Consider the following 72,089-nt stretch of genomic DNA (forward strand, 5'->3'; position numbering starts at 1 on the left):
AGTCTTAGTGGGAATTTGTTCAGCTTTTCACCATTGTGCATGGTGTTAGCTGTGCTTTTGCCATATACGGTCTTTGATATGTTGATGTAGGTTCCCTCTGTGCCCACTTTCTGGAAGGTTCTTATGAGAAATGAGTATTGCATGTTATCAAAAGCTTTTTCTACATTTATGGAGAGGATCATATGGTTTTTATTCTTCAGTTTGTTAATGTGGTGTATCACAGTGATTCATTTGTGGATATTGAAAAAAATCTTTGCATCCCTGGGATAAATGCCACTTGATCATGGTGTCTAGCCCTTTTAATATATTGTTGGATGCAGTTTGCTTGCATTTTGTTGAGGAATTAATAGCTCTAATTCTTAATAGCACTTATACAAAAAAATGTGACCACTTTCTTTCTGTAAGTTCTTAAAGATCTTTTTTTTCTTGTTTTTTTCCCTACTTCCTAACACACAGAGTGCTAGTTTCTAAGGGGAAATTTTAATGAATAGAAAGAAAAAAATAAGAGAAAAGCTTGTATATATACTTTGCATGTAGCTGTCACATCTAATAGACTTATCTTGAACATTTAGTGTAGTATATTTGGCTAATATTTTATCTTTGTAATCTCCTATTTTTATTTGTGGTCTAATATGTTTCCATCATATGTCTCTATGTTGACTTTTTTTTTCTATTTTCAAAGGAGTGTGATGGGACTTTCAGTACATCCATTTAGGGAATTTTTATTTTATTATTATTATTTTTTTGTCTTTTTGTTATTTCTTTGGGCCACTCCCACGGCATATGGAGGTTCCCAGGATAGGGGTCGAATTGGAGCTGTAGCCACCGGCCTACGCCAGAGCCACAGCAACGCGGGATCCGAGCCGCGTCTGCAACCTACACCACAGCTCATGGCAACGCCGGATCGTTAATCCAGTGAGCAAGGGCAGGGACCGAACCCGCAACCTCATGGTTCCTAGTCGGATTCGTTAACCACTGGGCCACGACGGGAACTCCAAGATGATGCATATCTTGAGCTGATTTCCACAACTTCGCTCTCCAGAGCCACCTGTTTCCCCAGGTCCCAGCTGTCCTTTCTCTGGGGGACCGCAGGCTTTTGTACTGGTTTCATGTTTGTCCTTGGTGCTTCCCTCTGAGAAGTGACCATTGCCTCCTAGGGTGCCGCCTATTGCTCCCCTTCCTGGCTCCATAACCTTCTCAGTCACTGCTGTGATGAACTGTCTTCCCCTAATCCCCCAGGATCCTCACTTACTCTGAGTCAGGCTGTCAACATTGTCAGTCTGGGTTGTTCTTTTCTCCATTGACATAGAGCATGAGGTCAGAGTATCCTCAGCTTCTAGTGCTTCTGTAAGTTTGGGCTATGAGGATTTTCCTTTACCTTATTGTCCATTTGTACTGTCTCCTGAGGCTTTTTTATGAATTCCCATTTCTCAAGCTGTTGTTCTCCTATGGGAACTTAGGCCTATGTGAACATGGTAAGTGTGAAATCGTATTTTCATCCATTCCCTTGAGAATCATGATAATTAGTGTGGTATTTTCTACATCTTATATGAAGTTGTGCACTGCCTCACATTAATATCCTTAATCCATATTGAGTTTATTTTTTATATTGTCTGTGAAAATGTTCTATTTTCATTCCTTTACATGTATCTCTCCAGTTTGCCCCATTTGTCGAGACAAGTATTTCACCACTGTGTATATGACACCCTCACATCATTGTAATATATGACAGAAGTCAGTTAGCTGCTTTGGATGCTGGCTACATCTGTGAAGACTCAGGGAAGGAGAGGACCCTGCCTCAAGTTCAAGGAGCAATAGAAGTGGCTCCTCTACTTGGGCCATATGATCAGCACAGCACGTGGTGCTTGTTACAGCTGGATGAGATAGGGTTCTGTGCCAACACTCTGAAAAGCTGGGATATAAAGTCATGTCCTAGATTTCTAGGCTTGTAGTGGAAAGCCACGCCATGCTCAAAAAACAAACAAAAACTATACTTTGTTAAAAAAAATAATCTCCTAGAAGGACCACTGGCAGATTTGTCTGTAGGACAAGAAGCAGCTATGTGATTGAACTGTCCATTGTAATCTATTACTTTTAAACCCAGCAAGTTATCAGTATGCCTGGGTCTCAGGGGCAGTGAATCTTAGCAGAGCGGTGGCTCTTTGAGGACTGGGTCTAAACAAATCCAGCAGGCAGACTCCATCTGCATGGGAAGGACCTCAGTCCCCACAGCAGTCACATCCCTGGCCCTAACATCTCCTCATCAGCTTAGACATTGGCATCCGAGGGGTGCTCAAGCAGATGACTTGGGTGAGAAGACTTCAGGTTTGTCCTGGGCATACTAGCACCATATGTTGGTGCGAGTAAGAACGCAGCACTCCCATCCTACAGCCCAGCTCTTGCTGGGCTCTGAAATGAACTGCTGAGTCAGCAGATGCTGGAGCAGCGCACATGGTCACCACCTTGGTCTTAACAGGGACATGACTAGAGACCAGGATGTTCAGAGATTTCTGGAGAGCTGGTTCCTCAAGGGCCTGGAAAGACATTATTAGGAGGTGAAAGGTGAGGAATTCTGGGGAAAGGGCTATGGGAATACCTAAGAATTGTGTCCAAGGTGAGCATAAAATGCTACAAGGTAAAAATTACAACTCAATTTTATACTTTGAACTAGAGCCTCAGCCCAGAAATTATCTGAACTGAAAGGAAACCAACTGCAAAGGACCCAGGACCTCCTTCTGGGCTGCCTGGTGTCATCCTGGTGGTTGTCAGGAGGCCGATGTCCCTTAGTTGGACTGCTGTCCACATTCTATTCCCAGGCACCCAACGGCTGGCAGCAATGGACCAAGACAATGTTCCTCAAAGATAAGTGAGCTCTCAGGTGTGTCCCCCACATAGATTGAGATTTCCATTCCCATCCAGAGTGTTGAATGTGTGTCTTTTCATTAAAGAAAGTGATCACATGGCAGCTTCTCTGCCTTCTGGAGACTACACCTTCCACCAGCAGGAGGGCTGGTCTGGCTCAGGGATCAGGGGCTGTGGAATCTGCCAGATGTGAGAGGGGCCAGAAAACAAGGAGCCTGTGTTAGGAGCTGTGACTCTGTGCAGGATCCAGGGAGTGTCCTGCTCACAGGAGGACAAGCAACATCCCCTGGCTCCACACTGGGCATTGGAGGAACAAGCCATTTGCATTTTGGATAAAACTGTGCCCACTGTGAATTTGTGCAGAAACACGCCTGAAATCTTCTTCTCTGTGCTCTAAACTTCTTAGCAGAAATCATTTTTTAATTTTTCTTTTTGAACTTACTATTCCAAGTTTGACTGCACACTTGCTATGCAAAATGTACTTTGAATCCCTTAATCACAACCAGGATTATATCATCCTAGTGATCTGAAATTATTTACTTTTTTTTCTTTTTATGGCCACACCCATGATATATTCAAGTTCCCAGATTAGGAAACTCCACCACAGCCCCAGCAAAGCCGGATCCATGCCACACCTGTGAGCTACATAGCTTGTGGCAATGCCAGATCCTTATCCCACTTAGTGAGACCAGGGATCAAACCCTCATCCTCATGGATACTAGTTGGGTTCATAATTCACTGAGCCACAGCAGGAACTCCCTGAATTATTTTCCTGTGACCATATCATGCCATAACATTAAACCAGCATGCCCATTATTTCTTAAGATATATTTTTAAAACCTTTTAAAAACTGGGGTCAGGAGTTCCTGTTGTGGCTCAGCAGGTTACGAACCTGACTAGTATCCATGAGGATGTGGATTCGATCCCTGGCCTCACTCCGTGGGTTAGGGAGCTGGTGTTGTTGTGAGCTGTGGTGTAGGTCACAGACACAGCTCCAATGCCACAATGCCGTGGCTGTGAAAAAGGCCAGTGGCTGCAGCTCCGTTTGACCCCTAGCCTGGGAAAGCCAAATGCTTCAGACGAAACCCTAAGAAAAGCAAAACAAATAAATAAAAATAAAAAAATAAATAAAAATGGGATCTAGTCAATGTATCCATTTTCTTTTTTTTTCTTTTTTTCTTTTTTGTCTTTTTTCTATTTCTTGGGCTGCTCCCACGGCATATGGAGGTTCCCAGGCTAGGGGTCCAATCGGAGCTGTATCCACTGGCCTATGCCAGAGTCACAGCAACTCGGGATCCGAGCCACATCTGCAACCTACACCACAGCTCACAGCAATGCCGGATCGTCAATCCACTGAGCAAGGGCAGGGACCGAACCCGCAACCTCATGGTTCCTAGTCGGATTCATTAACCACTGCGCCACGACGGGAACTCCAATGTATCCACTTTCAACACTTAGATCTAGAAAATAGGATTCAGATTTATATTCATGATATGAGCATGTCATGTGAAACACTATGTTTATTTACTGTCTGATTATTTTGCTTTTAGGACAATTGATGACCAAATTTATAGTCCCCCCAAAAAAATTTAAGTTGAAAAAAAAACCCAAGAATATCCATTTCAAGGGATTGTGTTCGAGGGTTTGGAAAGCCAATGTTGCAAAAGACAAAAATAAAATAAAATAAAATAAAAGGGTAAATTGGAGACACTGTGTTTTCATTACATTAGAGTTTAATGGAAAATATAATAATAGAGACTAAAATTCTATAAAGATCCATTTTCATTGTACTATCTTTTTTAATCTGATGGTAAGCTATTGTTTTTTTTTTTTTTTTTTTTCCCACTGTACAGCAAGGGGGTCAGGTTATCCTTAGATGTATATATTACAATTACAGTTTTTCCCCCAACCCTTTCTTCTGTTGCAACATGAGTATCTAGACAAAGTTCTCAATGCTATTCAGCAGGATCTCCTTGTAAATCTATTCTAAGTTGTGTCTGTAAGTCCAAGCTCCCGATCCCTCCCACTCCCTCCCCCTCCCATCAGGCAGCCACAAGTCTTTTCTCCAAGTCCATGATTTTCTTTTTCTGAGGAGATGTTCATTTGTGCTGGATATTAGATTCCAGTTATAAGTGATATCATATGGTACTTGTCTTTGTCTTTCTGGCTCATTTCACTCAGTATGAGAGTCTCTAGTTCCATCCATGTTGCTGCAAATGGCATGATGTCATCCTTTTTTATGGCTGAGTAGTATTCCATTGTGTATATATACCACTTCTTCCGAATCCAATCCTCTGTCGATGGACATTTGGGTTGTTTCCATGTCCTGGCTATTGTGAATAGGGCTGAAATGAACATGCGGGTGCATGTGTCCCTTTTAAGTAGAGTTTTGTCAGGATAGATGCCCAAGAGTGGGATTGCAGGGTCATATGGAAGTTCTATGTATAGATTTCTAAGGTATCTCCAAACTGTTCTCCATAGTGGCTGTACCAGTTTACATTCCCACCAGCAGTGCAGGAGGGTTCCCTTTTCTCCACAGCCCCTCCAGCACTTGTTATTTGTGGATTTATTAATGATGGCCATTCTGACTGGTGTGAGGTGGTATCTCATGGTAGTTTTGATTTGCATTTCTCTTATAATCAGCGATGTTGAGCATTTTTTCATGTGTTTGCTGGCCGTCTGTATATCTTCTTTGGAGAAATGTCTATTCAGGTCTTTTGCCCATTTTTCCATTGATTGATTGGCTTTTTTGATGTTGAGTTGTATAAGTTGCTTATATATTCTAGAGATTAAGCCCTTGTCGGTTGCATCATTTGAAACTATTTTCTCCCATTCTGAAAGTTGTCTTTTTGTTTTCTTTTTGGTTTCCTTTGCTGTGCAAAAGCGTTTCAGTTTGATGAGGTCCCATGGGTTTATTTTTGCTCTAATTTCTATTGCTTTGGGAGACTGCCCTGAGAAAATATTCATGATGTTGATGTCAGAGAGTGTTTTGCCTATGTTTTCTTCTAGGAGTTTGATGGTGTCCTGTCGTATATTTAAGTCTTTCAGCCATTTGGAGTTTATTTTTGTGCATGGTGTGAGGGTGTGTTCTAGTTTCATTGCTTTGCATGCAGCTGTCCAGGTTTCCCAGCAATGCTTGCTGAATAGACTTTCCTTTTCCCATTTTATGTTCTTGCCTCCCTTGTCAAAGATTAATTGACCCTAGGTGTCAGGGGTTATTTCTGGGTTCTCTATTCTGTTCCATTGGTCTGTCTGTCTGTTTTGGTACCAGTACCACACTGTTTTGATGACTGTGGCTTTGTAGTATTTCTTGAAGTCTGGGAGAGTTATGCCTCCTGCTCGGTTTTTGTTTCTCAGGATTGCTTTGGCGATTCTGGGTCTTTTGTTGTTCCATATAAATGTTTGGATTGTTTGTTGTAGTTCTGTGAAAAATGTCCTGGGTAATTGGATAGGGATTGCATTGAATCTGGAGATGGCTTTGGGGAGTGTGGCCATTTTTACAATATTGATTTTCCCAATCCAGGAACATGGAATATCTTTCCATTTCTTTACATCTTCTTTGATTTCTTTGATTAAAGTTTTATAGTTCTCGGCATATAGGTCCTTTACCTCCTTGGTCAGGTGTCTTCCGAGGTATTTGATTTTGTGAGGTGCAATTTTAAAAGGTATCGTATTTTTGTATTCCTTTTCTAATGTTTCATTGCTGGTATACAGAAATGCAACTGACTTCTGAATGTTCATCTCATATCCTGCCACTTTGCTGAATTTATTAATCAGTTCAAGGAGTTTTGGGGTTGAGTCCTTAGGGTTTTCTAGGTATAGTATCATGTCATCTGCATACAGTGACAGTTTGATCTCTTCTCTTCCTATATGGATACCTTTTATTTCTTTTGTTTGTCGAATTGCTGTGGCTAAGCCTTCCAAAACTACGTTGAAGAGCAGTGGTGAGAGTGGGCATCCCTGTCTTGTTCCAGATTTGAGTGAGAAGGCTTTCCGTTTTTCCCCATTGAGGATTATATTTGCTGTGGGGTTATCATAAATGACTTTGATTATATTCAGGAATGTTCCCTCTATACCCACTTTGGCGAGGGTCTTGATCATGAATGGATGTTGAACTTTGTCAAATGCTTTTTCTGCGTCTATTGAGATGATCTTATGATTTTTGACTTTTCTTTTGTTAATGTGGTGTATGATGTTGATTGATTTGCGTCTGTTGAACCATCCTTGTGAACCTGGGATGAACCCAACCTGGTCATGGTGTATAATTTTTTTGATATGTTGTTGGATTCGGTTGGCTAAGATTTTGTTGAGAATTTTTGCATCTATATTCATCAATGACATTGGCTGATAGTTTTCTTTTTTGGTGGTATCTCTGCCTGGTTTTGGAATGAGGGTGATGGTGGCCTCATAGAATGTCTTTGGGAGTATTCCTTCTTCTTCAACCTTTTGAAAGAGTTTAAGGAGGATGGGCACCAATTCCTCTTTATACGTTTGATAGAATTCACCTGTGAAGCCATCTGGTCCTGGACTTTTATTTGTAGGGAGTGATTTTATGACCTCTTCAATTTCATTTCTAGTGATGGGTCTGTTCAGTTGGTCTGTTTCTTCTTGATTCAGTTTTGGCAGGCTGTAAGATTCTAGAAAATTGTCCATTTCTTCCAGATTGTCAAACTTGTTGCCATACAGTTGTTCATAGTATTCTCTTATGGTTTTTTGTATTTCTGCTGTATCCGTTGTGATTTCTCCTTTTTCATTTATAATTTTGGTTATTTGGGTTCTTTCTCTCCTCTTTTTCGTGAGTCTGGCCAGGGGTTTGTCAATTTTGTTCACCTTTTCAAAGAACCAGCTCTTGGTTTGATTAATTTTCTCTATTGTTTTTTGAGTCTCTATTTTATTGATTTCTTCTTTGATCTTTATAATTTCCTTCCTTCTGCTGACTTTAGGTCTTTTTTGTTCTTCTTTTTCTAATTCACTTAGGTGGAGGGTTAAGTTGTCAATTTGGGCTCTTTCTTCTTTTTTGAGAAAGGCCTGGATTGCTATAAATTTCCCTCTGAGCACTGCTTTCGCAGCATCCCATAGATTTTGAGAGGTTGTGTCTTCATTATCATTTGTTTCAAGGTAGTTTTTAATTTCCTTCTTGATTTCCTCATTGACCCATTGGTTTTTTAGTAGCATGTTGTTTAGTCTCCATGTAGTAGGTTTTTTTCTCTTTGCTTTTCCCATGGTTGATTTCTAATTTCATGGCATTGTGGTCAGAGAAGATACTTGAGATAATTTCTACGCTCCTAAATTTACTGAGATTCGCTTTGTGTCCCAATATGTGGTCGATTCTTGAGAATGTTCCATGAGCATTTGAGAAGACTGTGTATTCTGCTTTTTTTGGATGTAGTGTCCTGAAGATATCAATTAAGTCTAACTTTTCTATTGTTTCCTTTAGGATCTCTGTTGCTTTATTGGTTTTCTGTCTAGAGGATCTGTCCATTCATGTGAGGGGGGTATTAAGGTCTCCTACTATGATTGTATTCTCATCAATATCTCCCTTTATGTCTGTTAATATTTGTTGTATGTATCTGGGTGCTCCTATATTTGGGGCATATATGCTGACGATAGTAACATCCTCTCCTTGGATGGATCCCTTAATCATTAAGTAGTGTCCTTCTTTGTCTTTCTTTATGCCTTTTGTTTTAAAGTCTATTTTGTCTGATATGAGCATTGCGACTCCTGCTTTTCTGTCATGTCTATTGGCGTGAAATATTTTTCCCCACCCTTTCACTTTCAATCTATATATATCTTTTGTCCTAAGGTGAGTTTCTTGTAGGCAGCATATTGAAGGTTTTTGCCTTTTTATCCACTCGGCCACTCTGTGTCTTTTGATTGGGGCATTCAGTCCATTGACATTTAAGGTGATAATTGATAGATGATTATTTACTGCCATTTGAACCTCGTGTTCCAGTTGATTCTATGGTTCTCCATTCTTCCTTTCTTTTTTTTTTTTTTGGTTGGATGGTCTCCTGTTATTATCTGCTTGAATGTATTTTTTTTTTCATTTTTTGCAAATGCAATATTTGGTTTTGTCTTGTGGTTGCCCTGTTTTTAAAGTATGCTAACCCCTTCCCATAATTGTGTGTTTTAGCCTGATGGTCCTGTAAGTTCAAACACTTCATTACTATATTAAAATTAAGAAGAGAGACATACAAACAAACAAAAAGGGTTATTTACCTCCTAACATCCCTTGCCCACATTTTATGGTTTTGATGACACTTTTTTTTTCTTTTTAATTTTATTTTGTTTGAAGCATGTTCATGATTAAATCTGTATGCTGGCTTATTTGAGTGAGTGCTCTCTGATTGCAGTTTCCTCAGTCCTAGTTCTTCCTCTTCTTCTTCTTTTTTTTTTTCTTTTCTTTTCTTTTTTCTTCCCTTTCCTTCCTTTCTTTTTGGTTTAGAGAAGCCCTTTCAATATTTCCTTTAACCTGGGTTTTGTGTTGCTGTATTCTTTAAGTTTTTGTTTGTCAGGAAAAATTTTTATTTCCCCTTCTATTTTAAATGATATTCTTGCTGGATAGAGTATTCTAGGTTGCATATTTTTTCCTTTGAGCACTTTAAATATCTCTTGCCATTCCCTCCTGGCCTGTAGTGTTTCTGTAGAGAAATCAGCAGATAACCTTATGGGGGTTCCCTTGTAGGTAACATTCTGTTTTTCTCTTGCTGCCTTTAGGATCCTCTCTTTATCACTAACTTTTGCCATTTTTATTATGATGTGTCTTGGTGTGGGTCTGTTTGGGTTCAGTTTGTTTGGGGCCCTCTGTGCTTCTTGTATCTTGAATCCAGTATCCTTTAGATTTGGGAAGTTTCCATCGATAATTTCTTCAAATATATTTTCCATCCCCTTATCTTTTTCTACTCCTTCTGGAATTCCTATTATGCATAAATTGGCCCGCTTTAATATTATCCCATAGGTCTCTTATATTGCTTTCCAGTTTTTTGATTCGGTTTTCTGTCTGTTGACCAGATTGAGTGATTTCCATTATTCTATCTTCCATATCACTGATTCATTCTTCTGCATTATTCATTCTGGTTTTTACTGCCCCTAGTTCAGTTTGCATCTCTGCAAATGAATGTTCTAGTTTTTCTTGGCTCCTCCTTATATTTTCTAGCTCCTTTCTGAGGGTATCTGCATTACTGTTCATATCCTCTCTTAATCCCTTCAGTATTTTCACTATTTCTCTTTTGAACTCCAGGTCTGTCTGACTGCAGAGATCTGTTTCATTGTTGACTGTTTTAGGTGAGTTCTCCTGTTGGTTTGACTGGGGGTGGTTTCTCAGCTTCTTCCTCTTGCTTGTTGTTTTCTTTCTCCTGAGGGAGTTGTACTCTCCGTGATCGGGCAGTGTTTGCCTTGTCACTGCTGTGGAATATTTCCTGAGGGCTGGCGTTGTTGGTCAATCTTTTTTGAGGCAGTGTGGCTTTTCTGGAGTGTTGATGGGGCTAACAGTGTTTCTTTGAAGCAAAGGAGGACTTCCTGAGGGCAGACAGGACTGGGAGGTCCACCCCACGATGGTAGCAGATTTCACTCAGTCAGGCAGAGCTTGCTCTGGTGTTTTTAGGCTGTGGGGTTCTTGCAGGGGGTTGGCAGTCCTGGCGAGCTGTTCCTCAGGAGTGCAGCACCCCTGGCGGCTGGAGCAGCTATCTGGGTCACTGAGAACCTAAGAGGCTCTTCCCTAGGGTAGCCCAACTCAGAAGGACAGCCTGAGAATGTAGGCGGATCTTTTCACAGTCTGGCCGAGCTTGTTGCAGCTTTTCTGTGCTGCAGGGGCTCTTCCAGGGGGCTGGTGGTGCTGAGCAGTTATTTCACGGGTGTGCAGCACCCCCTGGGGGCTTGGGCGGGTAGCAGGGCCGTTGGAGACCCAAGAGGCTCCTCCCCAGGGCAGCCCAACTCAGAAAAACCGTCTGAGATCTTTTCCGGACTCGGCCAGGCTTGTTGCAGCTTTTCTGGACTGCAGGGGGTCCTGCCTGGAGCTGGCAGTCCTATGCAGCTGGTCCACTAGAGCATCCCCTGGGGGCTTGGGCGGGTAGCAGGGCCGTTGGAAACCCAAGAGGCTCCTCCCTGGGGCAACCCGACTCAGAAAATCTGTCTGACAATTAGGCAGATCTATTCACAGCCTGGCTAAGCTTGTTCTAGCTTTTCTGGGCTGCAGGCCTTTTCTCGGGGGCTGGTGGTGTTTGGTGCTGCTCTGCGGGGGTGTAGCCCCTCCAAAGGGCAAGCAGGCCTGTGCAGGGACAGCCCCTGTGGTGGTAGGCTTCAGGCACTTGTTGAGGCCAGCCCTCCTGGATGGCAGGCAGCCAGTGAGAGCATAGTGAGTGGCGGGGGTGAGGGGAGGGGATGTACTGGGAAGCACATCTTTCAGCTAGCTAGCAGGCCTGTAAGCTTGCTGTGGGGTGGGGGGTATTCTATGGGAACCCACCCCTTCTTCTCTCCCCTCCCCAGCACGGGCGCAGACCAGGCTCTTCTCCCAGGTTCCCTCTGATGCGGCTTTCCACTTCCCCGCCCCTAGAGTATTGTTTGCTTCCTCTGCGACAGCTTTGTTTTCTAGTCTCCCAGGCAGTCTCTGCCCTGTCAAACTTGACCGGTTTCTAGACCTCCCAAGCAGTCTCCGTTCTGCCCCGCCCCCCCAGCCTGGGGACTAACCTCTGGAGCCGAGGTCTCGGTGCCCAGCCCCCACCCAGGCGTCCCCCAGCCCCCTCTCGGGGACTAACCTCTGGTGCTGAGGTCTCGGTGCCCAGCCACCCCCCCCAGGCGTCCCCCGGCCCTTTCTCGGTGACTAACCTTCGGAGGCGAGGTCTCGGTGCCCAGCCCCCACCCAGGCGTCTCAATTTTTAGTGACTGTGCCCGTAGTTCAGATGGTCCGTTGGGTTCTTGATCGGTTTTTCCGTACTCCAACTTACTGCTACACTCTTCTCTGCATCTGGAGATTCCTCCGGTTCGTTTGATCTTTCCCCTGGTAGGTGACTTTCCAGGGTGCGGGATCCCTTTCTCCTCTGCAGTTCCCTTTCGGGAGCGCCCGTCCGCTCGGATTCACCTTCTCTCACTCTCCTCTTTTCTCCCGTTCTGCCCAATAATGTCACGAACTTCTTGCCGTTATTGGAGTTTAGGTTCCTCTGCCAGCGATTGGTTGCTGTTCTGTGTGAGTCATTTATTCCGTAGATGTGCTTTTTTTGTTGTGTTTGTGGGAGAGGGCGAGCGTGTCCCCCTACTCCTCCGCCATCTTGTCGTCTATCCTCATGGTAGTTTTGATTTGCATTTCTCTTATAATCAGCAATGTTAAGCATTTTTGCATGTGTATGCTGGCCATCTGTATATCTTCTTTGGAGAAATGTCTATTCAGGTCTTTTGCCCATTTCTCCATTGATTGATTGGTTTTTTTGCTGTTGTATAAGTTGCTTATATATTCTAGAGATTAAGCCCTTGTCAGTTGCATCATTTGAAACTATTTTCTCCCATTCTGTAAGTTGTCTTTTTGGTTTCTTTTGGGTTTCCTTTGCTGTGCAGAAGCTTTTCAGTTTGATGAGGTCCCATGGGTTTATTTTTGCTCTAATTTCTATTGCTTTGGGAGACTGCCCTGAGAAAATATTCATGATGTTGATGTCAGAGAGTGTTTTGCCTATGTTTTCTTCTAGGAGTTTGATGGTGTCCTGTCGTATATTTAAGTCTTTCAGCCATTTGGAGTTTATTTTTGTGCATGGTGTGAGGGTGTGTTCTAGTCTCATTGCTTTGCATGCAGCTGTCCAGGTTTCCCAGCAATGCTTGCTGAATAGACTTTCTTTTTCCCATTTTATGCTCTTGCCTCCCTTGTCAAAGATTAATTGACCCTAGGTGTCAGGGGTTATTTCTGGGTTCTCTATTCTGTTCCATTGGTCTGTCTGTCTGTTTTGATACCAGTACCACACTGTTTTGATGACTGTGGCTTTGTAGTATTTCTTGAAGTCTGGATACTATGAACAACTGTATGGCAACAACTTTGACAATCTGGAAGAAATGGACAATTTTCTAGAATCTTACAGCCTGCCAAAACTGAATCAAGCAGAAACAGACCAACTGAACAGACCCATCACTAGAAATGAAATTGAAGAGGTCATAAAATCACTCCCTACAAATAAAAGTCCAGGACCAGATGGCTTCACAGGTGAATTCTATCAAACGTATAAAGAGGAATTGGTGCCCATCCTCCTTAAACTCTTTCAAAAGGTTGAAGAAGAAGGAATACTCCCAAAGACATTCTATGAGGCCACCATCACCCTCATTCCAAAACCAGGCAGAGATACCACCAAAAAAAGAAAACTATCAGCCAATGTCATTGATGAATATAGACGCAAAAATTCTCAACAAAATCTTAGCCAACCGAATCCAACAACATATCAAAAAAATTATACACCATGACCAGGTTGGGTTCATCCCAGGTTCATAAGGATGGTTCAACATACGCAAATCAATCAACATCATACACCACATTAACAAAAGAAAAGTCAAAAATCATAAGATCATCTCAATAGACGCAGAAAAAGCATTTGACAAAGTTCAACATCCATTCATGATCAAGACCCTCGCCAAAGTGGGTATAGAGGGAACATTCCTGAATATAATCAAAGTCATTTATGATAACCCCACAGCAAATATAATCCTCAATGGGGAAAAACGGAAAGCCTTCTCACTCAAATCTGGAACAAGACAGGGATGCCCACTCTCACCACTGCTCTTCAACGTAGTTTTGGAAGGCTTAGCCACAGCAATTCGACAAACAAAAGAAATAAAAGGCATCCATATAGGAAGAGAAGAGATCAAACTGTCACTGTATGCAGATGATATGATACTATACCTAGAAAACCCTAAGGACTCAACCCCAAAACTCCTTGAACTGATTAATAAATTCAGCAAAGTGGCAGGATATAAGATGAACATTCAGAAGTCAGTTGCATTTCTGTATACCAGCAATGAAACATTAGAAAAGGAATACAAAAATATAATACCTTTTAAAATTGCACCTCACAAAATCAAATACCTCGGAAGACACCTGACCAAGGAGGTAAAGGACCTATATGCCGAGAACTATAAAACTTTAATCAAAGAAATCAAAGAAGATGTAAAGAAATGGAAAGATATTCCATGTTCCTGGATTGGGAAAATCAATATTGTAAAAATGGCCACACTCCCCAAAGCCATCTCCAGATTCAATGCAATCCCTATCCAATGACCCAGGACATTTTTCACAGAACTACAACAAACAATCCAAACATTTATATGGAACCACAAAAGACCCAGAATCGCCAAAGCAATCCTGAGAAACGAAAACCAAGCAGGAGGCATATTCTTTTTTTTTTTTTTACTTTTTTTTATTACTCAAATAAATTTATCACTTCTGTAGTTGTATGATGATCATAACAATCTGCTTTCACAGGATTTCCATCCCACAGCCCAGGCACATCCCCCCACCCCCCAAGCTATTCTTTATTATTTCCAAAGTTGCATCTGATTAAGTTCTCACTTGGTCCAGGCAGAAATTCTGATCTGTAAAAAGGGAACTCAGCTGAGCTGTGGTTGTCCCAGAAGTGAACTTCTCTCACTGGCCTGTTTCTAAGGGGACATCACACCAAGGCCATGAGCTTATGGGGCCTTAACATGTGGGGTCTGAGGAGGAGCTGAGGCTCTGCTGGTCCACAGGCCTCAGCTGCACCCTCTGCTGCTGGTTCTCTCTCTTCTGCCTCTTACACAGACTCAGAGCTTCTGCCCCTCTGCTCCCCAGACAACTCACACATGTGTGCAGCTGGGCCCACAGAAGAGGGGTTTTTGCTAAGGGCTGTATCACTGTGGGAGGAGAGTGTATAATTTGCTGGCAGTAATAAACTCCCACATCCTCAGCCTCCACCCTGCTGATTTTGAGGGTGAAATCTGTCCCTGATCCACTGCCAGTGAACCTGTCCGGGACCCCAGTGGCCCTGTTGGTAGCATAATAGATCAGGAGCCTTGGAGACTGGCCTGGTTTCTGCTGGTACCAATACAATAGAGAGGCTCCATCACTGTGTAGGAGGCTCTGACTGGACCTGCAGGAGATAGAGGCAGGCTCTCCAGGGCTGACTGACAGGGAGAGTGGAGACTGGGTCAACACGATGGCCCCACTGGATCCTGAAAGAGGAAGAGAAAAGAATATATTTTGAGCAAGGTTCATGAGTAATTTTCACAATTTTCTATTTGTTATTTACTTCATGCTAGGTTATTTTTGATTTTGATTTATATGCAAAATATTCAATTTCAGAAGAACCCAAGATTTACAATGTATGAGGAGCTCTCTAGAGGTCAAGTCCACTTGCCACAGTTCCTATGCCTCCCTCTTCACCACAGGATGGATACTTTTTTCTTCCATATTTTTCCTTAATTCTATTTTGTTAAATATCACATTCCCTTTGCTGAGGCTAAGGTGTGAAGCTAACTTGTGGGCAATTACACATGAAAAGCAGTGCTGCCCCCACAGCACCCCCTTCCCCTTCTCATCTCCCCTCCATCCTCACCTGGGACCCAGAGCAGGAGGAGCCCCAGGAGCTGAGCAGGGAACCTCATGGTCAGCTGTGAACAGATGAGCCGTGATCAGTTCAATCCAGACTAGAACTGCCCTTTTATGTCAGGCTGGCCAGGGCAGGTCCTCTCTAGGGGACAGCATGCAAATCCCCTGGTGGGGGCAGTAGAGGGGAAAGAGCAGGTGGGTGGAGGCAGTCACATTTGAACCAAGAGAAATTATGGTCTCATGTTTCTCATCATTTTCACTCATTATCTTGACATTCATGAGAGCAGATGTCACTTCTCCTTACCCCCTTACAGTCTCAGGAAGATCTTTCATTGCTCCCCCGCTTGTGCTCACGGGTAATCCTTTTTGAAGAAGAAGCTCTATTACATCTCTATGTACTGAATCTTTCTAGTCTTAATTAAGTAAGATTTTAAAAATTAAAAACAGTAATCAATGCTACTTAAAAATGTATCAAACATTTAAATCATCAGTCAATGTGATCCAAAAGGTTTTCTTTTGGAAATCATTTCTAATCAGCTACATTAATAAACCCTCTGGACTCACTGGACCTCATGAGGATCATCGTCACCATGATGACACATATGAGCCCCCAGAGCTGCTCTTCTTAGTAGAAATCTGGGGAGCTGCCCAGGTGGGAAAAAGCTTGACTGTAAATTACCATCAACCCTGAGGACCAGACCTATTGATTTTTTTTAATTTAAGGCATAGAGTTATAATATCTTCCTATTTTGGAATGTGTCCTCTCTTTCTCTTTTTAGATAATAGAGCATAAGCCCTCATCTCACATGCCTCCTCTCCCTATTGGCAGGTCCAGGGGCTGCTCCATTGTTCCTCTTTTAGCCACTAGGAGGTGGCTGTCTTTCTTTTTATGGTCCAGACACAGCTCTTAAGGGAATCCAGTCATACCAGAGAACTGGCATTTTGATACAGACCTATAGCCGTGAAACACTCATTTTAAAGTCATAACTCATTATTCATTAGATTAGAAATACATAGGATTTCCGGCTGTGGGCTAGTGGGTTAAGAATCTGGCTGCACTGGGTCCCTGTGGAGCCATGGGTTCCATCCCTGGCCCAAGCATTTCCATGTGCTCCAGGTGGGGCCATAAACTATGAATAAAAAGAAATACGTAACACATATCAGAGTCTTATTTCCTTTATTAAACTCTTTTTTTGTTTCTTTAACTTTTCATTTCAATAATGGCAGCATAATAGTGTGGGCATAAATTGAGGTATACAAAATATATACATAGAATTGAAAATATAGATTTTTGAATGTTCTAAAAAGTTAGAAGATATACCAGAGTTTTTATTTAATTTTTTTTAAAAAAGACAGAACCTCAAATTTACTGATTGAGAATCAGATTTAGTTTAAAACAAAATTTAATTGAAAAAGTACATGAACAGACACGTCAATGAATATTGTTGATTTTATGTGTCAAATTCAAATTAATAGCTATAACTGCTGAATAGGAGTTATACAACACAATGTTACCATTTTCTTTCCGTAACTTCTTAAGAATATTTTCCCTTTGTTTTTTTCCTACTTCCTAACACTCAGAGTGCTAATGTCTAAAGGAAATTTTTAATGACTACAGGAAATATTAACGTAAAAGCATGCACATGTAATTTGTATGTTGTTGTCAAATCCAACAGAGTTATCTTGAACATTTTGGGTAGTTCATTTTGCTAGTATTTTATCTTTATAATCTAATATTTTTATTTGTGGTCTACTACATTTTCATCATACATCTCGAAGTTGACATTCTCTTTCTGTTTTCAAAAGAGTGTGATGGGCCTTTCAGTACATCCATTTAGGGAATTTTTAATGTCAATGTGAGTGTATAAAACGGCCTAAGGAGCGGTCCTGCCTGTTCCATGAGACTTTCAAGGAATGCTGAGCTGCTCAGTCCTGCCTTCTGCATTAGTATTCATGGCACCTGATCTCACCTTACCTGTTGGATGTGAATGATCCTGGCTCTCTTCCTCCCAATCATTCTTTTTTTTTTTTTTTTTTTTTTTGCATCCTCTTCCCTCAGTCATTTCTATACTCCTTGGACAACTCCTCATTTTGTTTGTTATTTTCAGGGTGGTAGTTTCACTTTATCTTTTTTTCTTGAGTTTGTGTTGCTGCCCTTCTGCACTCTATACCTATTTGAACATGTCTTTTCTGAACATGCAGATTTTGGATTTCTGGGTGTTATTTTGTATCTGCATTTAACTTGGTTAATTATACATTAGTCATTCTAAAAGAATGGTGTGACAGTTTTTCTTTTCTGTAGATTTTAAAAAAAATTTCCCTTGTTGGGGCTCCTCAGTGGCATATGGAATTTTCCAGGCCAGGGATGGAGTAGGAGCTGGAGCAATGCTGGATCTTTAACCCACTGCACCAGGCAGGGGATTAAACCAGCACCTCCACAGAGACAAGTCTGGTTATTAAGTCACTGAGCCACAATCAGAAGCCCTCCATAGTGTTTTAAAAGTGTTCTGCCACCCAAAGAATTTCAGTATTCAACTTTCATTTTCTCCTTAATAGGAGCCTACCCTTGAGAATGAATGCATTTGTTCATTCGATGATGTGTTGGAATAGCTATTTCCTGATCAGCAGGAGATTGTTTCTTTAGGAGCAAGGAGGCACTTAGGTTGCTGATGTGGTTTCTTTATACCAACACCCAGTCTGTATCCACTACAAGAAAGTGCATCAATCATAAAGCTTGGTGCTGTGTCTTCTGACTCTTTGGTGCTCTATGGTTTCCAGAGGATGCATATCTTGAGCTGATTTCCACAACTTCGCTCTCTGAGCTACCAGATTCCCCAGGCCCCAGCTGTCCTTTCTCTGGGGGACTGCATGCAGGTTTTTCTACTGGTTCCATTTTTTGCCCTTTTGCTTCCTTCTGGGAAGTGACTATTGCCTCCTAGGGTGCAGCCTATTGCTCCCCCTCTTGGCTCCATAGCCTTCTCTGTCACTGCTGCAATGAACTCTCTTCCCCTAATCCCCCAGGATCCTCACTTACTCTGAGTCAGGCTGTCAACATCGTCAATCTGGGTTATTCTTTTCTCCATTGACATAGAGCATGAGGTCAGAGTATCCTCTGCTTCTAGTGTTTCTGTAAGGTTGTGCTGTGAGTAATTTCCTTTACTTTATTGTCCATTTTTTATGGTCTACTGAGGATTTTTTTTATGAATTCTGATTTACACAGCTCTTGTTCTTCTATGGGAACTTATGCCTATATGACCAAGGCAAGCCTAAAAAAATTTTTTTTCCATCCCTTGAGTGGCGTGATGGTTAGTGTATTATTTTCCAGATCCTTTATTAAGGTATGCATTGCTTCTTATTCCTCCCTTTCTCAGTATTTTTATCACTAGCAGATACTGAATTTTACTCTATAATTTTTTTTTATTTTTAGGTCTGCACCCACAGCATATGGAAGTTCCCAGGCTAGGGGTCAAATTGGAGCTACAGCGGCTGACTTATACCACAGCCATGGCAACTCGGTTCTGAGCTGCATCTGTGACATCACGACAATAATCAATCCTTTACCCACTGAGCTAGGCCAGGGATTGAACATGCATCCTCATGGATAGCAGTCAGTTTTGTTTTCACTGAGCCATGATGGGAACTCACTACTCTATACTTTGTAATGTGTCTATTGAGGGAATCATTTTTTTTTTTGCCCTTCATCTTTCAATTTGGGAAATTACATAACCATTTTATAAAACCCAACTTGAGTTTTTAAATAAAAGCCAATTTTCATAGTGTATTATCTCATTTATATATTTCCAGTTTTGGTTTGCCCGTATTTTCTCTCAAATGTCTACACCTATGTTCAAAGGCAGAGGGGAGCATACTTTTTCTACTTTGCTCTGTCTTTGGTTTTGCAGTTGAGGTTCACAGAACAAATTAAGAAGCATGTGCTGCTCTTGTATTTTCTCACAGTGTGTATAATTCAGAAAAGGCATTTATTTTATATAAGCTAGTGTTTATCTATTACACTGTCTGACCCCATTATTCTTTTGTGGAAATATTTTTAAGGACTATGTCGAAGAATTTTCTGCTCATATCCTGATGTGCTAGTTTCCTAATGTTTTTCAGTTTCAGGAAGTGATAGATATTTCTTAGAATTTGTTTCTTAATGGGTTGCAAATTTTTAGCAATATTGTTTATTGTTTTTTACAAAGTTCTCCTATGGCCTCTACTTGTACTCCATGTGGGGGCCAAATGCTTTATTATGTGGAATCTCCTGGATAAAGCCCTAAGAAAAACTCCAGAGATATTTCTGGCCAGCAAGTAAGGCAACTGCAAATACAGGGAACAGTCACTGCCTTCCTCAGGTTGGAACAGGTCATTGTCATCCACAGTCCCCCAGTGAGTCTGATCCACTGCTGTCTGCTACAGTAAATGGAGGCAAAAGCAGACATTATTCTGGGTGAGCAGAGTATGCAGAAGTGTAGGCAGCCAGCACCTGCAGTCAGATATGCTCTGGCTTCTGGGGGAGAGCAGAGAAGACCTCATTTCTAGGCTGTGCTTCCCAGATGAACTTACCCCCAAGTAGTTTAAACTTTTCTTCACTGTTTTAAAATAAGACCTGACAAGAAACACCAACAGAGACAAATCACAAAATACCCAAGGGATAAAAGACTGATAATCCAAAACACACAGACACACTCACAAAACAAACCTTGTAAAAACCGAAGAACATGGGAATAAACAACCTGCCCACAACTGAGCCAAAGAACATTCTGGACAGTTCACCCAAGAGACAGACAAGTGATAAGTAAGCACAGGAAGAGATGTTCCACATCCTATGTCATCAGGAAATGAATATTTAAAAAAAAATAGATACCACTGCACACTTTTCAGCATGGCCTAAATCCAAAACAGTGACCACACTCAATGCTGCAAGGATGTGGAACAACAGAAACTCTTATTCATTGCTTGTGGGAATGCAACGTGGTACAGCCCCTGTGGAGACAAGCTGGTGGCTTCTTCAGTGGAGGGTCTTGCCATGGTTTTCCCCCAAACTTGAAAACAGTATCTAGATGAAATCTGCGCACACTGTACAACAAAGATTTCTCTAAAAAATTGATATCTCTTAAGAAAGTCCTTCTTGGACTATCAAGAATATTTTCACCTGCTAAGTGGACCAAGACATCACAAACAAGATGACTCAAAGGTAATCATTTATGAATTTATTTCTCAGGAGAGGCATTGTCACATCTGTGCTGCAGGGTCTGAAGAAGGGGAGAGAAAGTTAGGGCATCTAAGAGGGTTCCTGTCCCTTCTACCAAAACTTGCAGTGACCTTCATAAGGTGGTCTGAGAAATGCTCTCAGCAGATGTAGGCACCATGAGCAGCTGGGGCAGCCCAGCTTCACACGTCTGCTTCCCTGGGGGGGGGTTGTGCTGGCTTGTAACTCTGTGGGAGGTGCACTGTATTACTGCTGACAGTAATAAGTTCTAACATCTTCAGTCTGCAGGCCACTGATGGTGAGGGTGAAATCGGTGCCAGATCCACTGCCCCTGAACTGGGAAGGGACCCCACTTTGCAAAGTGGATGCAGCATGGATCAAGAGTTTAGGAGCCTTCCCTGGTTGTTGTTGATACCAGGCTAATTCGCTGCTAACACTCTGACTGGCCCGGCAAGTGATGGAGACTGTGTCTCTGAGAGATGCACCCAGGGAGGCTGGAGACTGGGTCACCCGGATGGCACAACTGGCACCTGAGAGGGGAAACAAAAACCACACATATTCTTGTTATCAAGCCTTGAAGAGCCCAGAGGTACTGAGCACAGTGGCTGAGGGGATGCTCCCATGTCCCAGACACACAGAGACACTCAGGGGTCCCAGAGTGAGCAGGGATGAGGGGCAGGAGTCAGCAGTGGGAGTCATTCAGGGGGTCTCCCTCCTCACCTTGGAACCAGAGCAGCAGGAGGCCAAGGAGGTGCATGGGGGCCCTCATGTCCATGCTGGTTCCTGAGCACTACTGCCTCCTGCCCAGGGTGGGCCCAGACTCTTAGTAAGTGTCCAGGGTGGTGGGCTGTGCTCTGGGAACATGCAAATCAGCAGGGGGAGGGAAGGGCTGGGCACAGCTGTAGGGGGGGCTGGTCCCCGTGAAAACCCAGGGGCTGTGCCCTGGGGACTCAGGTCAGAGCAGGCAGCACACATGTGCTGCAGAAAACACGCTTCTCCCTGGAGACCATAGGATGGACCCAGCACACTGTCCTGTAAGGAGAGGATTTGTTTTCCTCCCTTAAAGTTCCCCATCATCTTGCTCCATCTCCTTCGAAGAGCAGGAATATCAGGGATGATGCATTTCAAAAACTTCAGAGAATTTAATAAACTCCCTGCATTGTGTATCTGGAGTTCTAATTGAGGCTCAAGACCATTCCTCTGCAATCTGATAATCTGATGTCCTTGGTGTGACGCATTCTTTGCCCAAACACAGAACCAGGATATCTGCATAATTTCCCTCCGGATTCCTGCTGGACTGAGCAGTGCACATGTGGGAAGAGCCTAGCAGGGTTGGGGAAATGTCTGTCTGAAAGTCTGACAGGAAAATTCACAGCATTCCGTGCTCACACAGACTAGGGTTATCTGGGGCTCCACCAGCCAAAGCAGACCCCGCATCATTTATGGGCACAGGCTGGGTGTTCTGAATGGCTTTGCCTCAGGAATGGAGCAAAGTAGCCCCACACTCAATGCTGTTTGCTCTTTTCACACAAAGTGTATACAAGCAGGACTCCATAGAGTTAAGAGCTTCAGATGAAGATCATAGATGATGCTGGAGTTCTCTTGGGCAACAGAGGGGTAATGATCCAGTGTTGTCACTACAGTTTCTCAGGTCATTGCTGCACATTCAGTCCATGGTCTGGGAACTTCATTTGCCTCGGGTGCTGCCAAAAATTTAATTATTGCAGAAGTATAGATTAATGTCACAGATTGGAGAAAATAGGCAATATCAAAAATGGTGATAAAAATATTAAAAAAATGAACATTCAGAGTTCTGGTCATGGGTAATAAGTTAACAAAACTGACTAGCATCCATGAGGATGCAGGTTGGATCCCTGGTCTTGCTCAGTGGACTAAAGATTGGCATTGCTTGTGAGCTGCTATGTAGGTTGCAGACACGGCTCAGATCTGATGTTGCTGTGGCTGTTGTGTAGGCTGGCAGCTATGGCTTTGATTAGACCCCTAGTCTGGGGTCCTCCATGTGCCCTGGGTGCAGCCTTTCAAAGAAAAACAAAAAAATTAACATCCACTAATGAGCCGTGGAACAGCTTCCAACATTATGTATAATTAGAGCCCTGAAGAGAAGAGGTGAGGAGAAAGTTACAGAACATTTTAAAATATATATTGCTTAACATTGTTCTTGATTTAAAAAATCATTACTAGAGCTTGCATAATTCAAATTCAAATTCCCCTTGAAACCTTGTGTTCAGTGGCTGAATATAGAGGCCCAAAATATCTATTTTTAGCAACGGTTTCTAGCATGGTGCTGGAAAATTATTCTGGAATTCATCTGGTCTGAGGAATGATACAATAATCTCCAAACTGAAGACATAATTTAACATAATTACAGCACACATTTCTATGCAGATTTGGAAGTCAATATATACACATTTTAGAGTGGGTTATTCTGAATCATGTATTAACTGATCTGGAAGGAGGCCCTTTAGCATGAGTTCCAGAAGAGAAAGGGACTCTGCAGTGAGTCCACCTGCATTTGAACATATGTCCTAGGTGTAAAATGACCTTTCAAGTTCCTGTCCCAGGTGGGGAGAGTGCATGGAGGCTACAGAAAGCCCCATGGAGACAGACCACCAGGGGTATTGGAGCAAGAACAGGGTAACTGCTCAGCAGAAGACACACAGTGCTCCCGGGTTGTCATTAACCCCTAGCAGAGACTACATGCTGTCTAGGTGTCATGAGCTGGGCATGTGACCTGAGCTGCTGTTATGAGCTGAATGGCATGTGAGGCACCAGGACATAACTCTATGCATGCACAGCAGCCTTTGTCATTGGGTATAAGGGGACACACAGGCTGGACCTTGATGAAGTTCCCAAGGCCCAGATGTCCTGAGGCACATACAGAGGCTACTCAGAATCACATGGAATCTAACCTTGCTGCAAGGCTGCCTTTTCCTGCTCCTCCATCTCTAGAGTCCTGTGGATGCTCCATAGCCTCGTGACCTGGAGAGAAAGTAATGAAACTTTAATTCATGTAGGATATGTTACCATCCCTTCAAAGTAGATGTTCAAGGCCTTAAATCCCTTTTAAGAGTAGTGGATCTAGTACACCTGAGAGGAAAGTATTTTCAGTGGCAGGACATGGAGTCCTGTGTCCAACCCACTTTAACACACAGTGAGACAACCTGAGTCAGAGATCTTCACTGACTCAAGGGCAGTGGGTAATGGTTTGGTGAAAGGCTCAGGAGACTGGAAAACCTGGGCGATTGGTGCTGAAGAATCCCAAGCTGATTGTATGGGGTGGATCTCTGGGACTGGGCTTAGTGTAAGGACCTCTGTGCTCTATGAACATGGTCAGTCACTGATGTCTCCTTGGCTGGAAGCGCTCAGTGATCAGAGAGCCAAGGTGACCAGCTCTGTGGATGTCAGTTTCCTGAACACCCCAGTGCTTGTTCAATGAGGTCATGCATCACCTGGCCCAAGTGGCCAGGAAGGAGCTCCACAGCCTGGATGTGCCCTCACCTCAACCTGTATGGCTTTTCCCTCAGGGAATTGCTCCACAGGACAAAGGCAGAGACTCATCTGGTCCCTAAACTGTCACCCTGGCTTCAGAACCTGGGGCACCATCTGGCCACCTTTAGGACATGCACTCCCTGCATCAGGAAGGGAGAGTCATTTGTGGTCACTGCCCTGGGCTCCTTGTCTGGGTCCACTTGCCTCTCTTATCTGCCATGTTCTGCCAGCACCCACACCTGTGCTCACAAAACCCCTATTCGGCATCATGGTATCTCAACAACAGGGACGGGAGAGAATTCATTGGTCCTTTTCTACAATCGGTGAACTGGAGATGGGCACTTGCCATCTGCCTCTCCATGGACTGAATCATGAGTCACTGCAGCTGCCGACCCTGAATCCCCCTGAACCGTGCTCTGAGTGGAGATCAGGAGTGAGCCACTCTGCGCTCTGGGAAATCTACCAGAACAGGTCTTCAGATAGTGGATATTTAGAGGAGAAATTTTTATGAGCCCGGTTTTTGCATCTCCTCATATCTAGAAAGGCACTTAAATCCTTCATGGTAACGTCTGCTCCTTGTGATTAGCATAAACCGTCATAAGACCAGCAGCAACCTTCTCTAAACACGTGTGCACGGTTGCATGTTCCTCCCCCCATCACCAATATCACATGTCTACTGACATTTCCTCTCCATCCAGGAGTGCTTTTCCAGAGCTCCCTGAAATGCTGCCCCCAGGCTATAGGCATCCTCTTGCTCCAGAGAAGCCTTGATTCTCTGCTTACATTGTGCATAGAGTTTACCTCCACCAGATACAACCAGCCTGAACACTGGAATATCCTCTTAGAGAATTGGTTACAGTCAGAGTTGATACTAACTAGCTGTTTTTTGGTACCATTTTTATTATTACTGGAATACAAAGCTTCAAGATGCAAAATGCAGAAATAGGAGTACCTCATATGAATATCACCCTTGCAAAACCTTTCTTACTGTCCTTGAACTTGATCTCTCAGTTGCAAATATCTTTGTTCTCCAAGAAGGCATGCTCAGGTTATGGGCACAGTCATGGTTCTATGGACCTGGGAGAGAAATCTTTCCCTTAGCTACTCAGGGCTGCTCATGTCACTAAACCAACAGCCCAAGAAGGACATGAGCCATTTGGGTGTTTGTCCTGAAACTGGTAATGAGGACAAAGAGACTTGGCACTGAGGGGTCTCTGGGAGGTCTCTTAACGCTCTAATGTCCAGTGTAAAAAGTAACAGATTACAGGAGCAGAGTACTGGAAAATTAACCAGAAGTTTCCTCCCACCCACAGGGGTGGCTCTGGGTTTGGGAAACCAGGGGTGGCCTTCCCTTCTGTCTCTACTGCATTTGTGGTAACTGGTTTCCATGCCACCTGCACATCTGACCTCAGTGGAGTCACAGAAGAAGGGCAGACCAAGATTGCAAGGGTCTTTCTGGGCAGGCAAGGGTGGATTGTGTGGTCAGGCTCCTCAAGGTGGCTGTTCTCTGCTCTCTGTCCATCCCCTGCCCCACCAACACCCTGTGCACATGACTGGCCTCCTAGGTACCTGCTCAGGTCACCGCTAGTGATGGATGATCCAAGGGGCAGTGAGGGGCCTGCTATTCACTGGTTTCCCAGGTACCTAAGGAGCCAAACTGCCTTACTCCCCCTGTAGCTTGTAATCACACATTTCCCCCTGGGAGGAAGAAGGCAGTCAAGTGGTGCCTGCACCTGCCACATAAAAGGGGGTGTTGTGTGGGTTTCTTTCACTTCTGGTCTTCACTCCGGCTGATTCTGGACATACCAGGTTCCTGCTGTCAGATCTGGGATCTCTTCCTTAGCCCTTCATCCCCTTGTCCACTTACTATAGGGTGGTAGCAGAACACAATTTAATGCCACAACTGTATCTTAATTTGACCTTGTGTGTAGTTATTTTCTTTCCTAATTAGAATGAACAACACTCATACAACCATGTGCATTTAGCAGCAATTTTCACTATGTTCTCTTCAATTGCACAGAGATACATCAGTGCAGACAACTGACAAAGGAAAGGTCCTTCACCCTGTGGAGTTTCAGTTCAGTGAGAGGGAGTCAGACTAGAAGTGTGAACATCATGAAGCAGTATGTTTTCTAGTACATTGGAAGATGAGGACTCCCTGGAACAAGAGTGTGGAGCAGAGTGTGCTATGAATGCAGGATGGCATGACCACAGAGCAGGTGCCAGAGCCCGTGTGCTTGGGTACCCCCAAAACTCATACACTGAATTTCTTTTTTTAATTTTGGTGTTGAAAGTCTTTACTGACAGATTAAGAATTATTTTTATTAAAGGATGTTTGGATTCCAATGTTGTGCCAATTCTGCCATACACTGAAATTCAACGACTCAAGGTAGAGATGTTATAGAGGGAGGTGCTTAGGTCCCTCCCTTGGGGCCCTCCTTTGCATTGGGATTCATGCTCTTAAAAAGACACCTCTAGGGGTCCCTGGTCCCTTCCTCCATATGAGGATAGGAACGGTGCCCCTCACCAACCACACTCACTGTCAGAATGATCCACAAACTACAGCCTCCAACAATCCTGAGAAGTAAATGACTGGAGTTTATCGACTGCCCAGTCTCTGGGTTTAGTTGAATAGACTGAAGGGACTGAACAGAGGACCTTGGAGCTGACTTGATGGGCTGAGAGTCACCCCACTGGGCATCTGCAGACAAGCTCTGCCTGCTGAGAGACAGACCATCAGGAGCAAAGCTGGGATGTCCAGATGGTGTGGCTCCTTCCAGGCAGAGCCAGGACACCAGGGAGGCTGGGTGCCAGGGAGTCAGAGGCTGGTGCCGAGCAGAGGGGTCAGGGCATGCCAGGGAGTGTCCAGATCAGGTGCAGTCTCATGGGCACTGCGAGGACTTGGGCTTTTGCTCTGTGTGAAGTGGAATCTAGTGCAAGTTTTGAGCAAAGGGGAAACATGACCCATTTTGAAACATCTCTCTGTTATGGATTGAGAACCGACTGCATGTTGGCAAGGGGGGAGCTGAAGGAATTGACATATCATAATTGTCGAGTTTAAGGTGCCAAACATTTCATTTGATAGAGTTATATGTCCCAATATGGTTGTCACTGTAGCATAACCAGACTCCTCTATCCCATGACGTAGTTATCATTTCCGTTTTGTGGAGGAAACAATGAAGATCTGGTCTCTTGGCAGCTGCGAACCTCCTAAGCCAGTACTGTTGACTATGACCCCTCTGCTGGGCATTCCCTCCCCAGAATTTTGAGTCTACAAGGTCCAGGCTTTTGCCCTTAATCAACAGGACCCCATAGGCCCCAGCCCAGCTTCTGGTCCCCCCCATTCTCATCTGTTCTCAAGAGCTGGGCTGTTTTGGGTTCCACATAGAAGTGATATCTGACAGTGTTTTCCTTGGCTGTCTGACATCACTCACTTCACATAGTGCCCTCAAGGGCCATCCTGCTGTCCCGAAGGGGAGGATTACCTTCTCCCTCATGCAGAACACATGCATATTTGTATTTTTATTTACATACACATGTATTATATATCGTATGCATGTCCATTGTTCTGTAGCTCCAGTTTTCTTCACCAGGAGCTGGCCTGCTGATGCTCCTGTACCTTTGGTTTATGTCTCCTCTCACCCAAAGAGGAAGCTCCAGGTCACTAGATAGTCACTCACTTTGGTCTCAGATGACCACAGCATCATTCAGTCCCCAGTTTTCCCACCTTCACTTGCCTTCTCCCAGGGCCTTCCAGAAACTCTGCATTTCAACAAGGCATTAGTGTTAGCAAATAATTGAATAAGTGCCTTAGGTTTCACAATTTGAGGGCTCCAGTCTGCTTATTCCTATGGATATTCTCAACACAACTTCAGACCTAATGGAATTGACACATTGAAGCGTTCATTTCATTTGCCATAAAACTTCTTTTTCTCATTTCTAAAGTATTTTATATTCTTAAGCAGAAAAAATAGATCAGGTGTTTCATTCCTTCAGTGCTTCTTTTTCCATCTATAATGCTCTATCATGGCATATAAATGACAGGGCACATTATTCAATCATACGTCACTTTGGAACAGTAGTATAACTGGTATATTTACAGAATTTATTCAATGCAGGAATTTATACGCTCTTTACATTTTCCACTAAAATATATTATTTCATTTATTTTCATTTAATGATCATTTTGCATTAAAATGCATTTATTTATTGTTTGAAACTTTCCCTTATGACAATATGCCACCACATGTGTCAGACCTACAACACTATTAAGTTAGATGGTCCTCATTTGCTTCCCATCAGGGAGTTTTTACAAGTCTCCTATCATTCTAGATTATCCTGGGGTAAATGGAGTAAACTTTATTTTCTCCTTTATTCATGATTGTAGTTTATTTTTAAGACCCATTTTAAAAACTGAAAGAACCTCCCTTTTGCTAAAAAACATGTAATTAAGGCAAATCATAGGCTCTGGCATTGAAACCTTGTATTTGTTGTACATTGTAAACAACCTATATTAATAAACAAAAGTTAAAGTCTCTAACAAATAATTCTCATGCCGAGTCACCCTGAGGATAGCACGTGTGGAATACTTTCTCAAGTATGTTAAAGAAAGTGGATCTGTACAGATTAAGGAAGGAAGAAACTGATAGATGGGAAAAGTATCAATTCACCAATGTTACCAAATGTTACATTGAGAATTATGTGCCACTCATGGTTCATTTGTAATATGGTTAAACTTTTCTTGCCACACATTAGTGTCATTTATTGGTTATTACATTGGGTGCATTTAACTGTCCAATGTAGGAACGGGGAGGATTGCGTTTCCACTTCCCTCAGCCTCCTGTCACATCCCTGGTTGCTACAGGACACAGGACCCACTAAGTGTCCCTGCTGCTTCTGCCAGGATGAGGCTGTGTAGCTGATGCGGCTATAATAGAGGAACCTGAGCTGCATCCCAGATGCTCATGGCCCAGAGCTCTCAGCTGCCATATACCCCCTGAGCCCTCCCACAGCTGCCTTTCACATGGACTCAGAGCATCAGCTCCCAGTTCCCCAGAGAAGCTGTACCTTGGGCAACTGGGCCCCCAGGCAGGGAGGTTTGTGTTCAGGGCAGTATCACTGTGGGAGGAGCTTCTAGAGCTTGCAAACAGTAATAAACTCCTCGGCCTCCAGCCTGATGATTTTCAGGGTGAAATCAGTCCCTGACCTACTGCCACTGAACCTGTCTGGGACCCCAAAGGCCCTGTTGGTAGCCCAATAGATCAAGAACTTTGGAGACTGGCCTGGTTTCTGCTGGTACCAATTCAAATAATTTTTTCCATAATTACCTCAGAGGCTCTGAGTGGACCTGCAGGAGATGGAGGTGGGCTCTGCAGGGCTGACTGACAGCGAGAGTGGAGTCTGGGTCAGCACGATGGCCCTACTGGATCCTGAAAATATAGAAGAGTATATTGGCATAAACCCCATGAGTAATTATCAGATTTTTCTATTTGCTTTTTCTTCACACTAAACTCTTTTTTGCATGTTGATTATTATACAAAATTTCCAATTCCAACCATCCAAGTTTACAACATAAAAAGAGGTCCCCAGATGTCTTGTCCACTTTTCCTCACCTCCTTTGGCTCCATCTCTAGCCGAGGATGGGAACCTGCTTCTTCTGGATTTTTCCTAATTATCACTTTGCTAAACCTCTCCTGCCCTTGGCAGAGGGTGAGAGATATGCACATACATGTGGGCAAACACACATGACAAGCAGTGCTGCCCCCACAGACCCCTTCCTCTTCTCATCTCCCCTCCATCCTCACCTGGGACCCAGAGCAGGGGGAGTCCCAGGAGCTGAGCAGGGAACCTCATGGTCAGCTGTGAAGAGATGAGCCCTGATCAGTTCAAGCCAGACTAGAGCTGCCCTTTTACGTCAGACTGGCCAGGGTAGGTCCTCCCTAGGAGGACAGCGTGGAAATCCCCTGGTGGGGGCAGCAGAGGGGAAAGAGCCAGAGGTGGGGGAGTGGGCACAGTTTTGACCTAAGGGAAATCAAGTTCTCCTGTGTTTAGAATGAAATGGATACATAGTATCTATAGTTCTTGGAGTAGCAGGTGGCAGAATCTCACCATGAAAGTCTGAATTGATTGCAAGAACACACTGCCCATGGGTGGCTGCTCTAAGAAAGCATCAGGACTGTGAGTGCAGATATATGTGTCCAGGGTCAGTACCAGGAGGGATGGCTGTCTGCCTCAGAGCCTCCCCAGATGGTTCAGATGGGAGGACAGCTCCCTCCCCATTTGTCCTGATCACTCATGTTTTCTGCCAGTAACAGCACGGAGTTGAACTGGTGCAAGAGCTGCCATGTGCCAGCTCTTCCCGGGTTGACTGCTTATGGACCTTAGAGTCAGGTGTTAGAGTCAGTTAGATTGGATCTTTTCCAGGTACCTTGTGAATTACATTTCAAAGAGCACTTAAGAAACAGGACTTGACTGAGGAAAAAAGATGTTATGTCTGCTGTGCAGAGAGCTCATAGTCCCATTTCAGGCAGTAAGAAAAGGCATAAGAATGTTATGTCTCAGGCACTAAAATGAAATATCTGAAACTGTTTAAATCTAGTGCATATTATTTTATAATTCTATGTTTCTCTCTGTCTCTGTCTCTCTCTGCCCTGTCTCTCCATCTATATATGGCGATCATGCCATGTACATGCCTACATGTACGTATGCACAGACACATGTGTATATATGTATTATATACATGACAGGCTAATCAAAGAATTTATGAGGAAAACATCCACTTTTTATGAGGAAACATAATGAAAAAAGCATGATTTTATATGATTTTTGAGAGTGTTCCTAAAATATTATTTCCCAGGTTGACTCTTTCTCTTCAAAGCGAGATTTGCCTGGTTCTTGACTGTTTGGTGTAAGAACCTCCTCCTCTCACTGATGTATGTTTATTCAGATCCCTGAGTCTATAATTCCAAAGGAGATGCTGTTTGCGAGGAGAATAATGACTGGGTCCTTATTTCCATGTCGCAGGATAGTCTGTGTCTGTTACAGACACGTTCCTGGGCTTTATCTTTGAATGGTCACTGTGGACCTGGGTTTCCAGCCAGCACTACTCAGGGATTCAGCCTGTCACCCCCACCTGTCATGACATAGGAAAACCACACGATTCCTCAAATGTTTCAGACTGATGCAGGTCATGTTGACCTGAACAGCCCCTGAATAACAGTGACAATGTTAAATGGCTTTTATTCTGAAAATAAAGTCTTGGGGATTAGAAAAATTAGACTTTGCCCTCTTATTAAAGTCTGGATAATTTAACCCCAAGTTGAGACTTAATTGACCAAGACAAATTACCTAATACAATAGTATGGAAGATTCCACAAGAAGCTTTTGTCTGAATGATCCCTGAGAAATGCTCAATAAGATTTTGAAACAATGCTGAAACGGTAACTGAGCAAAACTTATGTTCACCTATAATGTGAACACGATGGCAACAATCTCATTTTGCTGCCATTCATCAGGGTCTAGAGGTACATGTACAATTACAAATGTGACATATTTATCGGGTCAAAATGTTGTTTTCCATTTCATTGTATCTATTTCTGGAAGTGTTTGCTTTTTTGGCTTTGTTTATGGTGCTAGCCAAATGATTCTGGGTGTTGTTTCTTGCTTTGAAGTTACCAGGCAATGTCTGTGTTTCTACAACCAGATGCAGGGCTGCTTTCCTGAACATTCCAGCCAGTGCAGGACACTCATGGCTTGGCAAGACTGTCTTGTTCATGTTTGAGTTTATGTTCATGCTGGCATTTTTCTGTAGGATGGAGACTGTGACACACTCTGGGAACCGTGTTTTGTAGACTTTGTTACCCCACAGAGTTCCCACCTGGGCTGTTTCAATCAAGATGAGAGACAGCAAGAACTGTTCCCCGTCTGGATCCAGATGGAGGTTCCTTGTGTTGAGATCAGGCTCCCAGCAGAGGGGGCCCCAGGGGCAGGTGGGCTGGACCAGATCCTGAGCCCTGAGCACCTGGGATTGGAGCTGGCTGCCTGTCAAAACTAACAGCACACTGTCACTCACCAGAGGATCAAGTCCATGGCTTAAAGGGACGTTGGGTTATGGAAAGCCCAGGGAAGGCTCTGCGAATGCTTTGACCTCTGACTCTATCAGTTATTTCAAAACATGGAGAAACAAATGTTTCCACACATGACTCTTCTGGATCCTCAAGAACTTCCTCTCCATCTGCCTAACAGGCATCTGTATTTCATGTTTGACTCATTGTTATTTCTTTTCTCTTGGAACAAATTTAAAAATTCCTTAGACATAAAAAATGATCAATAGGATAAGTGGGAAATCACGTGTTTGTGATGAAGGCTTTTTGTCTAGAAACATTAAATGATGTGCTGAATCCTGCTCCCCGTGGAGTCATTGCGCCAAGGAAGATGGTCATTGCATTGTATCATCTGCCTGAGCTTTCTCTGCTCTGTAGGTTCTTCGCCTGCTCCAAGAGCTTCACTCTGAGCTCACCCTTAAAACCCAGTATTTGCACATGAAATAAAGTCTCCTTCAAAGCCATGGCTGTTCAGGCTGCTTAGCAATCTTTTCCCCTGTGCACATGTGAGGTTCTGTGTGACCTTGTAAGTATGTCAGGTCACTTGAGACATGGGGAGTGAAGGCACAGGGAGGTTCTGGGACCCACAGGGCAGACCCTGCCTGTGGAGGAGGATTTGTATGTTGCCCCGGGGTCAGCAAGACAGGATTTTCTCAGAACATCATGGATAAAGTCATGCACATAAAGCCAAATGGGGCCTCTCAGCTGAGAATTCTCAAGTTTAGTTTTTCCCTTTCATAGTCAGTGAATTCAGGAATTTAGTTATTCTTTTTTTTTTTTTTTTTTTTTTTTTTTTGCTATTTCTTGGGCTGCTCCCGCAGCAAATGGAGGTTCCCAGGCTAGGGGTCCAATCGGAGCTGTATCCACTGGCCATGCCAGAGTCACAGCAACTTGGGATCCGAGCCACGTCTGCAACCTACACCACAGCTCACAGCAATGCCAGATCGTCAACCCACTGAGCAAGGGCAGGGACCGAACCACAACCTCATTGGTCCTAGTCAGATTTGCTAACCACTGTGCCACAAAGGGAATTCCTAGCTATTCTTTTGATTGTGAAAATGGGACACTGCAGACACTCCAGAATAAAAAAAAAAAACCATTACATTAAAGCACTTAAAATGATTTTTTTTTTCTGTTGAGCCCATAGCATATGGAAGATCCAGGCTTGGGATCGGACCCAAGCCACTGCAGTGACAATCCCGGATCCTTAACCCCTGGCACCATTAGGGAACTCTTAACTGATGTGTTAAAGCACATAATGCCTGTTCATCTCCTGTTTAACACACGTGGAAAGATCATATCAGGAAAGACACAGAGATGAGTGGGTTTTTAAGTGCTCACTCATCATGCTATTTTACAAATCTATTAACCACCTCAGTAGTGACGTCAGTGATGTTCTGCCTCAGGGACCCACTGACCTCGCAGAAGTGACTTCTCATCCACTCAGTCACTTTTGACCAGAAGCCAAGCATAAGCCAGAGTTTCAATCCTCTTTGAAGCATTACCTGCCCTCACCTTTCAGTGCTTCCAGAAATGTGTATGTGGACTCTTCTAAAGCAACTGCTAGGCCACATTGAGAAAAAGGATAAAATATTCTTTAAAAAAATGAAATAAAATAAAATGAGATGCAATGTGTATTCCTGAAAGGAGGCATGGAGGTCTTATAAAGTTTACTGAGAACTACAGGACATCATAAATTCTTAGAAATTTCCATGTGGAACTCTTAAATCCCATATTCTTATCCTGGGCAGCTAGGAAGCTCCTCCATCAAGAGATGGAATCCCTAACTCTGGGCCCTGACAGCCTCATGTGAAATGTAAAACCCACTATGAGAATGTCTATTAATCTACCATTCTGTGTAAACTTATTGCATCAAAATGATTTATTTAAGATAATAGCAACAGGAGAATTCTTGGATTCTATGGAAACATGAAAGCAAAGAATTCCTGGTCACAGGAATGCAGCCAATCCTACTAACCAGACACATAAACACCTATTGTTTTGGGGCCTAGTGGTAATACTTAAAGAAAAAGTCAGTAAAAATCATTGGTCTTCATTGCAACATAAGCCCGTAGTGTTGGTTATAACTGGAGTTGAACTGTCCTAAGAATATGTATTTTTAAAAAAGGACAGAATTAAAAAAACATGCTATAGAATTTGTCCGGATGTAAATATTTGTTCAGAGAAAGAGTGAAGAGAGAGAAGAGGCGTTCTAATCCTCACAGTGGTAGGCAGATAAAGAAAGACTTTGGACCAGAGGGACCAAAACTTGCAAGAGGATAGACATGTGAGGTAAGAATTGGCCTTGACTGCCCCCTAGTGGGCTGTTGACATAGCTCAGGGACAGTGCCATGACTTGAAAGGAGCAGGACACTTATATATTCAGATATATATTTATAGCCTTTAAAAAATGAGACCTATTTCAATTATTCATTTAATTATATCTATACCTAGAAACTTTGAGTGAGATTTGTATTCATGAAATGAGTCATGTGAAAAGCACTTTGTTTGATATTTTTTCTGTTTTATGACAATATACCATCAAGATTGCAATCTCCACAAAATTATTTAAGTTGAAAAGAGACAAGAAAATCCAGAGCAAGGGAGAATGTCTGAAGGTTTGGAAAATCAACATATAAAATCCACAAGAAATAGAAGGGTAAAATAGATGTGATATTTCCATCGCATGAAAGCGCCTTGAGATTACATTGGAAAATAGAATCATACAGGGCTGAGATTGCAGCTAAAAAGACCATTTTCTAGTAGTGCCATTTTTAAACTTGCTTTTATGCTCTTATATATGGTTATCAATATTCACCAAGATAAAAGCTCTGATTGGCTCAGGCAGAAAACGAAGCCTGAACAAAAGGAATTCATCTGAGGTTTGGTTGTCCCACAGGCCATCTTCTCTCATTGGCCTGTTTCTTTTTTTTTCATCCTAATTTTTATTTTTTTTTTATTAGAGTATTGTTGCTTTACACTGTTGTGTTAATTTCCACCGTATAGCATAGTGACCCAGTCATACATATATATTCTTTTCTTCATACCATCTTCCATTGTGTTCTGCCCCAAGAGATTGGACAAAGTTCCCTGTGCTGTGAGGTAATACCCCATTGCTTATCCATTACAAATGTAATAGTTTGCACCTACCAACCCCAAACTCCTCATCCATCCTACTTCCTCCCCCACTCTCCCCTGGCAACCACAAGTCTGCTTTCCCTGTCTGTGATCAGTTTCTGTTTTGTAGGTAGGATTTAAATTTTAACTAATACTAGTTTACAACTTTACATAAAGTCCATGAAAACATAGAATGACTTTTTGTTACAAGTCAAAGCTCTATGGAGTACTGAGGAATCATCAAGAAATTAAGATGAGTCATAGGCAGGGCTGTTTTTCCAGGACCTAAATAATTTTGCTATGTCAATATTGCTAAATTCTATAGACAACATTTCATACTCAAATATTATTTGCCTGTATTGGTCTTGATTTTTGGATAGAAAAATCTGAACTCCTTTGGAACCAAACAAAATTACTGTACCAGAAGGTCTCATTACATAAAGTAAAAAACACTTTTCTCTGTTCAGTTTGAAGATTTACCAAGGGTTTAGGAACTCTAGTATAATGCCTGATAATATTACTGAATAAAGAGTGTTGTGTTGTCTTTTTTTTTTTACACATCTTTATTACGTATGGTTCTATGTTAAATTCCAGGCTTAGAAATATGAGTTTTGAGAACGCTTACCTAACTATCTGCTAAAGGAATACATCTGGATAGCAATAAGTCTTTTGCAAGCCAACATAAAACATAAGGCAATGTTAGCTAACTCTAATGAAATCTTTAAAATATGAAGTTCAAGAGCACAAAATACTTCCAAGCTACTCCATTGAAATATACCGATACACATCATTTAGCTTGGAAATCATCACGAATGTATAGTTGGGACTCCATCTTTTTTTTAATTATTATTACTCAAATGAATTTATCATATCTGTAGTTGTATAATGATCATAACAATCTGATTTCACAGGATTTCCATCCCACAGCCCAAGCACATCCCCCAACCCCCCAAACTGTCTCCTCCAGAGACCATAAGTTTTTCAATGTCTGTGAGTCAGCATCTGTTCTACAACGACGTTCAGTCTGTCCTTTTTTCAGATTCCACATGTCAGTGAAAGCATTGGATGTTGGTGTCTCATTGTATGGCTGACTTCACTTAGCATGATACATTCTAGGTCCATCCATGTTGCTAAAAATGCTGGTATTTTGATCCTTTTAATGGCTGAGTAATCTTCCATTGTGTATATGTACCACATCTTCTGGATCCACTCCTCTGTCGATGGAAATTGAGGTTGTTTCCATGTCTTGGCTATTGCAAATAGTGCTGCAATGAACATGGGAGTACATGTGTCTTTGCGAGTCATGGTTTTCTCTGGATAGATGCCCAGGAGTGGGATTGCTGGATCAAAAGGTAGTTCTATGTTTAGTTTTCTGAGGAATCTCCATCCTGTTTTCCATAGTGGTTGCGTCAATTTACAATCCCACCAACAGTGTACTAGGGTTCCTTTCTCCACGGACTCTCCAGCACTTATTTTTTGTAGACTTTTAGATGATGGCCGTTCTGGCTGATGTAAGGTGGTACCTCAGAGTGGTTTCGATGTGCATATCTCTAATCATGAGTGATGTTGAGCATCTTTTCATGTGTGTTTTGGCCATCTGTATGTCTTCATTGGAGAATTGTCTGTTTAGATCTTCTTCCCACTTTTTGATGGGCTTGTTTGTTTTTTTGGTATGGAGCTGCAGAAGTTGTTTATAAATGTTGGAGATGAATTCCTTGTCAGTCGATTCACTGGCAAAGATTTTCTCCCATTCTGTGGGCTGTCTTTTTGTGTTGTTGAGGGTTCCCTTTGCTGTGCAGAAACTTTGAAGTTTGAGTAGGTCCCATTTGTTTATTTTTCTTTTTATTGTCAATACTCTGATAGGTGGATCTGAGAAGATGTTGCTGTCATTTATGTCCCAGAGTGTGTGGCCAAAGTTTTCCTCTAGGAGTTTTATAGTGTCTGGTCTTATATCTAGGTCATTCATCGATTTGGAGCTTATTTTTGTGTATGGTGTTAGGGAGTGTTCTAATTTCATTCTTTTCCATGTGGCTGTCCAGTTTTCCCAGCATCACTTATTGAACAAGCTGTCCTTTCTCTGTTGTATAGTCTTGCCTCCTTTGTCATAGATGAGTTGGCTGTAAGTGCATGGGTTTATTTCTGGGCTGTCTGTCCTGTTCCACTGATCTATATGTCTGCCTTTGTGCCAGTACCATGCAGTTTTGATGACTGTTGCTTTGTAGTAGAGTCTGAAGTCCGAGAGCCTGATTCCTCAGGCTCCATTTTTCTTTTTCAGGATGTCTTTGGCTATTCTGGGTCTTTTGTGCTTCCAAACAAACTTTAAAATATTTTGTTCGAGTTCTGTGACAAATGTCCTTGGTAATTTGATAGGGATGGCATTGAATCTGTAGATTGTCTTGGGTAGTATAGTCATTTTGATAATATTAACTCTTCCAATCCACGGGCATGGTATATCTTTCCATCTATTTGTGTCATCTTTGATGTCTTTCATCAGGGGCTTGTAGTTTTCAGAGTACAGGTCTTTTGTTTCTTTAGGTAGGTTTACTCCTAGGTATTTTATTCTATTGGATGCAATGGTAAATGTGATTGCTTCCCTAATTCCCTTTTCTGCTTTTTCATTTTTAGTATATAGAAACATCTATCAATTTCTGTGTATTGATTCTGTATCCTGCAACTTTGCCAAATTCATGGATGAGCTCTAACAGTTTTCTGGTAGAGTCTTTAGGATTCTCTAGGTATAGTATCACGTCATCTGCAAATAGGGATAGTTTGACTTCTTCCTTTCCAATTTGGATTCCTTTGATTTCTTTTACTTCTCTGATTGCTGTGGCTAGGACTTCCAGAACTATGTTGAAGAGTAGTGGAGAGAGCAGACATCCTTGTCTTGTTCCTGATCTCAGCAGGAATTCTTTCAGCTTTTCACCATTGAGAATGACGTTCGCTGTGGGTTTGTCGTATATGGCCTTTATCATGTTGAGGTAGGTTCCCTCTATGCCCACTTTCTGCAGGGTTTTTATCAGAAGTGGGTGTTGGATTTTGTCAAAGGCTTTTTGCACGTCTATGGAGAGGATCATATGGCTTTTATTCTTCAGTTTGTTAATGTGGTGTATCACACTGATGGATTTGCAGATATTGAAGGACCCTTGCATCCCTGGGATAAATCCCACTTGATCCTGATGTACAATCCTTGAAATGTATTGTTGGATGTGGTTGGCTAGTATTTTGTTGAGGATTTTTGCATCGATGTTCATCAGTGAAATTGGCCTGTAGTTTTCTTTTTTTGTGGAATCTTTGTCTGGTATTGGTACCAGGATGATGGTGGCCTCATAGAATGAGTTTGGGCGTATCCCTTCCTCTGCAATTTTTTGAAATAGTTTCAGAAGGAGAGATGTTAACTCTTCTCTAAATGTTTGATAGAATTCTCCTGTGAAGCCATCTGGTCCTGGACTTTTGTGTGTTGGAAGTTTTTAAATCCCAGTTTCCATTTCAGTTCTTGTGATGGGTCCATTCATCTTTTCTATTTCATCTTCGTTGAGTCTTGGAAGATTGTACTTTTCTAAGAATTTGTCCATTTCTTCTAGGTTTTCCATTTTATTGGCATATAGTTGCATATGGTAGTCTCTTATGATCCTTTGTATTTCTGTGGTGTCTGTTGTTACTTCCCCTTTTTCATTTCCACTTTTATTGATTTGACTCATCTCTCTTTTTTGCTTGATAAGACTGGCTAGGGGTTTATCACTTTTGTTGATCTTTTCGAAGAACCAGCTTTTCGTTTCATTGATCTTTTCTATGGTTTTCTTTGTTTCTAGTTCATTGATTTCTGCTCTGATCTTTATGATTTCTTTCCTTCTACTAACTTTCGGTCTTGTCTGTTCTCTCTCGAGCTGCTTTTGATGTAAAGTTAGCTCATTTATTTGAGCTTTTTCTTGTTTCCTGAGGTGGGCTTGTATTGCTATAAACTTTCCTCTTAGAACGGCTTTTGCTGCATCCCATAGGTTTTGGAGTGTCATATCTTCGTTGTCATTTCCTGCTAGGTATTTTTTAATTTCCTCTTTGATTTCTTCAGTGATGCATTGGTTGTTTAGTAGCATGTTGTTGAGTCTCCACGTGTTTGTGTTTTTTTCCTTTTTTTTTTTTTCTTGTTCATTTCCAGTCGTATAGCGTTGTGGTCGGAAAAAGATGCTTGATATGATTTCAATTTTCTTAAAGTTACCGAGGTTGGATTTGTAGCCCAGGATATGATCCATCTTAGAGAATGTTCCATGTGCACTTGAGAAGAATGTGTATTCCGTTCCTTTTGGATGGAATGTCCTATAAATATCTATTAAGTCCATCTGGTTTAATGCTTCATTCAGTGCCTGTGTTTCCTTATTGATTTTCTGTCTGGTTGATTTGTCCATTGCTGTAAGTGGGCTGTTAAAGTCCCCCACTATTAGTGTGTTATTGTCAATTTGTCCTTTTAAGGTTGTTAGCATTTGCCTTATATATTGTGGTGAACTTGTGTTGGGTGTGAAGATATTTAAAATTGTTATATCATCTTCTAGGATTGATCCTGTGATCATTATGTAATGTCCTTCTTTGCCCCTGAAAATATTCTTCATTTTAAAGTCTATTTTGTCTGATATGAGTATTGCTATGCCAGCTTTCTTTTGATCCCCGTTTGCATGAAATGTCTTCTTCCATCCTCTCACTTTCAATTTGTACGTGTCCCTAGAAGTGAAGTGGATCTATGGAAGACAGCATATATATGGGTCTTGTTTTGGTATCCACTCAGCAAATCTATGTCTTTTGGTTGGGGCGTTTAGTCCATTCACATTTAAGGTAATTATTGATATGTATGTTCTTATTGCCATTTTATTTATTACTTTGGGTTTGTTTTTGCTGCTCTTTTCCCTTTCCTTCTTCTCTTGTTCTCTTCTGCCTATAGAAGTTCCTTTAGTATTTGTTGTAAGGCTGGTTTAGTGTTGCTGAATTCTCTCAGCTTTTGTTCATCTGTGAAGGTTTTGATTTCTCCTTCAAATCTGAATGAGAGCCTTGCTGGGTAGAGGAATCTTGATTGGAGGTTTTTTCCTTTCATCATGTTAAGTATATCATGCCACTCCCTTCTGGCCTGCAGAGGTTCTGTTGAAAAATCTGCCGATAGCCTTATCGGGGTTCCCTTGCATGTTATTTGTTTCTTTTCCCTAGCTGCTTTCAGGATTTTCTCTTTGTCTTTAATTTTGGTCAGTTTGATGAATATGTGTCTCGGGGTGTTCCTCCTTGGGTTTATTTTGTATGGTACTCGTTGTGCTTCCTGGATTTGAGTGAGTGATTCCTTCCCCATGTTAGGGAAGTTTTCGGCTATTATCTCTTGGAATACTTTTTCTGTCCCCTTCTCTTTCTCTTCTCCTTCTGGCACCCCTATAATATGGATGTTGGTGCATTTAATGTTGTCCCAGAGTTCTCGGAGACTCTCTTCATTTGTTTTCAATCTTTTTTCTCTTTTCTGTTCTGCATCCGTAATTTCCACTAATCTGTCCTCTACCTCGGTTATTTGTTCTTCTGCCTCCTGCATTCTGCTGTTAGCTGTTTCTAGTGAATTTTTTATTTTCGTTATTGTATTTTGCATCTCTTCTTGTTTAACTTTTACATCTTGTATCTCTTTGGTCAGGGTTTCCTGTATGTTATCCATCTTTGCCTCCAGTTTATTTCGAATGTCTTGCATCATCTTCAGCATCAACAGTCTAAAATCTTTTTCCTGGAAGCTAAGAATCTCCTCCTCACTCAGCTGTTTTTCTGGGGTTTTTTTCTTTCTCCCTCATCTGAGTTCTAGGTCTATGTCTTTTCATTTTTATAGGTTTTTGGTGTGGTGACCGTCTTACAGATAATAGAGTTGTAGCCTCTCTTACTTCTGATGTCTGCCCCCCTTGTGGCTGAAGTCAGTATGGAGGCTTGCTATAGGCTTCCTAATGGGAGGGGCTGATGCCTGCCCCCTGGTAGGTGGAGCCAATTCTAATCCCTCTGGTGGTTGGGGTTTAGCCTCTGGATGGGATTAGAGGTAGCTGTGTGCCTGAGGGGTCTTTAGGTAGCCTGTTTACTGAGGGGCGGGGCTGTGATCCCTCCTGGGTTGTTGTTTGCCCTGGGGCTTCTCAGCAGCTGACTGACCAGTGGGGCCAGATTTCCCCAAAATGGTCACCTCCAGAGGAAGGCACTGCTGCTGAATATTCCCAAGAGCTTTTCTTTCAATGTCCTTCCCTCACAACAAGCCACATCCACCCCTGTTTTCCCAGGATTTCCTCCAAGTACTGTGGTCAGGTTTGACCTAGATTCCCATAAAAACTTTGCTTTTCCCTGGAACACAGTGCACATGAAAATCTGTGTGCACCTTTTAAGTATGGGGTCTCTGTTTCCCCCAGTCCCATGGAGCTCCTGTGCACAAGCCCCACTGGCCTTCAATGCCAGATGCTCCAGTGGCTCTTTCTCCCAGTGCCAAATCCCCACACGTGAGAGTTTGATGTGGGGCTCAGAACTCTCACAGTTGTTAGGTGAGTCTCTGTGAACCAGTTAGTTTCCAGTCTGTGGAGTTTCCCACCCAGGAGGTATAGGGTTTTTTATATCATGAAATCGCCCCTCCTACCTCTTGATGTGGCCTCCTCATTTTCTTCTGGAGTAGGGTATCTTTTTTAAGGTTTCTGGTCCATTTGGGGGAAGAGTGCTCAGTCTTTAGTTGTGAATTTTGTTGTTTCTAGGACAGAAGTTGAGCTCCAGTCCTTCTATTCCACCATCTTAATCCCATCTCCCTCACTGACCTGTTTCTAAGGGGGCATCATGCCAAGGCCATGCAGCTCTCAGGGCCTTAACATCTGGTATCTGATGAGGAGCTGAGGCTCTGCTGGTCCACAGTCCTCAGCTGCACCCTCTGCCCCATGTTTTCCCACTTCTTCCTCTTACACAGACTCAGAGCAGATGACCCTTTGCTCCCCAGATAACACACACATGTGTGCAGCACAGCCCCCAGAAGAGGGGTTGTATCACTGTGGGGGGATATTGTATACTTTGCTGGCAGTAATAAACACCAGAATCTTCCCTTCTGATTTTCAGGGTGACGTCTGTCCCTGACCCACTGCCAGTGAACTTGTCTGGGACACCAGAGGCCGAGTGGAAGCCAAATAGATCAGGAGTCTTGGAGACTGGCCTGGTTTCTGCAGGTACCAACTCAAATCAGTGTTTCCATAACTACCTTGGATTCTCTGACTGGACCTGCAGGAGATGGAGGCCAGGTCTCCAGTGCTGACTGACAGGGGAGTGGAGTCTGGGTCAGCACAATGGCTCCACTAGATCCTGAAATAATGAGAGAAAAGAAAAGCATTTTGAGCAAATATCATGAGTAATTTTCACAATTTTCTATGCATTATTTTCTTCATGCTAGATTATTTTTTTTAATTTGTCCTTTTGCCTTTTCTAGGGCCAATCCCATGGCATATGGAGGTTCCCAGGCTAGGGGTCTAATCAGAGCTGAACCTGCCAGCCTATGCCAGAGCCACAGCAATGCAGGATCCAAGCCATGTCTGTGACATACAGCAGTGCTCAGGGGCAACACTGGATCCTTAACCCATTGCGGAAGACCAAGGATTGAACCCACAACCTCATGGTTCCTAGTCGGATTCATTAACCACTGAGCCATGATGGGAATGCCTAGATTACTTTTTGATTGTGAATTGTATCCAAAATATTCAATTTTAGAAAACCCCAAGATTTACAACATAAAAGGAGATATCCAGGAGTTCCCATCATGGCGCAGTGGTTAACAAATCCGAATAGGAATGATGAGGCTGCAGGTTTGATCCCTGGACTTGCTCAGTGGGTTAAGGATCCAGCATTGCCGTGAGCTGTGGTGTAGGTTGCAGATGTGGCTCGGATCCTGTGTTGCTGTTGCTCTGGCCTAGGCCAGGAGCTGCAGGTCCGATTGAACCCCAAGCCTGGGAACTTCCATATGCCATGAGAGCGTCCCAAGAAATGGCAAAAAGACAAAAGAGAGAGAGAGAGAGAGAGAGAGAGAGAGAGAGAGAGAGAGAGAGAGAGAGAGAGAGAACTCTAAAGCACATGTACGCCTGCCCACACTATCTATGCCTCCATTTTTTTTAAAGGATGTTTATCTGTTTCTTCTGGATTTTTCCTCCTAATCACTTTGTTAAATATCTATTGCCCTTGGTAGAGGGTGAGAGATGTTCACATACATGTGGGCAAATTCACATGAAAAGCAGTGCTGCCCCCCAGCCCCCCTTCCCATTCTGATCTCCCCTCTGTCCTCACCTGGGACCCAGAGCAGCAGGAGCCCCAGGAGCTGAGCAGGGAACCCCATGTTCAGCTGAAAACAGAGGAGCCATGATCAGTCCAAGCCAGACTAGAGCTGCCCTTTTATGTCAGTCTGGCCAGAGCAGGTACTTCCTAGGGGACAGCATGCAAATCCCTGGGGATGGGGGAGGAAGCAGAGGGGAAATAGACAGGGGCTGGGGTGGCAGGGGGGATTTTCCTGTAACAAAGATAAAATGTCCTTGTGATGAAGGGAAATATTCACTTCCTTACAGATGACACCTATGCTGCCTCCAAGGTGACGGCACACATTTCAATGTTTCCTTCTATGTTCTCTTCAAGAGTTTTAGTTTCTTATACTTTCATTATCAGATTACATGCCTCTTTTTAAGACTAGCTTCCATAATTTTTAATGATTTTTTTTTACTATTTTTCACCCATGTATGATTTTATTGATTTATTCCTAATATCTTTATAAACCAGTTGCTTAATATTCAGTTTTAATAAGATGCATCTCTCTGCATGCTTGTGTACAATACTGAATTGGGCAGCAGAGTTTGGAGCTCCAACACTCAAACCTCACAGGATCGTGACATTAAGGATTCACTTCATATTCAGAGATGCTTGTGTTAACGAGTGTTTGACGGATCCAGGCTGTGCTCTGGGTGGTCCTGCTGCACATGACTGATAGAGTCCACTGGTAGAGTCTCATCTGGGACCAGGGCTGAAGGGCACTGAGCACTCAGGGTACCATGTCCTTATGGCAAGTTCAGGAGTGAATGAAACCCCCCTCCAAGCTGCACAGGAGAGTCCAGTCCAGTCATCTCCATCACAGGTGCACACAATTTTGATTTATTCTTCACCTTGGTGATTCTTCAAGTTTCTGCAACCTAGTCCATAGAAGTTTTAAGATATTTGCTCATGCCATTGAGATAATTACTTTTGTGGGGTTCATATCCTAAAAATGTCATTACATATAAATTTATGTTGATTTTTAAATAAAACCTGTGGGGGGGAGGGAGTGGGGTGGTTGGGGAGCTTGGGGTTAATACATACAAACTATTGCCTTTGGAATAGATTAGCAATGAGATCCTGCTGTGTAGCACTGGGAACTATATCTAGTCACTAATGATGGAGGATGATAATGTGTGAAAATAGTATATGTACATGTATGTGTAACTGGGTCACCATGCTGTACAGTAGAAAAAAAATTGTATTGGGGGAATAAGTATTAAAAAATAAATGCAGAATCCAAAAACAAAAGGAAACAAACAAACAAAAATGTTATGTTTCCAACTAGTGGCTTTCATCAAATTGTTAAATGGCTTCAGGAGAAAAAAACGGACCCCTTTAGCTGAAGAAAAGATGGCCTAACACATAATTTCTTAAATCTCATCTAGAGAGACAGGGGTGTCATCTTCTTAAAATGCACACTATCATTGTGGTATAAGAAGGAGTCGCTAGTTGGCATTTCTAACAAGCTTCCAGAGATATAAAGACAGTTGTTGGCCTCTGGAGCCTGCACATTATGTTTGTATTACATGGAGTTTATTTCATAGAAAAGAGAATGCTATATTGACTGTGCTTATATATATTTTGTAGTAGAATTAAGTATATTTTTCTTCTCATTTTTCTGTGTACGCTGTGGCTGAATGAAGTTTCCCACTGCCGTCTCAGACTTGATGATGAGCCTTGGAAGCACATTCAAGTCCATTCTGGGACTGTCCACAAACTAGCACAATTTGAGAGAAGGGAAGTAGTGACCTGCTGGGCTGTGAGCTGCCAAGTCCCCATCCTCCCCATCACTTCTGGAAACAGATTCCCCCCAGCCCTCTCCCTCCATGGTTTCCTGTAGATTTGCTCCATGAGGCCCTCTCTGAGATTAGGAGTCAGAGAGAAAGCTCCAATGCTGTCCCTCAGCACCTGCAGGCAGACGTGGGGACAGAGGTGGGACTGGAGAGTCACCTGATGAAGTGATGCAGGCAGCTGAGAGCATCAGGACCACATGGCCAGGATTTCTAGACACGTCTGTTACCCTGTGTTGAGACAGCCTGAACCTTCAGAGGATGATGGGCTCTGGCTTCTGGGGAAGCACCTGAACCCTCTTCCAAACACGTGTACACAATTTATAATGTCTGTTTCCTGACACTCATAATGGCATGCCTTTGAAAAGTTGTAGATAAAAATAAACATTCCTCTATTAAAATAATCTCTACTTGAAAAATGTAGAAAACTCATATGTAGAATCTTTAAAAAAAGGATACAGATGAACTTATTTGCAGAACAGAAACAGACTCACAGACTATGAAAAACTCACAGGTCCCAAAAGGGACAGGTTGTGGGGAGGGAAGGCGGCCTGAGGGTTTGGCATGGAAAAGTCCTAAAATTAGGTTGTGGTGATGGTTGCACAACAATGAGTATAATTCAGTTCATTCTATTAGAGAAAAAAGAAAAATACAGATGTAACATTCCTTTGCTGTATGAGCCCCGATTAATGCTTTAACTCAAACTCCTCAGGTATAATGAATTATGAGCCAATTAAATCAGGAGAAGTGCTGTCATGTGTGTGCTGCTGGGGCTGAGGAGGAGGAAAGAGAGCTAGGGAGCCAAGGAGAACGCAGTTTCTTCTACTAGGGCCTCCCAGTGACCTCCAAAGGGTGGCTGCACCTGAAACAGGCTCTCAGTGATGGAGACACGAGGAGCAGCTGGGGTGACCCAGCCTCACACATCTGCTTACCCTGGGGGTTTTTGTGATGGCCTGTAACACTGTGGGAGGTGCACTATTATGCTGCAAACAGTAATAAGTTGCAACATCTTCAGCCTGCAGGCCACTGATGGTGAGGGTGAAATCGGTGCCAGATCCACTGCCCTTGAACCGGGATGGGACCCCACTTTGCAAACTGGATGCAGCATAGATCAAGAGTTTAGGAGCCTTCCCTGGTTGTTGTTGATACCAGCCTAAATAACTGCTAATGCTCTGACTGGCCCGGCAAGTGATGGAGACCGTGTCTCCTAGAGATGCAGCCAGGGAGGCTGGAGACTGGGTCAGCTGGATGGCACACCTGGCACCTGAGAGGGGAAACAAAAAACACATATTCCTGTTATCAGAGGACTTCCTTGAAGAGCCCAGAGGTACTGAGCACAGTGGCTCAAGGGATGCTCCCATGCCCCAGACACACAGAGACACTCAAGGGTCCCAGAGTGAGCAGGGATGAGGGGCAGGTGTCAGCAGTGGTAGTCATTCAGGGGGTCTCCCTCGTACCTGGGAGCCAGAGCAGCAGGAGGCCAAGGAGATGCATGGGGGCCCTCATGTCCATGCTGGGTCCTGACTGCCACTGACACCTACCCAGGGTGGGCCCAGACACTTAGTAAGTGTCCAGGGTGGTGGGCTGGCCTCTGGAAACATGCAAATCAGCAGGGGGAGGGGAGAGCTGGGCACAGCTGCAGGGCTGGCTTGTCTCAGTGACAGCACAGCGGCTATGCCCTGGGGACTCTGGTCAGAGCAGGCTGCACACATGTGCTGCAGAGAACAGGTTTCTCCCTGGAGACCACAGGATGGACTCAGTGCACTGTCCTGTCAGGGGAGGATTTGTTTTCCTCCATTCAAGGTTCCCATCATCTTTCTTGCTCCATCTCCATCTAAGAGCAGGAACATCAGGGATAATATATTTCAAAAACTGCAGAGAGTTTAACTACCTTCCTGTGTTGTGTATCTGGAGCTGTTTTTAAGGCTAGCAAATTTTCCTCTCAGATCTGATTCTCTGATGACTTGGGTGAGATATATTTTTGATCCTCCTCAGACCAACCACCCACTGGATCTCCCTGAACTGACTTTGTTTCCCTCGTACCTGGGAGGGAATTTCTTGCATCACCAGATCTCCTAAGAGATGCCAGTTCTCAGGGGTTTGGGAAAGGATGCTGGGGCTGAAGTAGGGGAAGGCAAGGACCATGGAGGAAGGTGAGGTTAGAAGCCTGGCACCTGGCCAGGAGCTCACACGGTGTGGACAGGGCACCAGCAGAGGCAGGAAGGGAGCAGGACCTGGGGTGTGAGAGCCACATGGAGACAGGAGGGTGTCCCCTCAAGCGGGCATTGCCGCTCCTGGCCCAGTGCCAGATGTGTAGCTGCAGGAAGATGAGGAAGGCATTCATGTGGCCAGTGAGGCCAGGGCTGGTCATCACCCCAACCACCACTGCTTCTACCTCCCTTTACAGAGGAGGGCCCTGGACTTGGAGGTCAGATATGGAGAAACTAAGATCAGCCCCAATCCAGTCTGAGCCATTCTCTCTGAAGCAGGGTGAAGACAAGACCACAGCCTCTGGAGTTGCTGTGAGCTGCAGAGAGGCCAGGGAGGAGGGGACATGAGGCTGGAGAGAAAGCTGCCCTGCTGTCAGTGTCACCAGTCCAGGGAGCCCCAGCCCTTCAGGGTGTGGCTGCAAAGGAGAGAAGCTGTGTCCCCACACACAGTGGGAAAGTCTGTCTGCACTCAGGAGTCCCCGTGTCATCCTTGTCCATGAGGACTCTTGGAGCAGCAGTTATCTAGGCAAGTGCTCGATTAGCCTTACTGCATATGTTTTAATATATACTTTTCCTCTAAGTGTGCATGAGTGGTGTGTGCAAGCACGTTTCTATGCCTGTGTTTTCTGATCACTGCCTTCTTCTGCCCCTATGCTTGATGAAGATCATGTTGTCTCGAGCCCATTACAAAGATTTTTTAAAAATTAAATTTTTACTTTAGGTTAAAGTTTTTTATGATTTAATTTAAAGATTTTTGTTCATTTTATGAAATAATGGACATTCAGGCCAGAATTGTGCTGACAGCTATAACACGTTGCCTACAACTTTTAAGTTTATCCATAAAATAAAATGGTATGAGAATTGAATTAATGTAAACAGTGGTTCTTTTATATTTCCTGTGATTTGCAATTTTAGGATGAAAAATAAAATGCTTCCAAATCTACCACCAAAATAAGTTAATTCAAGATTATAGAGTCGTTTGGTAAATGTTGACATCAGATGATCAGAAACCTCAATTGACACTGCATTAAAGAGTGACTAGTAATCGTCCCACTAACTAGCATTAGCACACTGAGTAGAGGAAGAGTCCAGAGTGTGGGCTCAAGGAAAACTTTCACAGCTTCGCCCAGGCACCAAGCACATGCAGGCCGCCACACACAGCATGGCAGAACTGGAGTCTCCTATCCTGAGCAGAAGGGGAAGGCCTGCTATGCCCATGGCTCAGAGATTCTTCCACACGTTGAATTTCACTGTGCATGGACATTAAGATGGGGGGAAAGAGAGTGCCCAAAGGGACCTTTACAAGGTGGTGGTGACATAATAGGGCCTGAGGATGCCAATGACATCAGGTCTCTAATCTTTGAGCTGACAGTGTCAGCTTCAGCAGGTGGGGAAAGGTGGCTGCCTGAGATGGATCCTGCTCAGCAAGTATAGAGACAGGCTGTGTAGATACTGCTGTGTCAGAGAGGAGGGGGCCAGGCCAGACTTCCAGCCCCAGAGTCCAGGACCCAGGGAGAATTTCTCTACCACCACCACGACTGCAGCTCCTTCTTCAAGTATCCCCACCACACTTGAGCCTTAAACCCCCAGGGGCTCCCTGTTGAAATAGGACAGGATCCCTCCCACTTGCTCATATTTCCAAGAGCAGGCCTAGGACCTTTGTAGATGGTGGTTTTTGTCTGCCATCTAATGACAGTTTTGAGACATAGTACCTTACAGGATGTCTGATGCTGTGGCCCAAGAGTCTAGACTATGACATTTTCATTGTTACTCATGGAAAAAAATGATAGTATTACATACATCCCAGGTTATATTCTGGGTGAAACACAGCTTTATTAATATACAAAGCACAGCACATATATACTATATACAGTGAGATGAGTGTGGCCATACGTATACAGTGAGGATTCAATCAACAATCAGAAGTATTCAACATTTTCTTTTCCATCATAGTGTCCAGCCTTACATTTAGGTCTTTAATCCATATTGAATTTATCTTTTGTTTTGTTTTGTTTTTGCCTTTTTCTTGGGCCACTCCCATGGCATATGGAGGTTCCCAGATTAGGGGTCGAATCAGAGCTGTAGCTGCCAGCCTATGCCAGAGCCACAGCAATGAGGGATCCAGGCTGCATCTGCGACCTACACCACAGCTCACAGCAACACTGGATCCTTAACCCACTGAGCAAGGCCAGGGATTGAACCCACAACCTCATGGTTCCTCCTTGGATTCATTCACCACTGAGCCATGACAGGAACTCCTTGAGTTTATCTTTTATATGGTGTTAGAGTACATGCTAGTTTCATTCTTTTACATGTATCTCTACAGTTTTCCCAGTTTGCTGAGACAAGCATTTCACCACTGGGTATGTTATACCTTCCCATTAGTCAGCTGCTTTGAATGTTGGATACATCTGTGAGGACTCAGGGAAGGAGAGCACTCAGCCTCAAGTTTAAGGAGCAATAGGAGTGGCTCCTCTACTTGGGCCATATGATCAGCTGAGCACATGGTGCTAGTTACAGCTGGATTAGATAAGAGTTCTGTGTGTACACTCTGAAAAGCTCAGATAGAAAGTCACTTCATAGATTTCTAGGCTTTTAGTGAAAAACTATGCCATGCTCAAGAAATAAATTAAATTATACTTTGTTAAAAAATAATGTCCCAGAAGATCAAGAACCTCTGGTACACTTGTCCATAGGACAATAGGCAGCTATGAGATTGAACTGACCACTGTAATCTGTCAACTTGATACCCATCAAGTTATTAGTGTTTCTGGGTCTCAGTGGCAGTCAGTCTGAGCAGAGCGCTGGGTCTTTGAGGACTGCCTACTAAGCAACTTCAGCAGGCAGACTCCATCTCCGTGGGAAGGACCTCAGTCCCCACGTCAGTCACCCCCCTGGCCCTAACTCTTCCTCAGCTTAGAGTTGGCATCACAGGGGCTCTCAAGCAGGTGACTTGGGAGAGAACACTTCAGGTTTGTCCTGGGCACCCCAGCATCATACGTTGGTGCGAGTAAGAACGCAGCACTCCCACCCTACAGCCCAGCTCTTGCTGGGCTCGGAAATGAACTGCTGAGTCAGCAGATGCTGGAGCAGTGCCCATGGTCCCAACTTAGTCTGAACAGAGATGTGACCAGAGACAAGGATGTTTGGAGATTTTTGGAGAGCTGGTTGCACAAGGGCTTGAAAAGTCATGATTAGGAGGTGAAGGTTTAGGAGTTCTGGGGAAAGGGTTAGGGAATACCTAAGCATTGTGTCCAAGGTGAGGAGAAAATGGTACAAGATGGAAATTGCAACGTAATTGTCTGAAGATAAAGGAAACCATCTGAAACTGACACAGGAACTCCTGGGCTGCCTGTCGACATCCTGGTGCGTGTCAGGTGGGTGATGTCCCATTGTTGGAGTGTTGTCCACATTCTGTTCCCAGGGACTCAACAGCTGGCAGCAAAGGACCCAGGGAAAATGTTCCCCCAAAGGCAAGTGAGCTCTCAAGTGTGCCCCCCACACAGGTTGAGATTTCCATTCCTGTTCAGACTGTTGAATGTGTGTCTTTTCCTTAAAGAAAGGGATCTGCCAGCTGACAGCGTCTCTGATTCTGGAGACCCACACATTCCACCAGCAGGAGGGCCAGTCTGGCTCAGGGACCAGGGGCCATGGAATCTGCCAGATGGAGAGGGGCCAGAAAAGCAAACTGCTCTCTGTAGCCTGCAGTGCCAAGAGCCCTGCCACCTGGGCCTGTGAGGATACAGGGGACTCGATCAAACACATCAACCCTCTGGACACAACTGACACACAGTGACCACCTGGCTGAAAGAAAATGAGCCTAGTGGCTGCTCCAGGGAGGCCCTGGCAGCTGTTCCCTGGAGGGGGTGTGGGAGGAACCCCCTGCATGCAGAAGAAGAAGGGAAGGACAGGGTGGCTGTCCTGGGGTGCCCTGAGCCCTGTCTATACAGAAGGGTACCAGGCTGGGACTGAGGCCTCCAGGTATCTCCCTCCAGGTTCTCCAGACATTTCTCCTGAGCCCTGGCTGGAGTCCCCTTTGTCCTCTGGGCCCCACAGCTGCTCCTGCACCCTGAGGATGGAGCCCCCTTGGGAGTCTTGCATTAGGATCTGTGACTCTCCGCAGGGTCCAGGGAGCATCCTGCTCACAGGAGGATGTGCCGCATCCCCAGGCTCCACACTGGGCATCAGAGCAACAAGCCATTTGCATTTCAGATAAAATTTTGCCCATTGTGAATATGTGTAGAAACCTACTCTGAAGACTTCTTCTTTCTGCTCTAACTCCTTAGTATAAGCCATTTTTTCTTTTTCTTTTTGAACTTCTAGTTAATCCAAGTTCAACTGCCCTTGCTATGCAAAACATACTTTGAATTCCTTAATCACAAACAGGATTATATCATTCCAGTGATCTGAAATTATTTACTCTTTTTTTTCTTTTGACCATACCTGCGATATGTACAAGTCCCCAGGCTAGAGAACTCCACCACAGGCACAGCAAAGCTGGACCCATGCCTCACCTATGAGCTCCATAGCTTGCAGCAGTGCCAGATAGTTAACCCACTCAGTGAGACCAGGGATTGAACCCTCATCCTCATAGGTACTAGTTGGGTTCATAACCCCCTGAGCTACAACAGTATCTCCCTGAAAGTATTTTACTGTGATCCTATCATGCCATAACATGAAACCAGCATGCCCATTATTGCTTCATATACATTTTTAGAACATTTTAGAACCTGGGATCAGGAGTTCCTGTGGTGGCTCTGTGGGTTATGAAACTGATTTGTATCCATGAGGATGTGGATTTGATCCCTGACCTCACTCAGTCGATTAGGGATGCTGTTGCTGTGAGCTCTGCTGAAGGTCTCAGACATAGCTCGATCCTGTGATTCTGTGGCTGTGAGATAGGCCAGCAGCCAGAGCTCTGATTTGAGCCCTAACCTGGGAATGCCACATGCTTCAGGTGCAGCCTGAAGAAAAGCAAAGCAAAGCAAGCAAGCAAGCAAGCAAGCAAAACAGGATCTATTTTATGTATCCATTTTCTATAGTTAGACCTATAATATAGGAATCAGATTTATATTCATGATATGAACGTGTCACGTGGAAAACTACATTTATATATTGTTGGATTGTTTTCCTTTTAGGACAATTGATGACCAAATTTATAATCACCACAAAATTACTTAAGTTGAAAAAGGCAAGACTATCCATTTCAAGGAATTGTCTTAGAGGGTTTGGAATGCAAACGTTGCAAAAGGCAAAACATACAAAATAAAAGGGTAAATTGGAGACTTTGTATTTTCACCGCATTAGAGTTTAATGGAAAATAGAATACTATAGCCTAAAATTCTAAATTAAAGATCTGCTTTTCATTGTACTACTTTTATTTTTTTACCTGACAGTAAGCTACTCTTTATTATTTCCAAAATTGCGTCCGATAAAGTTCTGACTTGGTCCGGGCAGAACACCTGAGCTGCAAAAGGGGAATTCAGCTGAGTTTTGGTTGTCCCATAGGCCAGGCCAATTTCTCTCACTGGCCTGTTTCTAAGGGGGTATCATGCCAAGGCTGGGAAGCTGACGGGTCTTAACATGCGGTGTCTGAGGAGGAGCTGAGGCAGCGCTGGTCCATGGTCCTCAGCTGCACCCTCTGCCCCTGGTTCTCCCATTTCTTCCTCTTACACAGACTCAGAGCTTCTGCCCCTCTGCTCCCCAGACAGCACACACATGTATGCAGCTGGGCGCCCAGGAGAGGGGTTTGTGTTCAGGGCTGTATCACTGTGGGAGGAGATTCTTTATGTTGCTGGCAGTAATAAACTCCTGCATCCTTAGCCTCCACCCTGCTGATTTTCAGGGGGAAATCTGTCCCTGACCCAATGCCTCTGTACCTGTCTGGCACCCCAGAAGACTTGTTGGAAGCATAAAATATCAGGAGCTGTGGCGACTGTCTTGGTTTCTGCTGGTACCAACTCAAATATTTGTTTCCATAACTACCTTGGAGGCTCTGAGTGGACCTGCAGGAGATAGAGGCCGGCTCTCCAGGGCTGACTGACAGGGAGAGTGGAGTCTGGGTCAGCATGGTGGCCAACACTGGATCCTGAAATAATGAGAGAAAAGAATATATTTAGAGAAAGTTGCCTGTAATTTCAGTTTTCCATTGTTATTTATATCATACTAGATAATCATTTTGATTCTGACTTATACATAAAATATTCAATTTCAAAAGAACCCTAGATTTACAACATAAACACAGAGCTCTAGAATTCAGATCTACCTTCCCACACTGTCCATGCCTCCATTTTCCATAGAGGATGGGGACCTGTTTCTTCTGGATTTTTCCTCATTCTCACCTTGATAAACATCTCGTGACCTTGGCGGAGGGTGAGAGATGTGCACATACATGTGAGCAAATCCACATGAAGAGCTGTGCTGCCCCCACAGCCCCCCTTCCCCTTCTCATCTCCCCTCCATCCTCACCTGGGACCCAGAGCAGGAGGAGCCCCAGGAGCTGAGCAGGGAACCTCATGGTCAGCTGTGAAGAGATGAGCCCTGATCAGTCCAAGCCAGACTAGAGCTGCCCTTTTATGTCAGACTGGCCAGGGCAGGTCCTCCCTAGGGGACAGCATGTAAATCCCCTGTGGGAGCAACAGAGGGGAAAGAGCCAGTGGGGAACGTAGGGAGGGACTCAACTTTGAGCCAAGAGATATCATGGTCTCATTTTTCTCATCATTTTCACTCCTTATCTTGACATTCATGAGAGCAGCTGTCACTTCTCTTTACTCCCTTTCAGTCTCAGGAAGATCTCTCATTGCTCCCCTGCCTGTGCTTACAGATAATCCTTTTGAATGAGAAGCTCTATTAAATCCTATGTACTAAATCTTTCTAGTCCTAGTTTATAAGGCATTTTAAAATTAGAACTAGTAATGAATGCTACTTAAATAATGTATAAAACATTTAAATCATCCATCAATGTGATCAAAAAGGTTTTCTTCTGGAAATCATTTCTGTTCAGCTACGTTAATAAACCCTCTGGACTCACTGGACCTCATGAGGATCATTGTCCCTGTGATTATACATATGAGCCCCCAGAGCTGCTCTTAGAAGAAATTTGGAGAGCTGCCCACATGGGAAGCAGCCTGATCATAAGTTACTCTCAACCCTGAGGACCAAACCTAGTGCTCTTATATTCTTATAGTTATAAAACCTGCATATATTGGAATGTGTTCTCTCTTTTCTTCTTTGATAAAAGAGCCAAAAGCCTCATCTCACATGCCTCCTCTCCCTATTGGGAGGTCTGGGGACTGTCCATTGTTCCTCTTTTAACCACTAGGAGGTGGCTGTCTTTCTCCTTAAGGTCCAGACACAGCTCTGAAGTGAATCCAGTCACACCAGGGAACTGCCTCGTGACACAGACCTATAGCTGTGAAACACTCATTGTAAAATAGAAACTAATTTTTCATTTCATTAGAAATATGTAGGATTTCTGGCTGTGGGATATTGGGTTAAGAATCTGATCACATTGGTTTGGGTTGCAGTGAGACATGTGTTCTATCCCTGGCCTAGGAATTTCCATGAAAAATTTTAAAAAGGCATATGCAACAAATAACAGAGTCTTAGATCATTTATTAGAATATATTTTTGGTTTTACCTAACTTGCATTTCAGTAATAAAATCTTAAGAGTGTGGTGGGCTGAAAATTAAAATATAAAAAATATATACATATCTTTTAAAATGTCATTGTGAAAATAAAGATTATTTTAACCTTTCTATAAAGTTAAAAAATATCTGAGAGATTTTGATTTAACTTTCCTCTGGATTCATTAAAATAAAGAGCCTCTAATATAGTCATGGAAAGCAGATTTACTATATATCAGAGTTTATATCAATTGAAAAAGTACATGAACACACAGTTCAATGAATATTGTTAATTTGATGTTTCTAACTCAGGATTAATAGCTCTAATGCTGAACAGCATTTATACAAAAAAAATGCTATCACATTTTTCCATAACTTCCAAAAGAATATTTTTTCATTGTTTTTTTCTCCTTCCTTCCTAACACACAGAGTGCTAGGAGGTTCTTTGTCCCTTCTACCAAAACCTTGCAGTGACTTTCAAAGGCTGGTCTGATAAATGCTCTCAGCAGAAGGAGGCAATGGGAGTAGCTGGGGTGCCCCAGCCTCACACATCTGCTTCCCCGGGAGAGTTTTATGTGGGCTTGTAACACTGTGGGAGGTGTACTGTAATATTGCATACAGTAATAAGTTGCAATATCTTCAGCCAGGAGGCTGCTGATTGTGAGGAAGAAATCCACTGTCCTTGAACTGGGATGGGACCCCTTTTTGCAAAGTGGTTGCAGCATAGATCAGCATAGATCAGTCATTTAGGAATCTTCCCTGGTTATTCTTGCTACCAGGCTAAATAATTGCTAATGCTCTGAGTGGCCCAGCAGACTATGTCTGTGTCTCCTAGAGATGGAGACTGTGTCTCCTAGAGAGGCAGCCAGGGAGGCTGGAGACTGGGTCATCTGGGTAGCACAAATGGCACCTGAGATGAGAAATAAAAAACAGGAGTTCCCGTGGTGGCGCAGTGGTTAACGAATCCGACTAGGACCCATGAGGTTGCGGGTTCGGTCCCTGCCATTGCTCAGTGGGTTAACGATCCGGCGTTGCCGTGAGCTGTGGTGTAGGTTGCAGACGTGGCTCGGATCCCACGTTGCTGTGGCTCTGGCGTAGGCCAGTGGCTACAGCTCCGATTCAACCCCTAGCCTGGGAACCTCCATATGCCACGGGAGAAATAGCAACAACAATAACAACAACAACAAAAAAGACAAAAAAAAAGAAAGAAATAAAAAACACAGATTCCTGCTATTAGAGGACATCCTTGAGGAGCCCATAGTTACTGAGCACAGTGGCTCATTCCAAAACGAGACAGAGATACCACCAAAAAAAGAAAACTATCAGCCAATGTCATTGATGAATATAGATGCAAAAATTCTCAACAAAATCTTAGCCAACCGAATCCAACAACATATCAAACAAATCATACACCATGACCAGGTTGGGTTCATCCCAGGTTCACAAGGATGGTTCAACAGACGCAAATCAATCAACATCATACACCACATTAACAAAAGGAAAGTCAAAAATCATATGATCATCTCAATAGACGCAGAAAAAGCATTTGACAAAGTTCAACATCCACTCATGATCAAGACCCTCGCCAAAGTGGGTATAGAGGGAACATTCCTGAATATACTCAAAGCCATTTATGATAAACCCACAGCAAATATAATCCTCAATGGGGAAAAACGGAAAGCCTTCTCACTCAAATCTGGAACAAGACAGGGATGCCCACTCTCACCACTGCTCTTCAACATAGTTTTGGAAGTCCTAGCCACAGCAATTAGATAAACAAAAGAAATAAAAGGCATCCATATAGGAAGAGAAGAGATCAAACTGTCACTGTATGCAGATGACATGATACTATACCTAGAAAACCCTAAGGACTCAACCCCAAAACTCCTTGAACTGATTAATAAATTCAGCAAAGTAGCAGGCTATAAGATGAACATTCAGAAGTCAGTTGCATTTCTGTATACCAGCAATGAAATATTAGAAAAGGAATACAAAAATATAATACCTTTTAAAATTGCACCTCACAAAATCAAATACCTCGGAATACACCTAACCAAAGAGGTAAAGGACCTATATGCCGAGAACTATAAAACCTTAATCAAAGAAATCAAAGAAGATGTAAAGAAGTGGAAAGATATTCCATGTTCCTGGATTGGAAAAATCAATATTGTGAAAATGGCCATACTACCCAAAGCAATCTCCAGATTCAGTGCAATCCCTATCAAATTACCCAGGACATTTTCCACAGAACTAGAACAAACAATCCAAAAATTTATATGGAACCACAAAAGACCCAGAATCGCCAAAGCAATCCTGAGAAACAAAAACCAAGCAGGAGGCATAACTCGCCCAGACTTCAAGAAATACTACAAAGCCACAGTCATCAAAACAGTGTGGTACTGGTACCAAAACAGACAGACAGACCAATGGAAAAGAATAGAGAACCCAGAAATAACCCCTGACACCTAGGGTCAATTAATCTTTGACAAGGGAGGCAAGAGCATAAAATGGGAAAAAGAAATTCTATTCAGCAAGCATTGCTGGGAAACCTGGACAGCTGCATGCAAAGCAATGAGACTAGAACACACCCTCACACCATGCACAAAAACAAACTCAAAATGGCTGAAAGACTTAAATATACGACAGGATACCATCAAACTCCTAGAAGAAGACATAGGCAAAACACTCTCTGACATCAACATCATGAATATTTTCTCAGGTCAGTCTCCCAAAGCAATCGAAACTAGAGCAAAAATAAACCCATGGGACCTCATCAAACTGAAAAGCTTCTGCACAGCAAAGGAAACCCAAAAGAAAACAAAAAGACAACTTACAGAATGGGAGAAAACAGTTTCAAATGGTGCAACCGACAAGGGCTTAATCTCTAGAATATATAAACAACTTATACAACCCACCAGCAAAAAAACCAATCAATCAATGGAAAAATGGGCAAAAGACCTGAATAGACATTTCTCCAAAGAAGATATACAGATGGCCAACAAACACATGAAAAAATGCTCAACATCGCTAATTATAAGAGAAATGCAAATCAAAACTACCATGAGATATCACCTCACACCAGTCAGAATGGCCATCATTAATAAGTCCACAAATAACAAGTGGGGGAGCGGGTGTGGAGAAAAGGGAACCCTCCTGCACTGTTGGTGGGAATGTAAACTGGTACAGCCACTATGGAGAACAGTTTGGAGATACCTTAGAAATCTATATGTAGAACTTCCATATGACCCCACAATCCCACTCTTGGGCACATATCCGGACAAAACTCTACCTAAAATATGTAACACATGTACCCGCATGTTCATTGCAGCACTATTCACAATAGCCAGGACATGGAAACAATCCAAATGTCCATCGACAGAGGATTGGATTCGGAAGATGTGGTATATATACACAATGGAATACTACTCAGCCATAGAAAAGGATGACATCATGCCATTTGCAGCAACATGGATGGAACTAGAGAATCTCATCCTGAGTGAAATGAGCCAGAAAGACAAAGACAAATACCATATGATATCACTTATAACTGGAATCTAATATCCAGCACAAATGAACATCTCCTCAGAAAAGAAAATCATGGACTTGGAGAAGAGACTTGTGGTTGCCTGATGGGAGGGGGAGGGAGTGGGAGGGATCGGGAGCTTGAGCTTATCAGACACAACTTAGAATAGATTTACAAGGAGATCCTGCTGAATAGCATTGAGAACTTTGTCTAGATACTCATGTTGCAACAGAAGAAAGGATGGGGGAAAAAACTGTAACTGCAATGTATACATGTAAGGATAACCTGACCCCCTTGCTGTACAGTGGGAAAATAAAAAAAAAATTATATTCCATGTTCCAACACCATACTTATGTTTCAATTATGGTTTGAAATGCTATGCTCAAAACACATGATTCTATTCCCAGAATGAATTTATGTTTTCATGTTGACTGCCTCTGGTTTGAAAGCAACCACTGAGTGCTAATGGTATTTTATAATTAGAAAATTTTCTGGACTATGTTGAAAATTATGATATTTTCTTTCTGTTTTATTATGTTACAATTGACATACGGCTTTGCAAATTGTAAGTTGTAGCACATAATGGTTTGACTTGATTACCACAATAAATTTGGTAAGCATCCATCATCTCCTGGTGTGCAGGAGACAGATTCAAAGTGACTGGACATGACAGCAGTTCCCACAGAGGTTCAGGTGTTCAGAATCCTCAAGCCAACTTAACCCCCAACTGAAGACCAAACCAGATAATCAGCTCTCACAGGAGAGCCGAGTCAGCCTGCCTTCATCCCAGAGAAGGTATTTCCAAATCTGCACAACCACATCCACAAAGATAGTGATTAACATTGAAATTGACTTGTTGCTGAAGGAGAGAGTGATTAGGAAAAGTCAGATCCTCACAGAGAGGATATGGGTATGGGTTGCTGGCCCCTCAGTGTGGCCACTGGACTCACCCATGTCTCAGGAGAAGGGACAGGGTTCTGCTGCCCTCAGAGACCACAGCTGTGGCCCCTGGCTTCTTCCAGGTGTGTTGTAAGCTATGGGTCTCAGGGTCTTGGATCAGGTCCTCTGTGCTATTTTTCAGCTCTTTGGGACAAGTGTGTCACTCTAGGATTCCACGGACAGGATCCAGAGGTGACCATGGGAGTAGCTTTGAGAAGACCTCCTGGCATTTCAGGAAGCTCCCTCAGTGTCCTCCTGGTACCTGCATGGAACACTCTTGTCTGGCCAATTTAACCTGGGCCCCTTCTTTCTGTCTGTGTGTCTGTGTGCGTGTCTGTTGGCTCGCAGCCTCCTGAGGAGCATCTTGCCAGTTACCATGAAGGGTGAGCAGAGCAGAGCAGGGAAGGAAGTCCTGGGTCCCCAGGGACAGGACACAGGCCTGGGGTCGCCCTGCATGTGGCAGAGCACCAGAGACCTGGACAAAGAACAGCGCTGAACAGTCCCTCTCCTGCTGCATGTAGAATCCTGAGGAATTTCAGCAACATTAGGAAATGGAATATTCTTTCCTCACTGGAGGTTGTGACTTCTGCTGATTCTACCAAAGCATCTTTAATGACCAAGGAAAGGAATCAGCATGTCGAGAAGCATTCAAATAGAAACATGGAGCCTGATGTGATGAGAGGGTGGGACGTGTTCAGTGTGGCCCTGAGGGGTCACAGAGGGGACAGTTCACTGAGCCTCACTGATCTCCAGGGAACAGCCCTTGCATGTGTCAGAGCCTTGGAGCAGAGACAGGCAGCATCAAACTGCAGACAGACAGACAGACTCAGGGGTCTTCTCTGTGGCTGAGCCGCTATTGGGAAGCAGAAAACCAGCTCTGGACCTAGTGCTGCTGGTCCAGGTGGGGTGGGAAAAGGTGGGCAGTCCGGGGGCGGGGGTTGTGTTGCCTGTGATGGAAGTGAGCTCCCTGCTCTCAGAGCACCAGCCCTGCAGGAGGCCAGAGGAAAGTGTGTGGGTTGGGTTTGCACACATGCGTACACACTGGTGAAAACTCCTCATTGATCATCCCTCTCTTACAAGCATAACCATTCTATTTACTTTTTATTTATTTATTTATTTATTGTCTTTTGAGGGCTACACCCATGGCATATGGAGCTTCCCAGGCTAGGGGTCAGATTGGAGCTGTCGCCACCAGCCAATGCTACAGCCACAGCAACTTGGATCCAAGCCATGTCTGCGACCTACACCAAGGCTCATGGCTTGTTAAATGCCCAACCACAATGGGAACTCCATCATGTAACTGTTTTAGATTCCACATCTGAGTGACAGCACACTGTACTTGTCTTCCTCCATTTAACTTATGTGCTGAGCATAATGTGCTCACGGTCCATCCCTGTTGTTACAAAGGGCAGGTTTTCCCCCTTTCACATGGCTGATTCTATTCCATTGTATGTACCTTCACATACATAAATACATACACATATATATCTCACATTTATTCAATTAAAGAATTTCATTTTTTTAAATATGCTTTTTTACTTTTCAAAAAACTTAAAAAAATATATATATTTTTTCAGGGCAGCATTTGCGACATATGTAATTTCCAGCCTAGGGGTCAATTCAGAGCTACAGGTGCCAGCCTACACCACAGCCATAGGAATGCAAGATCTGAGCCATTTCTGTGACCTATGCCACTGCTCGCAGCAACGCCAGATCCTTAGCCCTCTAAGCAAGGCCAGGGATTGGGCTCACATCCTCATGGATCCTAGTCGGGTTCACTACTGCTGAGATATAATGGGAACTCCTGATTAAAGAATTAACTTTGTCCCTTCCCTGATCTCCACTATGTTCACTACCCCTGTGAGAGAGGGCTTGCCCCCCTGAAAACACAGATTCTCCACCATTTAAATTTTGGTACTCCTCAGCATCCAAAATTGAGGAGGCAGTTCACCAACGTTGGTCATAATTTAGAAAAGAGAGACATGAGAAAATCAGCTCAGTCTAAACCTTGTGGGGCACTGGGGTTCTTGGGGAGAAGGGTAGACCTCCCTCCCTGGCAGGGTCCTTGCAGGAGTGAAGAATAGACCTGAGATGGCCTGGTGGGGGGGCTCCCCCAAGTGAGACATCCTAACAGCAGTGACACGTGGCCCCGCCCTCTCTCCAGGGGAGAGGCAATCTTTGGAGAAGAGATTCCAAGTGGGAATCCTGAGAATTCTTGATTTCAACTCCCCAAACTCAGGAGCCCTGGGGTGTTCCCAAGACAGCAACCCAGGACTCAGATTCCTTCCCTTGTGCCAGCTAAGCCTTCTCTCTGGGAGAGCCTGCTTTCCAAGCTCAGGCCACAAGTCCACAGTCCTGTTACTGAGAGAGCAGTTCTCTTAGGTGCAGAGATACCTAGCCAGTGCCTTCTGTATTTTCAGTCAAAATGCTCCACTGGTGAAGTGCAAATGTCTGACTTTACAAATGTTCAGGCTTCAGTGGCTGTTTCTGCCGTGGGTTCAATTGCCTCCGCCTTTGAGCCCATGATAACCCACACCCGAGTCCAAGGTTATTTCATGCTCTTCCCCATTTAATTCTCTCTGGACCTAAATGAGTAATGATAGCCCCTAAAGAAATAAAATCCACAATTTTATGAACTTGGAATGAGTTTACAAAGGCAAATCAACAGAATGAGAGAATTATCTTCCAAATTTTTCCCCTAATGTGCCAAATTAATGTGGAGAAAGAAGATAAAAAGATATGAGACAGAGCCTGCTGGGGGTCAGCTCTGCAGCGTGGGTGGGGCAGGGGGCAGACTGAGGGCCCCTGGCTAGGTCATTGCCCCAGCTGCACCTGTGAGGATCAGATCCTCCAGTATTTTGGTTCACTCAGGCTGAACAAGTTTTTGTTCCAGGTTTTAGCACAGTGTGAGGGTGACTATTCCTCTGCCAACACTAATAAGTTGCAGCATCTTCAGCTTCCAGGCCCCTGATGGTGAGGGTGAAATCTGTCCCAGATCCACTGCCCCTGAAGTGGGATGGGATCCTTGACATGGTCTGGGAAACAGAGGTTACAAGGAGCTTCAGAGCCTGGTTGGGTTTCTGCTGGTACCAGTGTAACTTGCTGCTAAGCCCCTGGCTGGCTTGGCAGGTGATGGTGGCTTTCTCCCCTGGAGTCTTAGACAGGAAGGCTGGAGACTGGGTCAGCACGGTGGCCCCACTGGAGGCTGGAACCACAAGTGAGATGTTAGCAGAACATAACTATATATACGTGCAAGTCACCAAGACCTAGTTAGGTAGGGGAAAAAATATGCTTTATATTTTTAAAAAATCAGACTGAGTAACCTATATCCATGTGGTGAAAGCTCTCTAATGAAGAAATCATCCAGTGAAAGATGCCCTCACTCTTGTCCAAACAATCCCACTGGAGCCGAGAGGAGCAGAAGCCAGCGGAGCTGGAATGGAAAAGGCATCTTGCTGCTTTCAGCTTGTCTATGTTCCTCATGGCACATCTCAAGATAAAGACCTTCTGATAAAATTCTGAGAGGCAGGGTCACATGAGACATCACAGTAAATATATATGCAAATTAGGGATGTTTCATCTCATTTAAATACTCTATTCATTTGCCCATAGATCATGCACCCTGTCCCTTCTCTGAGTGTGTTTTGTCTCCCTCTGTTGCTGAGTTAAGGCATGGTGAGGTTTTTTTTTTTAATAATACCTTTATTGATATATAATTAACTGTACATATGCAGTGTATACAATTTCATATTTTTTTGACACATGCATCCACTTATGAAATAATCACCACAATCTGAGGATTAGACAGAATGTTCCCCTTCAAAATATCCATTATATTCCATTGGGGATTTTTTCTTGTCGTTGTTAGGATTTTTAATTTTTTTTTACTTTTTCAGCAATAATACTAAAATCTATGCTCTTAATCTTTAAGTTCATCACGTGGTGTTAACTCTAGGCTCTATGTTGTACTGCAGAGCACTGGAGTTTAGTCACCTTCACAACTGACGCATCCATTATTTTGAAAAGTTTTGTGCATTCTTGAGCATAAGCAGAACTGAGTGGCAGAGTGAAATCACACAGACTAATGCAGTCCTCTGGACTAGACTGAAAAGCAGCTCACAACCTCAGTCTTAGCACAGGACAGTGTTAAGTCTCTTGCTGTCCATCACAATGGAAGCCGAAGAAACTATATTTGTCTGGACATTCCACAGTGTGTCATACTATTCAATCCTGGATATCTGATGTCACATTAATAAGGCTTGATGGGCAAGAAGTTGCAGAAATGAATCTGACTAGGATCCATGAGGAAGCAGGTTCAATCCCTGGTCTCACTCAGTGGGTTAAGGATCGGGCATTGCTGTGTAGATCACAGACATGGCTCCTATTGTGTGTTGCTGTGGTTGTAGTGTAGATTAGCAGCTCTAGCTCCAATTCAACCCTCTAGCCTGGGAACTTCCATATGCTGCATGTGCCATCTTAAAAAGACATAAAAAAGGAGTTCCTATTGTGGCACAGCAGAAATGAATCTGACTAGGAACCATGAGGTTGCCGGGTTTGACCCCTGGCCTTGCTCAGTGGGTTAAGGATCCAGTGTTGCTGTGAGCTGTGGTATAGGTTGCAGGTGCAGCTCGGATCCTGCATGGCTATGGCTCGGGCATAGGCCGGCGGCTACAACTCCAGCTGGACCCCTAGACTGGGAACCTCCATATGGTGCGGGTGTGGCCCTAAAAAGACAAAAAAAAAAAAAATTCAGCTTCCAGAATGTCGTGGACTCTCTCTAGACATGTTCATGGACATGAAGTAGCTGTGTGCTTGAGTTGCCCATTACAATCTAGTAATTTTAGGCCCAGCAAGTTATCAGGTGGATGGGATATCTCAGACCATAACAAGAAACTGATATTTGTGGCCCTTGAATCCTGGAGGGAGGAGAATATATGGTGTTGAAAAAGTAGTCAAATGAAAATATTTCAAAAAATGTCCTCCACATTTGGCAGAAGACAAACTAAGTAACCACAAACAGGGTATAACCATGGCATAGCATAGTCAAAGTGTGTACTAATATTTACAGAGAAAAAAATATCTTAAAATGGTATAAGAGAAATGACTCTTTCACCATGGGGGGACATTTTCTGACTGACAGAGGATGTCTTATTCAAAGCATGGAGGTCAGAAAGAAGTGATGCTTTCCTTTGCCAAAGAAATAACCATCAATTTGGAATTCTATATTCTGTGAAAATATCCTTTAGAAAAAAGTGAGTATTATGAATTTCTCAGGGGAAGGTGAATTTGTTGGTGGTATGCCTGCCTTAACAATATGGCTAAAGTAAGTTCCCTAAAGAGAATAGAAATGATTTATGAAAAGGGAATCATGAATGCCTTGGATAGACTAAAGAGTAGACTTGGCAGAGCCAAGGAAAGACTTACTAAGATGTGCAATAGAAACTTTCTCAAGTGAAAAGACAAGATAAAAAATATAAGAAAAGAAACAGAATATCCAAGAGCAGTGGGAGCATTCAAAAATGATGTAATTGGAGTTCTCTTTTGGTGCAACAGGTTAAGGATCTGGCATTGTCACTACAGTGGCCTGGGTTGCTGTTGTGGTGTGGTTCCAACCCCTGGCTCGAGCAACATCCACATGCTATGGGTGTGGCCTAAAATATACATAAATAAAATAAAAAGATGTAATATATGAATAATGGCACTGCCAGGAAGACAGGTAAGAGAGAAAACCGAAGAAGGAATATTGGAGCCAATAATGACTAAGCAGTTTCCCAAATGTGTGACCGACAGCAATCCACATACTCAGGAGGACCAAGAAGAAGGAACATCAAAGAAAATACCAAATATTCCATATCTGGTTTAGCACATTCAAACTGAAGAAAACCTTGAGTAACAGCTTACGTAGAGGGAAAATGGTCAGAATGACAGTGGATATCTCTTCAGAAACCAGGAAAGATAAATGAGAAGAGGAAAATATTTGAGGTGCTGAAAGAAAAGCACCACCAGCCTAATGTCTATATCCAGCAGAAGCATACTTTGAAAATGAAGGAAAAACAAGGACTTTTTACAGACAAACAAAAACCCCTGGATTCATCACCAGCAGATCTGCCCTGCATGCAATGCTAGCACAAGTTCCGTGGGGAGGAGGTATATGATGTAGCATAGACCCTCAGGTCTTCATAAAAAAAGGAGGAAGAAAAGGGCAGAAATAGGGGAACACAAACAGTTTATTTTTCTTGGTTTCCTTCATTTTATCTACTCTTTCCTATTGATGATTTTATTAGTTTCTCTTCTAATTTTCTTTTTCCTTTTTTCCCTTTTTCAGATTGAGTTCCTCTTCTTTCTGTAGTTTCCTGAAGTTGAAGCTTAGATGGTTAACTTTAGTTTTTTCTTCTGATATAAGAGGCCTTTGTGCCATAACTGTTTCTCTCTTCAGCACTAGTTTCATTGTATCCCATAGATTTTGGTGTTATATTTCCATTTTTATTTATCTCAAAACATTTTCTGTTTCCCTTATGTCTTCACTTTGACCCACTGGAAAATTTGAAATATATTATTTTATCTCCAAATATTTGCATTTTGGAAGCTATTTTCTATTATTGGCTTGTGGTTTAATAACATTGGGCACTAAGATAATACTTAATAAGATTTCCATCCTTGAAATTTGCAGCCAATGGACACTTCCTAATGAATTCTATATCAGCATATATAAAAACAAGATAAATATATAGTGAAAGAAAAACTGTGAACCACAACCATGATCAGGACAAAGAAGGATATATAAGCCCACCTCAAAAAGTTTTTTTTTTTAATTCAAGATTTTCCCTGACCGATACCTGAATATGAAGCACCATTCTAGTTAAGTTTTACAATAATGCTTTGTGAAAATAGTTTGTTATTTTTAACCTGAAATTGGTACACGATGGTATTTAAGGTGCAATACTCACAATTGCCGGAATTTGGAAGCAAACAAGGATGAACTTCAGTAGGTTATTGGATAAACTGGGGTCCATTTAGACCATGGCATGCTGTTGGCCCTGAAAAGCAATGGTCTAACCATCCATGAAAAGACAAGGAGAAAACTCAAATGCACATTACCGAGTGAAAGAAGCCACCTGAAAAGTCTCCTTACTGTATGATCCCATGTATATGATGTTCTGGAAAAGACAAAACTATGGAGACAGTGAAATGATCAATGGTGGTCAGGGCTTGTGGGGAAAGATCACAGGAGGAGAAGAGAGGAATGTTAGGGCAGTGAAACTGCTCTGTGTGATGCCCTGATGGTGGAGGCAGGTCATTGCAGATGTTTTCAAACCTGTAGAATATACGACCTCAAAGGTGATCCCGAAAGTAAACCATGGGCTTTGGGTGAAAACAGTGAGTCCGTGCAGCTCATCAAGTGTGAGACATGTGCCACTGTGAGGGGAGGAGTCAAGTGTAGAAAACAAGGAAGGCCACATGGCTGTGGAGAAGGGTATTTATGGGAAATCACTGTACACTTGCCGAATTGTTATTGGAACCTAAAATTCCAAAACTAAATGAATACCTATTAAGAAACTCCTTCTTGGAGTTTCTTGGAAAGTATTCTTCAACAAAACCTTCACCTGCTGTATGAACTGAGATGCCACAATGCAGATGACTCGGGTGTAATCTGGGATCATCTCAGAATTTATAAAGTCAGGAGAGTCATTGTCACATCTGTGCTGTGGGGCTGAGGAGGGGGAGAGAGTGTTAGGGTGTCTAGGAGGTTCCCAGGCCCTTTGACAAAAACCTTGCAGTGACCTTCAAATGGTGATCTGAGAAATGCTCTTGGCAGGTGGAGGCACCAGGAGCAGCTGGGGCAGCCCAGCCTCACACATTTGCTTCCCTGGGGGGTTTTTGTGCTGGCCTATAACACTGTAGGTGATGCACTGTTATGCTGCATACAGTAATAAGTTGCAACATCTTCAGCCTGCAGGCCACTGATGGTGAGGGTGTAATCTGTGCCAGATCCACTGCCCTTGAACCGGGATGGGACCCCACTTTGCAAAGTGGATGCCTTATAAATGAGGAGTTTAGGAGCCTTCCCTGGTTGTTGTTGATACCAGTCTAAATTACTGCTAACAGTCTGACTGGCCCGGCAAGTGATGGATACTGTGTCTCCTAGAGATGCAGCCAGGGAGGCTGGAGACTGGGTCAGCTGGGTGGCGCTCCTGGCACCTGCGAGGGGAAACAAAAAACACATATTCCTGTTATCAGAGGACTTCCTTGAAGAGCCCAGAGGTACTGAGCACAGCAGCTGAGGGGATGCACCCATGTCCTAGACACACAGAGACACTCAGGTGTCCCACAGTGAGCAGGGATGAGTGGAAGGGTGTCAGCAGTGGGAGTCATTCTGAGGGTCTCCCTCCTCACCTGAGAGCCAGAGCAGCAGGAGGCCAAGGAGCGGCATGGGGGCCCTCACGTCCATGCTGGGTTCTGACTGCCACTTCCTCCTGCCCAGGGTGGGCCGAGACTCTTAGTAAGTGTCCAGGGTGTTGGGCTGTGCTCTGGGAACATGCAAATCATCAGGGGGAGGGGAGGGCTGGGCACAGCTGCAGGGCTGGCTGGTCTCAGTGACAGCTCAGGGGCTGTGCCCTGGGGACTCAGGTCAGAGCAGGCAGCCCACATGTTTTGCAGAAAACACGTTTCTCCCTGGAGACCATAGGATGGACTCAGCGCACTGTCCTCTCAGGAGAGGATTTGTTTTCGTCCATTCAAGGCTCACCCTTGTCTTTCTGGCCTCATTTCCATCTCAGAGCAGGAATGTCAGTGATGATATATTTCAGAAAGCTGTAGGGAATTTGACAATATCTCTGCATTTTGTACCTGGAGAATTTTCCTCTATGGTCTGATTCTCTGACGTCAGGGTTGAGATACATTCTTTGATCCTCCTCAGACCAACCACTCACCGGGTCTCCCTAAACTGAATGTTTTTCCCACGTCTGCATCTTCCTGCATCACTAGATCTCTTACGAGATGACACTTCTCAGGGCTTTGGGGCAGGGAGTTGGGGCTCAAGCAGGGGAGGAAGGTGAGGTTAGAAACCTGGCACCTGGCCTGGAGCCCACATGGTGTGGACAGGTCACCTGCACAGGCAGGAGTGGAGCCCAGCCTGGGATGTGGCAGGAGCATGTCCCCTCGAGGGGGTGCTGCCATTGCTGACCCAGTGCCACGTGTGGAGCTGGAGTGAGATGAGGGAGGCCTTCAGGTGACCAGTGAGGCCAGTGCTGGTCATGTCCCCAGCCACCACTGCTTCTTCCTCCCATTGCAGAGGAGGGCCCTGGACTTGGAGATTGGATATGGAGAAACTAAAATCAGCCCCAATCCAGTCTGATCCATTCTCTCTAAAGCAGGGTGAAGACAAGACCACAGCCTCTGGAGTTGCTGTGAGCTGCAGAGAGGCCAGGGAGGAGGGGACATGAGGCTGGAGAGGAAACTGCCCTGCTGTCAGTGTCACCAGACCAGGGAGCCTCAGACCCTCATGGTGTGGCTTCAAAGAAGAGAAGCTGCATCCCCACACACAGTGGGAATACCTTACTGCACCCAGGGGTCCCGATGTCCATCTTGTCCTTGTCCTGGATCAGAGGTTATCTAGGCAAGTCTAGATAAATCTTACTGCAGTTTTTTTCATGTGTATGCATTGTACATTATTTTTTTTTAAATTTTTTGTTTTGTTTTTTAGGGCCGCACACAGAGCATATGGAGGTTCCCAGGCTAGTGGTCCAGTTGGACTTACAACTGCCTGTCTGTGCCACAGCTCAAGGCAATGCCAGATCCTCAACCCCTTGAGTGAGGCCAGGGATCGAAGTGATTCCAAGTCAGATTCTGTTCCGCTGGACCACGATGGGGACTCCAAATTTATTATTTTTTTTTATTTTTCTTTTTAATGAACAGAAACCTCAATTTACACTGCATTAAAGAGTGACTAGTATATAGTCCCACTAACTAGCATTAGCACACTGAGTAGAGGAAGAGTCCAGAGTGTGGGCTCAAGGAAAACTTTCACACCATTGCCCACGCACCCAGCACACACAGGGTACCATGCAAAACAGGGCAGAGCTGGGGTCCCGAACCCTCAGCATAAGGGAAAGTCCTGCTATGCCCATGGCCCAGAGCTTCTACCACATGTTGAATTTCACTGTACAGGGAAGTTAAGGTGGGGTGAAGGAGAGTCCCCAAAGGGACCGTTACAAGGAGGTGGTGACCTAAGAGGGCCTGAGGATGCCAATGACATCAGGTCTCTAATCTTCTAGATGACAGTGTCAGCTTCAGCAGGTGGGGAAAGGTGGCTGCTTGAGATGGATCCTCCTCAGAAAGTGTAAAGATGGGCTCTGTGGATGCAGCATGTCGGGGGGTGGGGGGGACAGGCCCGGCTTCCAGCCCCAGAGCTCAGGACCCAGAGAGGATTTCTCCACCACCCACCATGACTGCAGCTCCTTCTCAAGTGTCTTCACCACACCCAAGCCCCTACACCCCCAGGGGCTCCCTGTTGAAACGGAACGGTTTCCCTCCTACTTCCTCAGAATTTCCAAGGTCAGGCCTAGGACTTTTGTGGATGGTGGTGTTTGTCTGCCATCTAAAGGCAGTTTTGTGAGATAGTAATTTATAAGATGTCTGATGCTGTGGCCAATTTAGTCTAGGCTATGAGGGTTGAATCGTTATGTGAGAATTAATCTGACAGTGTAACATCCATCCCAGGTCATATTCTGTTGGGAACACAGCTTTATTGATATCCAAGGCATGTAACATATATGATACACACAGTGAGATGAGTCTGGCCATATGCATATATATCAGTGAGTCAATCAACAATCAAAAATACTAGACATTCCCTTTTCTTTCATAGTATCCAGCCTTACGTTTTCATCTTCAGTCCTTTAGAGTTTATTTTTATATCGTGAGAGAGAACATTAAAATTTCATTCTTTTACATGTATCTCTGTAGTTTCCCCAGTTTGATGAGACATACATTTCACCAATGTGTATATTACAGCCTCCCATGAATCAGACTTTGGATGTCGACTACATCTGTGAGACTCAGGCAACAACACAACAGGACTCTTGCTCAAGTTAAGGTAGCAATAGGAGTGGCTCCTCTACTTGGGTCATGTAATCAGCACAGCACATGGTGCTGCTTGCAGCTGGATTAGATAAGGGTACTGTGTGTACATGCTGAAAAGCTTGGATATAAAGTCACTTCATAGATTTCTAGGCTGGTGTTGAAACACCATGCCGTGCTCAAGAAACAAACACAAACTATACGTTGTCAAAATGAATCAGTTCCCAGAATGTCAAGGACCACTAGCAGACTTGTTTGTAGGACACTAAGCAGCTATGTGATTGAACTACCCACTGTAATCTGTTCATTTTCAACCCAGCAAGTTATCAATATATCTGGTCTCAGTGGCAGTGAATCTTAGGAGAGTGCTGGGTCTTTGAGGACTGGGTCTAAACAAATTCAGCAGGCAGAATCCAACTCCATGGGAAGGACCTCAGTCCCCACAGCAGTCATCCCCCTGGCCCTAACATCTCCTCATCAGCTTAGAGTTTGGTGTCAGAGGGGCGCTCAAGCAGGTGACTTGAGAGAGAACACTTCAGGTTTGTCCTGGACACGCTGCCGTCATATGTTGGTGCGAGTAAGAATGTGGAGCTCCTGCCCTACAGCCCTGCTCGTGCTGGGCTCTGAAATAAACTGCTGAGTCAGCAGATGCTGGAGCAGTGCACATGGTCACCAAACCTGGTCTGAACAGGGATGTGACCAGAGACAAGGATGTTTGGAGATTTCTGGAGAGCTGGTTCCTCAAGGGCTTGGAAAGACATGATTAGGAGGTGAAAGATTAGGAGTTCTGGGGAAGTGGGCCAAGGGTTTACCTAAGAATTGTGTCCAAGGTGAGGAGAAAATGGTACAAGATGAAAATTACAACACAATTTTGTAACATTTTACCTAGAGCCCCATCCCAGAAATTGTGTGGAGAGAAAGGAAACCATCTGATAAAGACCCAGGACCTCCTTCTGGGCTGCCTGGTGACATCCTGGTGGTTGTCAGGTGGCTGATGTCCCTTAGATGGTGTGCTGTCCACTTTCTACTCCCAGGCACCCAACAGCTGGCAGCAATGACAAGGAAAATGTTCCCCCAAAGGCAAGTGAGCTCTCAAGTGTGCCCCACACAGGTTGAGATTTACATTCCCGTTCAGACTGTTGAATGTGTGTCTTTTCCTTAAAGAAAGGGATCAGCCAGCTGACAACTTCTCTGATTCTGGAGACCACACATTCCACCAGTAGGAGGGCTGGTCTGGCTCAGAGACCAGGGGTCATGGAATCTGC

The 72,089-nt window shown here is 43.6% G+C and overlaps 4 long non-coding RNA genes across 6 annotated transcripts; all 4 read right to left on the reverse strand.

Moving 5' to 3' along the window:
* Window positions 1-20,602: 20,602 nt before the first annotated feature.
* LOC110258694 (uncharacterized) lies at window positions 20,603-21,394 on the reverse strand. Its single transcript, XR_014842597.1, has 2 exons — window positions 21,342-21,394; window positions 20,603-21,151 (listed from the first exon to the last, which is right to left on the reverse strand). It is a non-coding gene; the product is annotated as an uncharacterized LOC110258694 (long non-coding RNA).
* A 25,188-nt stretch (window positions 21,395-46,582) lies between these two features.
* On the reverse strand, window positions 46,583-47,023 carry LOC110258689 (uncharacterized). The gene is made up of 2 exons (XR_014841497.1): window positions 46,905-47,023; window positions 46,583-46,711 (listed from the first exon to the last, which is right to left on the reverse strand). It is a non-coding gene; the product is annotated as an uncharacterized LOC110258689 (long non-coding RNA).
* Window positions 47,024-49,449: 2,426 nt separating this feature from the next.
* On the reverse strand, window positions 49,450-54,242 carry LOC110258697 (uncharacterized). 3 transcript variants are annotated; one of them, XR_002341223.2, is made up of 2 exons: window positions 54,126-54,242; window positions 49,450-53,745 (listed from the first exon to the last, which is right to left on the reverse strand). It is a non-coding gene; the product is annotated as an uncharacterized LOC110258697 (long non-coding RNA). The 3 variants fall into 3 exon arrangements; XR_014841501.1 differs by having other exon boundaries at window positions 54,065-54,242; XR_014841500.1 differs by having other exon boundaries at window positions 53,999-54,199.
* A 13,422-nt stretch (window positions 54,243-67,664) lies between these two features.
* Window positions 67,665-68,218, reverse strand: LOC110258447 (uncharacterized). Its single transcript, XR_014841498.1, has 2 exons — window positions 68,140-68,218; window positions 67,665-67,944 (listed from the first exon to the last, which is right to left on the reverse strand). It is a non-coding gene; the product is annotated as an uncharacterized LOC110258447 (long non-coding RNA).
* Window positions 68,219-72,089: the final 3,871 nt, after the last annotated feature.

The sequence above is a fragment of the Sus scrofa genome, chromosome 3 (assembly GCF_054392235.1).
Source record: "Sus scrofa isolate SSC_HxYL_T2T_F1_AM1 chromosome 3, Sscrofa_HxYL_maternal_Yorkshire_Landrace_v2.0, whole genome shotgun sequence".
NCBI classification, from domain to species: domain Eukaryota; kingdom Metazoa; phylum Chordata; class Mammalia; order Artiodactyla; family Suidae; genus Sus; species Sus scrofa.